The sequence below is a fragment of the Bos taurus genome, chromosome 17, assembly GCF_002263795.3.
Source record: "Bos taurus isolate L1 Dominette 01449 registration number 42190680 breed Hereford chromosome 17, ARS-UCD2.0, whole genome shotgun sequence".
NCBI lineage: Eukaryota > Metazoa > Chordata > Mammalia > Artiodactyla > Bovidae > Bos > Bos taurus.
In genome coordinates, this window is record NC_037344.1 from 31,743,484 (window position 1) to 31,815,572 (window position 72,089).

Consider the following 72,089-nt stretch of genomic DNA (forward strand, 5'->3'; position numbering starts at 1 on the left):
TATGAGAATGAGTTAGAAGGACAAGGAGAATTTGTGTACCAGGTAATAAAAGTTGTCTGTAATAAAGAGAAGTTCTGGGAACAAGAATGTAGAAAAGTAACCAGGTTTCAAGGAACAAGAAAAGCACAGATCAGGACATCAACAGCAAGGACATTACAGCTGTCAGGACAGCGAGAGCAAAAAATAGCTGCTCAGAGGTAGGGCTAGTGACAGAGCATCGTCCTATTTTCTTCCAGTTAGAAGAGGAGCTAGACTGCTGCTGGTCAATACAATACCTTTACTAGTACAGGCACTAGATACTTATATCTAGCGGAATTGTGACTGTGTATGTCTCATATTGATTCTAGTCATATTTGAGGCAGAAGCGAAATATTACAATTATGAGTATGTGTTTACAAAGATCAATAATTTTTAGACATAGTCCTTCCACCTGAGATCCTGGTTAATGTACAATTCTTGATGAGAGTATTTTTCAGTACAATTCTGAAAGGAGGCAGCCTTTTACCTAACAACTGCAGTCAGGATTAACCTGCTCTCCACCAACGTAAGTATTGTCTCAGTGACTTACCCACATTCAGCCCTATGAATCTAATCATCTTGTGAATTTAATCACTGCTGAGAAGAGGCATGAAAAGTGTATTACTAACTATAATTTCTCTTTACTAAGCCAAAATAGTGCCTTTCCATGCACACAAAAAAACTAAGCATTTTAAATTATGCTGAAAATATACAAACTTGTTTCATGAACATACTTTACTAAAGATATGCCATCAAAATAGACATTTGTGTCTATACCCCATTTCTACAAATTTTATGTCATTAAATATTTTGGCAGAGTCAGATCTCGTGTTCATTTTGAGTAATTCTATGTGGATTGAGCAAGTAAACATCACATCTAAATCTAGTAAACATTTAAAAGATGTCCAACCAAACCTCATGAGCCACCATGAGGAAGAATTAGAACTCCATCCATAATTTCCATTTCAGGGAAAAAATGGGAAAAAAAACCTGACTGAAGAAAAAGAATCATTTAAAAACACTATTATAAATGTTTAATAGGGGGAAAAAACGGAGAAGGCAATGGCAACCCACTCCAGTACTCTTGCCTGGAAAATCCCATGGACGGAGGGGCCTGGTGGGCTGCAGTCCATGGGATCGCTAGGAGTCGGACATGACTGAGCGACTTCACTTTCACTTTTCACTTTCATGCACTGGAGAAGGAAATGGCAACCCACTCCAGTGTTCTTGCCTGGAGAATCCCAGGGACGGGGGAGCCTGGTGGGCTGCCGTCTATGGGGTCGCACAGAGTTGGACACGACTGAAGCGACTTAGCAGCAGCAGCAGCAGCAGGGGGGCGGAAAGTGTTTGGCACTGTGAAGCAGACTTGAGGCCAAAGTCCAGGAGCCTAGAAAATTAAAAAAAAAATTCAAATTCAGTATAAGATGGGAATTTCTCCCAGCCTGATCCTGACCTATACCCACCTCTTTTCCAGCCATGAGAATTCCTATGCAAACCTAGGAAAGATGGATACATGATAAATGGATGAAAATTTGTCTCTGGAGACTCCAGTCCCTTTTATGTAGATGCTCCTTTGGAAAAGATGGTAGAAAAGGAAGAATCTTCTTTCTTCTCTAGAAAGAGAGCAACAGAAATAAATTGCTGAGACTGTAAGTGGCTCTAGACTGCTATATCTGATGGTGCACAAGTCCCCTCGAGCTTGAAATGCTGTTTAGTGATGCCTTCACCAACAGATGACTTGCATGAACCTTTTTTTTAACTTTGAAAATTAAAAAAGAAAGAGTGTACATATGAGAGAGAGAAAAGACTAAGGTGTGCACTGTAGCCAACCACATCTGCAAATAGTAATTCCAGTAAAGTGAGAGATCATTGCTGTCCAACGTAACTCCTAGAGAGACAAAAAAGGTGGTACAGTTGACAGGTAGAAGCTATTTATTATCAGGCCAAAGGTAATAGACTTGCTAGAGAGTCAGGCTAAATGATTAAAAAAAAAAAAGGCATAATAATATAATATCGTCTACCTTTTCATCAAAGGAATGATTGACTTTTCTCTAAAAGTACATTATCCCTGTTACTTGATTTGATTCAAGTTTATTTTGTATTACATGGGTAGGACCATTTAGAGGAACTTTTATTCTTAGATGGCGTAGATGATATAAAAATGCTTTATCATTGTTTGTGTAACTAGCTCATCGTGCTTAAATTAGGAAGATAAAAGCTATCCATTTCATATTAGTGTTAAAGCAAGTTTTCACAAAATTGGATTTAGTCATATGAATATATTTCTTAGAGTTCTGTAAAATCCAACTTATACAATCTATTGTTTACAGTCTTTCTCTCTTGAAATTCAAGAGCTTTCTAGAATACCTTTTTATTCAGATGATGATATTTATGTTTGTCTCCCCATTAACCTTTGTAATTTCATGTAGTCTGGGTTCATATTTATTCTAATGCTATATCTCACTGGATTTGACCCAGGTTTTTACATACTTACGTATTTGTTGACCTCCATTATCATTAACAATTTCCTGAGTCCCTGAAGTGGGATCTAAGAAATCTTTTGGATCTCCAGATTTGGTGATCCCTATTACATGGCAGACTTCACAATGTGCAAAGGTACTTCCTAGAAAGCTGGTTCCCTCACTCTGCATAGCAGGCTGTTTGTCTGAAAAAGATCTGTGAAAAGTGTTCACAGATTTCCTTCCAAGGGCTCTGCACAGTTTCTTCCAGTGACTGACCAGGAAAAAAATGCAGCTTGCATTACTCCATAATAGCACCTTATTTGGATTGCCTTTTACCAAACCATTAGTTTAAATTACTTTTAGTAAACTCCACAGTTTACTGATTGTGGGAAGCAATGGACTGTGAAGCAAGAATTGCCGGAGGGCCCCTTTTCCTAATAGAACTTTTCTGCTATTGTTTTTGTTTCAACAGCATCTTGAAAACTAGTCCATTTACACAAGTGGTAAATAATGCAAGATGAATGACATTTCAGCCTATAAAATGCAGGCTATTCACCAGAAGTATGTAGATAATGCCATGTAGTACTTTAATTTAAACAGGCTGGATTTTGTTGAGGATCAGTGACATGCAAAGTATTTCAAGACAGGGAGCAGAAGGCTGGTGGGGAAAGAGGCACCCTTTTTCCTTCATGGAAATGCTGAAAAAGGAAAGCAGTGAAACAATACTCTGAGCAATGCTTTTGACCAATGGCAGGAGAGACTCAAACTTTTCCTTGTGCTTTTAGAACAGTGATGGTCAAAGAAACAGCTGGAACAACTCCATAACATTTTTAAGGGTATATTCTGGCAAAGAAAGAAGAAAGAAGATCTCAGAGTAATTTTCATAAGATCTGGGGAAAATAGCAGTTTTTTGATTGATTAATACTTCAAATACACAAACTAATGGTCAAATATAACTTCAAAGAATATTCAAAGAAAATTTATAATGATAATCCCCATATTACAGGTGATGAGATATAGTTATTGCTTTTGAGAGAAAAATAGGTTATTAGATATCAGCTGGTAGTTCAGATATAGATCTAGAGAGGGAGTTATTAGGTAATAAGGTTATTAGGTAATAGGTATTAGGTTGTTAACTTCACAGACCAAGAATTTCCATATTATCTGTGATCCACTTTACATTAAGCTCAGAGACTAAATGTGAAATATTTTTCAGGTACACAGATTTAAGATTTATAAGACAGGATAGAGAAAGACAGGGTTTAACTAGACTTAACTTACCTTGTCCAATATGGTAGCCACACATGCCTTCTGAACACCTGAAATGTGGCTAGTCCAAATTGAGATATGCTATAAGTAAAAAATACACACTGAACTTCAGAGACTTAGTGAAAAAAAATTTAAAATCCCATTAATTATTTTCTATTGTTTACATAATAAAATTGTTTACATACTGGGATAAAATATATAATTACAACTAATTGTACTTGTTTCTTTTTCCTGTTTTCAACATGGCATCTATAACATTTTTAAATGTCCCACATATGTGGGACTTACCCAGTAGGCCAGTAGTTAAGACTGTCTTATAATATTTCTATTGGACAGTGCTGGATTAGACAATTTTATCAAATTGACTAGTGCAGACCCTCTAAGAAATAGAGTTGTTAGGTAAAAACTAAGTTGTTAGGTAATTTCATACAGGTCAAAGAGTTACATAATTTAAAATTTTATCTGTTTCAGGCTAGGTTTACTTAATGCACAAATCTCTGTATCAGGAATACACTTGTCGAGTATGTGAGTTTTCTGGTTAAATGACTTTCTTTTCTAGAATGTGATGAATAAACACCATCCAGTTCTGTCCTAACAACCATCTTTCTCTACCACTTTATGTTGACCACTCTCTTCTGCTGACTTATTTGTTTATTTAATATCAATGCTACAGAACAGCTGTCTAAGTGTGCTGATGTAGTCACCTGTAGACAGGTAGCTAAAATAAATAAAGAGACCCATTTGGAGAATAGTTTTATCATGTACATGTCACAAATTCATTCATTCTGCTGTGTTCAAGAAAACTTAGTAAATTAATCAAGGTACTTAAAAAGTAATAGCTTTAAATGAAAAGTATTTTCTTGGTGTGCTTATTTTGAAAATTAATTATGTGCATTTCTCTTGAAGAAAAAAGGTAAAAAATATATATATATAAGGAGTAAAACTACAGGTATTTTCCATCTTTAAAATGAAAGCATTACATGCACAGATATTTAATAATATGACATGGTTTAAACTGAAAGAAAGCCAGTGAAAATAACTCAAATTACTATCATGAACTGAAATCATTTAATATAATTAAAATGGAATAGGAAAACTTACTCTTTGCAATTTGGCATACTCCTTCTAATAGTAAAACAACTTTGTTTACAACAAAGATGTTACTCATTTATTTCCAGAGTACATCTCAGAGTGATGACATGTGAAAAAGTAAAAGCATAATGCTAGAAAGATGAAATACTAGCTACTGTACTTTTATGAAAAAGTATAGTATTTTTTAAAAGAGAAATAGTAAGTACTACATATCTAACATATTGCATTCATCTTATTATTAATACTTGTGACAGAATAGCTATTACTGAGAATTTACAAAGATCCATGCATTCTTCTGGGTTTCCCAGGTGGCTCGGTGGTAAAGAATCTGCCTGCCAATGCAGGAGAAGCGGATGCAGCCCATGAATTGGGAAGATCTCCTGTAGAAGGAAACGGCAATTCACTCCAGTATTCCTTAATGAAGGGACCACACCATGTATATGATGTGAGTATATGTGTATGCATGTGTATCTTAGAAGGATCTGTTTCAAACTTTGTTTTCACCCAGAGATTCTGCAAGGATTGGAAAAGGTTGGTTTTCATTCAATCTCAAAGAAAGGCAATACCAAAGAATCTTCAAACTACCACACAATTGCACTCATCTCAGATCAGATCAGATCTGTCACTCAGTCGTGTCCGATTCTTTGCGACCCCATGAATCGCAGCACGCCAGGCCTCCCTGTCCATCACCAACTCACGGAGTTCACTCAGACTCACGTCCATTGAGTCAGTGATGCCATCCAGCCATCTTATCCTCTGTCGTCCCCTTCTCCTCCTGCCCCCAATCCCTCCCAGCATCAGAGTCTTTTCCAATGAGTCAACTCTTCGCATGAGGTGGCCAAAGTACTGGAGTTTCAGCTTTAGCATCATTCCTTCCAAAGAAATCCCAGGGCTGACCTCCTTCAGAATGGACTCGTTGGATCTCCTTGCAGTCCAAGGGACTCTCAAGAGTCTTCTCTATGAAGACCTACAAGACTTTTTAGAACTAATACCCAAAAAAGATGTCCTTTTCATTATAGGGGACTGGAATGAAAAAGTAGGAAGTCAAGAAACACCTGGAATAACAGGCAAATTTGGCCTTGGAATACGGAATGAAGCAGGGCAAGGACTAATAGAGTTTTGCCAAGAAAATGCACTGGTCATAACAAACACCCTCTTCCAACAACACAAGAGAAGACTCTATACATGGACATCACCAGATGGTCAACACCGAAATCAGATTGATCATATTCTTTGCAGCCAAAGATGGAGAAGCTCTATACAGTCAGCAAAAACAAGACCAGGAACTGACTGTGGCTCAGACCATGAACTCCTTATTGCCAAATTCAGACTTAAATTGAAGGAAGTAGGGAAAACCACTAGACCATTCAGGTATGACCTAAATCAAATCCCTCATGATTATACAGTGGAAGTGAGAAATATATTTAAGGGCCTAGATCTGATAGATAGAGTGCCTGATGAGCTATGGACTGAGGTTCGTGACCTTGTACAGGAGACAGGGATCAAGACCATCCCCATGGAAAAGAAATGCAAAAAAGCAAAATGGCTGTCTGGGGAGGCCTTACAAATAGCTGTGAAAAGAAGAGAAGTGAAAAGCAAAGGAGAAAAGGAAAGATACAAACATCTGAATGCAGAGTTTCAAAGAATAGCAAGAAGAGATATGAAAGCCTTCTTCAGTGATCAATGCAAACAAATAGAGGAGAACAATAGAATGGGAAAGACTAGAGATCTCTTCAAGAAAATCAGAGATACCAAAGGAACATTTCATGCAAAGATGGGCACTCATCTCACATGCTAGCAAAGTAATGACCAAAATTCTCCAAGCCAGGCTTCAACAGTACGTGAACTGTGAACTTCCAGATGTTCAAGCTGGTTTTAGAAAAGGCAGAGGAACCAGAGATCAAATTGCCAACATCCACTGGGTCATCAAAAAAGCAAGAGGGTTCCAGAAAATCATCTATCTCTTCTTTATTGACTATACCAAAGCCTTTGACTGTGTGGATCATAACAAACTGTGGAAAACTCTTAAAGAGATGGGAATACCAGACCACCTGTCCTGCCTTTTGGGAAATTTGTATGCAGGTCAGTAAGCAACAATTAGAACTGGACATGGAACAACAGATTGGTTCCAAATTGAGAAAGGAGTACATCAAGTACATTGTCACCCTACTTATTTAACTTATATGCAGAGTACATCATGAGAAATGCTGGGCTGGATGAAGCACAAGCTGGAATCAAGATTGCCGGGAAAAATATCAATAACCTCAGATATGCAGATGACACCACCGTTAGAGCAGAAAGTGAAGAACCAAAGAGCCTCTTGAGGAAAGTAAAAGAGGAGAGTGAAAAATAGCAAATAGTGAAATATGCCAAATAGATGTAGAAACAGTGGAAACAGTTACAAACTTTATTTTTTGGGCTCACTGCAGATGATGACCATAGCCACAAAATTAAAAGACACTTACTCTTTGGAAGAAACGTTATGACCCACCTAGACAGCATATTAAAAAGCAGAGACATTACTTTGCCAACAAAGGTCCATTTAGTCAAGGCTATGGTTTTTCCAGTAGTCATGTATGGATGTGAGAGTTGGACTCTAAAGAAAGCTGAGCTGTGTAGAATTGATTCTTTTGAACTGTGGTTCTTGAGAATCCCTTGGACTGCAATGAGATCAAACCAGTCCATCCTAAAGGAAATCAGTCCTGAATATTCATTGGAAGGACTGATATTAAAGCTGAAACTCCAATACTTTGGCCACCTGATGCAAAGAACTGACTCATTGGAAAAGACCCTGATGCTGGGAAAGATTGAAGGCTGGAGGAAAAGGGAACGACAAAGGATGAGATGGTTGGATGTCATCATTGACTCAATGGAGATGAGTTTGAGTAAACCCCAGGAGTTGGTGATGGACAGGGAGGCCTGGTGTGCTGAAGTCCATGGGGTTGCAAAGAGTTGGACATGACTGAGAAACTGAACTGAACTGAACTGAGAGATTCTGCTTATTTGAGAGTAGAAATCTCTATTGAATTGAACTTTCTTAAGTACTTAGGAGGCTAGATATGAGTTTGGAATTTTGACAAAGATGCAAGAGTTTACGAATGCTCTCTTAACCTTATAAGATGTTATTGTGTGTTCACAGTTGACAAAACTATAGTAGAATCAGGTATTGAGTGTTGTATCTGAATTTTTTCAAGTCAGAAACATCTGAGAATTTCTATATTCAATTATGTGTGATTTGAAATGACTGTGGAGACTGTCTCTCTCCTTTCTCTACTGTATCTCACATACTGATGCATTATAATAACTCAAGTACACAGTTTTCTTTCTGTATCTAGTGTAATCACACTGCTCTTAAAATTCCAGACTAAATCCTACAGCAAGTCATTACACTAACTCTAAGAACTTGATGCTGACCAAAGCAGGTAGTGTCATAAATTCCCTAGACTTTCTCAATGTCTCTCTAAAAATTGAACAGATTTCAATTCCAGTCTGGGTCAACATCAAATGAAGATCAGTACAGTGGCTCTACAACTTATTTGCTCTATAAACCGCAACAAGTTATCAAACTGATCTAGCTTCAGTTTCTTCACTATGAAGTAGAAAAAATAATAAGAACCTCTGAGTTGTTATGAAAACCAGAAAGTTAATATTTATAAAGCACATAAAGAAGTAGTTGGCACATAACAAGTAGTATATATGTCTCAAGTAAATAGATAATCTTTGGGAAGTTCCACCTAAAATACTTTTTTTATTATAATTTCTATTGAATAAACTTTTATTCAACATCATAGGCAGTTGATTCTTCCAGTCTCCAACTTTCTACCAGGTCACCAACCCCCACTTCCAAGTAACAAAGTACAAGTTTTAAAAATACATTTCTAATCTATTCAAGTGACAATATGATATTCATTATCTTAATACAGGCAAAAAGTAGTACATAGTTTTGGGTACTATTTTTCTTACTTTGGGAAAAGGAGCCCCTAAGCTTTGTTCATTTATCCAAATAGAAATTTTATATATCAGTAAGAAAATATTTTCCCAGAGTAAAGCAATAAAATGAGATGACCCCCCTTATCCTGTTCTTAGGGCTCTGTGCTGGCTCTCAGGTAAAAATCTTAAAAAACAAAGCAATTTTGAGTTCACTGATTTTACCTAATACCCATAAAATAAAACCTTAGATTTCTTTTCCTTCTTGGGAAGGTGAAAACTTGAGTGAATTCCATATGCTTTGGGGAAAATCTTTTTACCAGTTGTACATTCTGAAATAACTCTTTAAAATTTAGCTTACCTACACATGTAGATATTCATAACCAAATTCGATATAATTCCTTATAGTTTATAATATAAAGTAATTATAAGGATCAGTACGGTTCAGTTGCTCAGTCGTGTCCGACTCTTTGTGACCCCAGGAGCATGCCAGGCCTCCCTGTTCATCACCAACTCCTGGATTCACCCAAACCCATGTCCATTGAGTTGGTGATGCCATCCAGCCATCTTATCCTCTGTCTTCCCCTTCTCATCCTGTCCCCAATCCCTCCCAGCATCAGGGTCTTTTCAAATGAGTCAGTTCTTCGCATCAGGTGGCCAATGTTTGGAGTTTCAGCTTTAGCATCAGTCCTTCCAATGACTAATTTCCTTTAGGATGGACTGGTTAGATCTCCTTGCAGTCCAAGGGACTCTCAAGAGTCTTCTCCAACACCACAGTTCAAAAGCATCAATTCTTCGGTGCTCAGCTTTCTTTATAATCCAACTCTCACATCCATACATAACCACAGGAAAAACCATAGCCTTGACTAGATGGACCTTTGTTGGCAAAGTAATGTCTCTGCTTTTTTACTATGCTATCTAGGTTGGTCATAATTTTCTTTTCAAGGAGTAAGTGTCTTTTAATTTCATGGCTGCAATCAACATCTGCAGTTATTTTGGAGCCCATAAAAATAAAGCCAGCCATTGTTTCCACTGTTTCCCCATCTATTTCCCATGAAGTGATGGGACCAGATGCCATGATCTTCGTTTTCTGAATGTTGAGCTTTAAGCCAACTTTTTCACTCTCCTCTTTCATTTTCATCAAGAGGTTCTTTAGTTCTTCTTTACTTTCTGCCATAAGGATGGTGTCATCTGCATATCTGAGGTTATTGATATTTCTCCCAGCAATCTTGATTCCAGCTTGTGATAGTGGGATTTAATTACAGAAATTCCACAAGACTGGGGAAATGGAGTGGCCATCATTGTCAACAAAAGAGTCTAAAATAGAGTACTTGGATGCAATCTCAAAAATGACAGAATGATCTCTGTTCTTTTCCAAGGCAAACCATTCAGTATCACAGTAATCCAAGTCTATGCCCTGATCAGTAATGCTGAAGAAGGTGAAGTTGAATGCTTCTACGAAGACTTACAAGACCTTCTAGAACTAACACCCAAAAAAGATGTCCTTTTCATTATAGAGGACTGGAATGCAAAAGTAGGAATCAAGAGATATCTGGAGTAACAGGCAAATTTGGCCTTGGAGTACAAAATGAAGCAGATCAAAGGCTAACAGAGTTTTGCCAAGAGAAAGCACTGTTGGTCATAGCAAACATCCTCTTCCAACAACACAAGAGAAGATCCTACACATGGACATCACCAGATGGTCAGTACTGAAATCACACTTATTATATTATTTGCAGCCAAAGATGGAGAAGCTTTATACAGCCAGCAAAAAGACCTGAAGCTGACTGTGGCTCAGATCATGAACTTGTTAAGTCTGCAAAATTCAGACTTAAAATGAAGAAAGTAGGGAAAACCAGTAGACCATTCAGATATGATCTAAATCAAATGCCTTACAATTATACAGTGGAAGTGACAAATAGATTCAAGGGATTAGATCTGATAGACAGAGTACCTGAAGAACTAAGGGCAGAGGTTCATGACATTGTACAGGAGACAGGGATCACGACCATCCTCAAGAAAAAGAAATGCAAAAAGGCAAAATTGTTGTCTGATGAGGCCTTAAAAATAGCTGTGAATAGAAGAGAAGCTACAGGCAAAGGAGAAAAGGAAAGATATACCCATTTGAATGCCAAGTTTCAAAGAATAGCAAGGATACATAAGAAAGCCTTCCTCAGAGACCAATGGAAGAAATAGCAGAAAACAATAGAATGGGAAAGACTAGAGATCTCTTCAAGAAAATTAGAGATACCAAGGGAACATTTCATGCAAAGATGGGCACAATAAAGGACCGAAATTGTATGGACCTAACAGAAGCAGAAGATATTAAGAAGAGGTGGCAAGAATACACAGAAGAATTATACAAAAAAGATCTTCATGATTCAGATAACCACGATGGTGTGATCAGTCACCTAGAGCCAGACATCCTGGAATGCGAAGTCAAGTGGGCCTTAGGAAGCATCACTATGAGCAAAGCTTAGTGAAGGTGATGGAATTCCAGTTGAGCTATTTCAAATCCTAAAAGATGATGGTGTGAAAGAGTTACATTCAATATGCCAGCAAATTTGGAAAACTCAGCAGTGGTCACAGGACTGGAAAAGGTGTTTTTATTCCAATCCCAAAGAAAGGCAATGCCAAAGAAGGCTCAAACTACCACACAATTGCACTCATCTCACATGTTAGCAAAATAATGCTCAAAATTCTCCAAGCCAGGCTTCAACAGTACATGAACTGTGAACCTCCAGATATTCAAGCTGGATTTATAAAAAGCAAAGGGACCAGAGATCAAATTGCCAACATCCGCTGGGTCATCAAAAAGCAAGAGAGTTCCAAAAAACATCTACTTTTGCTTTACTGACTATGCCAAAGCCTTTGACTGTGTGGATCACAACAAACTGGAAAATTCTTAGAGATGTGAATACCAGACCACCTGACCTGCCTCCTGAGAAATCTGTATGCAGGTCAAGAAGCAACAGCTAGAATTGGACATGGAACAACAGACTGGATCCAAATCGGGAAAGGAGTACGTCAAGCCTCTATATCGTCACCCTATTATTTAACTTATATGCACAGTACATCATGCGAAATGACAGGCTGATTGACTCACAAGGTCAATACTTCTGGGAGAAATATCAATAGCTTCACATCTGTCAACTTCAGATGACACCACCATAATGGCAGAAAGCAAAGAGGAAAAAAATAAAGAGCCTCTTGACAAAAGTGAAAGAGGAGAATGAAAAAGGTATCTTAAAACTCAACATTCCAAAAGGTAAGATCATGGCACCTGTTCCTATCACTTCATGGCAAACACATGGAGAAAAAGTGGAAACTGTGACAGAGATTATTTTCTTGGTCTCCAAAATCAATGTGAATGGTGACTGCAGCCACGAAAATAAAAGATGCTTGCTCCATTGAAGAAAAGTTATGATAAACCTAGAGAGCATATTAAAAAGCAGAGACATCACTTTGCTGATAAAAGATCCACATAATCAAAGCTATGGTTTTTCCCAGTAGTCATGTACGGATGTGAGAGTTGGACCGTAAAAAAGGCTGAACATCAAAGAATTTATGCTTTTCAACTGTGGTGCTGGAGAAGACTATTGAGAGCCCCTTGGAGAACAAGGAGATCAAATCAGTCAGTTTTAAAGGAAATCAACCCTGAATATTCATTGGAATGACTGATGCTGAACCTCCAATATTTTGTCTTCCTTATGCAAAGAGCCAACTCATTGGAAAAGACCCTGTTGCTGGGAAAGATTGAGGGCAAGTGGAGATGGGGGTGGCAGAGAATGAGACAGTTGGATGACATCACTGACTCAATGGACATGAGTTCGGGCAGACTCCGGGAGCTGGTGAAGGAGAGGGAATCCTGCCTGCTGCAGTTCATGAGGTTGCAGAGTCGGACACAACTTAGCGATTGAACAACAGAAAGTAATTATAAATTAATTTCATTGTTCTTATATAGTAATTATTATACCAAGTACCAATGTTGTTTATGTAAAGTACAAAGAAGGTGAGCTTACTAAATTAAGGCCAAAAATTAAAAATCCTAAAGTCACTGGAGACAAGGTCAAGCTTAATTTTTCTCATATGTGATAGTGAATTAACAGGCTATTGTTCTGGAGACTGATTCTCAATTATGCTGAGCCAGAATGGTTTGAATTGATGCCATTTATTTCAGCCTGTCAAAAAACTTGGATAAAAATCAACTGTGATTTCAGATCAGCAAGTCAAGCAGTTGCTCATCAGACTGTACATAATCCTGGTATTTAAATTAATTTTGTGATTCTCTTTTCAGAGAATTCTCCCCTCAAATGATTCCCATTTTTTTTAAACTTAATTTATTTTATGCATTCCATTTATTAAAATTAACAAGAAGGGCTTTTTTACATATCTGCCCATCTAGACCCCACCATTCTGGAATGTCCTCTGGACATCATTAAAACCAGATGTTTTCAAATGTCATCTTGCATATACTGAAATGATTATAAAATGGGAATTTTTTTTTTCCAGACTGTTTCTGCTGAGACAAGAATGCCAGTTTCCACTGGTTTGGAAGACATTTTTATTTCTAATAGCATGAAGTTGGTTCATGATTCAAAATATAGATATTTTTCATGTCAAACACAGTATATCATTGCCTGAGAAAATGTTTTTAACAGCAGATTTTATTAGAATTTATGTGTTATGTGTATATTAATATTATTTGGAGTTTTATTTTTATTTATAAAAATTAGAATTTTATTGTGATATACATATTCAGCAATTTAACCAAAAAAATGGTGCATTGTAACTCCTAGGAATGATGACTTTTTTTTCCCTCTCCATTATGTTATTAGAGATTAATATAGGTTGAAAATGGTGATATATTCAAAAGGAATGTGGTACAAGTACTTTCTACTTAAGTAATCAATATTATCATACTCAGTGGAATACTTTTTTACTATTTAAATGTTTATAGATTCTCACTATTAGCTAAGTTAGTGAAGCAACCAGTTGATATTTTTCTGTCTGTTATACAGGTACTGTCAGCTGATGATTGGTTTTCATATATGCCAAATGCAGCTATGGACTATTAAAACAGAATTATGAAAAAAAATAAAGAAATGCAATTTTGCAAAACATTTGGAACTGATCAGTGGACATAGCTACTAGTCATTCTAATTATAGCAAATTCAAAGTAAATCAGTAGAAAAGGTCGGTAAAAAGTTAACCTGTATTCCTACCTATTTGGGGAAAAATGAAACAGATTTTCCTTCTTAGGTGCTGGAGTCCAGCTCCGGCAGCCAGGGAATCAGCCTGCAGGGGTGAGTGGTGTTGGCGGACAATGATGTAGCCTCTGACTCAAGGTGCAGGGCTACATGTTTATTTCAAGCTTCAGGTTTTCTTTTATACTCTGACAAAAGCATTAGGTCAGAGGTTTGACATTTTTAGTTTCCCCCACCCAGATTCATTGTCTCCAGAAATCATTGTTGCCCTACAGAGTTCCTGCTTCAGCCATTCTCTCAGAATCAGCTTTACTATCTATTATCTACTTCCTCTTATGTGTCCTATACTTAACTTGTGATTACATTTTAACTCATGTTACATTCCTCAGTTTATTTCTTATCTTTCTAAATCCTGTTTGCCCCTAGCATCTTAAGATCACTATCTCCTAAAAAGGCTTCTAGCTATTAATATCTCTAAAATTCCTAATCTCTATAAGCTATAGTAAAATATGCTAACACTACAACATTCCCTAAACTTTTAGTTTCTGACTATTCTTAATTACTCCTAAACCCTAAACTCAGAAAACTTCTTTTGCCATAAATATTTCCCTCACAAACAGGTCTCAGATAACAATCCTTCCCATGGCCTTAAGCTGCGACCTATGTGTTCATCCTGGAACATTCTTTGTAAAGATCCTTGAACAAATATCAATGGTTACTTTAGAGATTATTTTCTGGGCTCAACTGCAGAAGGCTTTGTGCTTTCTCATGCTTCTCTCAAGAACAATAAGCACCTTAACATTCTTTCCAGCCAACTCAACCGAAGAAAGGAAAGAACAAGTCAGAATCATAAGACCTTAACTCCTTCATCCTGGGACTATGCCTGTGGGATGGTTGGGGCCATGCCTCCATTTTGTCAGTAATGCCTAATGCAGCTCCCAACACTTAGGGATAAGAATATAAGATCTAAGTCTAAACTAGTAATATGAAGAATGAAAGTAATTATTACTTTTGAAAATGGATCTGCATTGATTATTTTTAATGTAGTATTGAATGACCAAGATACTAATTTTCAACCTCTTCCATTTGATTTTAACCTATAGGCAAATCCTTTGCAGATAAACTACTGAGTGATCACTCTATTGTCCAAAATTCTGTATCAATGATACTAATAAATAAGAAAAAAAGGACATCTGGGAAATTTAAATAAAAATATTTACTTGAAATATCTTCAGAAATAGCTTAAAAACTTTCTTTCTCTACAAACAAGCCAATATTGCTGGAGCAAAAAGATTAAAAAAGAAATATGATATAACAATAATGATGAAAGTCACAATTTGTTTTATTACTCAGAAATTATCACTATTATCATTTTATAATTGGTTAATTGTTGGTGATGGACAGGGAGGCCTGGCGTGCTGTGGTTCATGGGGTCACAAAGAGTTGGACACAACTGAGCAACTGAACTGGAACTGAATTGTAGACCTATCTATCATTTGTGTAAGAAGAATATTTATATGAAAATCCATGTGACAATATCTTTTTAAAGTTCATTTTTGATGCCTTTTCAGTTGCTACATCTTGAAACATGTTAGTTGCTCAGTTGTGTCCAATGCTTTGCAATCCCATGTACTATAGCCTGCAAGGCTCCTCTGTCCATGGAATTCTCCATACAAAAACACTGAAGTGGGTAGCCATTCCCTTTTCTAGAGGATCTTCCCGACCCAGGGATTGAACCACCAGGGAAGCTATATCTTGAAGAGAAATGCAAATAAAGCCCACTTTCTCTTATACTTGAGATTATGCATAGTTCAGATAAGATTGGAGCAGTTTAGATAGAAATTATTCTGGCTACCACCAGTGTGATCATTTTTTATGAGACTGCACAGGTTACCTGGTGGCTCATATGGTAAAGAATCTGCCTGCAATGCAGGAGACCTGGGTTCAATACCTGGGTCAGGATGATCCTCTGGAGAAGGGAATGGCTACCCAATCCAGTATTCTTGCCTGGAAAATCCCATGGACAGAGGAACCTGGCGGGTTATGGTCCATGGGATTGCAAAGAGTTGGACACACTGAGCAACTAACACTTTCACAGTTTACCAATTTAGATTCCTTCCTATAGTTATTTTTGTAATCTATGGGGAAAAACAAATGCATGTGTGTGGTTGGTAAGTAATTAGAAAATGATATGTATAAACTGCCCTTGTTTTACCTCTATTAAATATTTCATAAATTTTATACATTTAGTATAAATCTCATTTTCCCTGCTGCATTCTTTCCCAGTTTATGTTTATATGACCTAATGTGAAAATAGTCAGCATATGCTATTTTAGATGGACGTGAGTCTGAGTGAACTCTGGGAGTTGGTGATGGACAGGGAGGCCTGGCGTGCTGTGATTCATGGGGCAAGAGTCGGACACGACTAAGCGACTGGACTGAACTGAACTGAACTGAACTCTTTAGGAAAGCCTACACTCGAAAGTATCAATTGGTCCATGTTCTTTAACAACTGAAAGGTAGAAATTATATTTAGCACATATATGGAGATTAAAGAAAACCCGAGTTCACCAATAATAACTACAATAGATTTACTAAAAAGTTTCCAAGGCATGCTGAAAATTAAGATGACATTTAATGGTAATGATCATACATTTTTATTCTTAGGTTTAAACAGAGTATAGCTGAACTAGAACAATATAAATTTACTTTTAAAAGGTTTTCACTTGACCTCAGAGAAAAATTCAATAGTATAATATGGGCTCAAAGGGAAAAACTTATTGTGATACTTCAGTAGAGGCTTCCCAAGAACAGTTTTTTCCTGTATTTCTTTCTAATAAATCCATAGTGGTTACATAAATGAAAATATGTTTTAAACGATCCCCTTGTCAGACTGTCAACAGAAAATATGTTAATGTTTGATCATCACCCTAACAAACTGGGTTGAGTATGACACAGTAGACAGAGTTACAAAGGGGCTGGAAAACTTTACTCATGAAAAGCAAGTGAAGACAAAAAAACTCTTAAGAATAAGTAAACAACCAGATTAACAAAATGGGCCAAAGACCAAAGAGATACTCCACCAAAGAAGATATTTAGATGGCAAATAAGCATATGAAAAGATGTTACACATCATATATCATTAAAGAAATGCAAATTAAAATAAGATATCACTGACATACCTACTAGAATGGCTAAAATCCAGAACACACTGAAAATAGCAAATACTGGAGAACAAGAATTGTCATTTATTGGTGGTAGGAATGCAAAATGATACAGTCACTTTGGAAGGAGTTCTGATGGTTTCTTACAAAACTAAGCATTACTCTTACCACATGATCTAGCAATTGGGCCTTTTGGTATTTACCCCAAGGAACTGAAAACTGTGTCCACACAAAAACCTGCACATAGATGTTTACATCAGCTTTAGTCACACTTGTAAAAACTTGGAAGCAACCACAATGCTCTTCAGTAGGTGAACTGATAAACTGTGGTACATACAGGCAAATACTCAACACTAAAAAAAATAAAAAATAAAAATCAGCTTTCTCCATGAAAAGATATGGAGAAAGCAAATGAATATTACTAAGTTAAAGAAGCCAATCTGAAAAGGTCAAGTACTATTATGACTAGACATAGGTTCAATCCTCCCTGGGTTGGGAAGATCCCCAGAGGCGGGCACGGCAAACCACTCCAGTATTCTTGACTGGAGAATCCCATGGACAGAGGAGCCAGGAGGCTACTGTCCACAGGGTCACACAGAGTCAGATAGGACTGAAGCGACTTAGCATACACAGCATACAATTATATATGATACCACGCATACGACATTTTGGAAAAGGCAAAACTATGGAGACAACAAAAGAATCAGAAGTTGCCAGGAATGGGGAGCAGAGACAATAAGTGGGTGCAAAATAATTGGAGAGCAGATAAATCAATCTGTGTAAGCTGTAATTGAGAATTTATGTTGTTAGAAATCTGTCCCAACTCACAGAACATACAGCAACAAAGCAAATGCTCATACAAACTATGGCTTTGCATAATGTGCCAATGCAGGCTCATCAACTATAACAAATGTACCGCACTGGTGAGGATGTTAATAGAAGGGGAGACTATGCATGTGGGGGCCATGGGTATGTGGAAAATCTCCATACATTCTGCTCAGTATTGCTGGGAACCTAAAACTGATCTAAAAATAAAGAATTATCCCACCCTCTCCCTCTCCCACACAGTCCAAAAGACTGTTCTATACATTTGTGTCTCTTTTGCTATCTCGCATACAGAGTTATCGTTACCATCTTTCTGAATTCCATATATATGCCTTAGTATACTGTATTGGTGTTTTTCTTTCTGGCTTACTTCACTCTGTATAATAGGCTCCAGTTTCATCCACCTCATTAGAACTGATTCAAATGTATTCTTTTTAATGGCTGAGTAATACTCCATTGTGTATATGTACCACAGCTTTCTTATCCATTCATCTGTTGATGGACATCTAGGTTGCTTCCATGTCCTGGCTATTATAAACAGTGCTGCGATGAACACTGGGGTACACGTGTGGCATTGAAACATGTATAATATCATATATGAAATGAATCACCAGTACAAGTTTGATGCATGATACTGGTTCCTTGGGGCTGGTGCACTGGGATGACCCAGAGGGATGGTACGGGGAGGGAGGAGGGAGGGGGGTTCAGGATGGGGAACATGTGTATACCTGTGGCGGATTCATGTTGATGTATGGCAAAACCAATACAATATTGTAAAGTAATTAATCTCCAATTAAAATAAATAAATTCATATTTTTTAAAAAAGAAAGAAAAGCAAAAATAAAGAAAGAAAGAAAGAATTAAAAAATATTGCTTAAGAAACTGGCTATTTTTACTTGGAACAAGAATACCTAGAAGGAGAATAATGACATTTTTCAGATACTTTTAAAGGCTGTCACAGTGAAGGGTTTTCTGATGCTGGTCAGACTTTCTGATGCTCATAAGGTTACATTAGAACAGAGGTAGAATATTTCAGAAATGCTGATTTCCTAACCAGGACAACTTTTTTAGAAATGACTTAATGGATTTAAGTTGACTGATATCCTTCAGTGCCATGAAATACCTGGATGGCCAATCCTCAAAAATGCCTGAGAAGGGATTATTGACTTAACTGTGAGCAAGGAATCCAAACAATTTTATACTTTTTAACTAACATTTTAAGAATATCTATCATTCATAAATTACATGAAAGAAAAAAAAGTCATTACTTTTTTTCATACCATTTCCTCTGCTTTCAACATTTCAGTGTGAAATCATTAGAGTTATTAGCAAGATATAAGTAATACTGGTGAAGAGGAAAAATAAAATGCATTCAAAAGAGAGAAAATGCACAAGGAAATTGTACAGACTTTATGATGAGGGCAAATATTTCTTCAAGAGGAAAATCATCTGCTTTTTCCTTTCTATTGCCTGGCATTCAGGATATTTACAGAAAAATCTCCTTTGGCAAATTGCTCTTTTGGGAGGAGATTTGAGCGGACTTATGATATTTCCTACAGCATTGTTTTGTTTTACATGCTTGACATATAATTCCTAGAGGTTAAGCAGTGCATTAGACTTTTGTACTCATTTTACTTAAGACCCAATACCAGAAATGAGTGATCACCCCCTGGATAACTAAAAATGAAGCTTTTGTGTGTTTCAGTTAAAATCTTTTAAACATGGGTTAAATAAACATGTAATTTTCTATAGGTTTGGCAACATTAATCCACTGGTTTTCACATTAAAATTTGGAGATTGTATTATTTTTAGAGCTGTTTATGTGTACGCAGATGCTTCTCTTTAAAGATAATTTCAGAAAATTTGGAAAAAATCAGTTTTAAATATTTTTTGAAAACTCGTTAGAATATTCAAGTTACAGACACTGCACTAGATTCAAATGCCTCCTTTATTAGTACATGTTGCTAATGATTTTAATTAAACATACACTGATTCTCATTTCATGTCATTATGTAATTTTGGTAGTCTGCATAATATATAAAAAAGTGCAGTTAAATTCTTTGGTTACATTATGGTTTGAAAGAACACTTCACATAGTAAAGGGTATTTTAGTAGTACATTTAATGAAAAAAGGTCTAAATCTTTTCCAAATATTGTAAATAAGAGGTGATGTTTACATTTTACGACAAGTTTAAAAAGATAATAGCAATTGATTTTGAGTGAGTAAATTGCAAACCAACAACTATCTATAAATTCAGTTCAGTTCAGTTGCTCAGTCATGTCCGACCTTTGCGAGCCAATGGACTGCAGCACTCCAGATTCCCTGTCCACCACAAACTCCTGGAGCTTACCCAAACTCATGTCCATCAAGTCGGTGATGCCATCCAACCGTCTCATCCTCTGCCATCCCCTTCTCCTGCCCTCAATCTTTCCCAGCATCAGGGTCTTTTCCAATGAGTTAGTTATTTGCATCAGGTGGCCAATGTACTGCAGTTTCAGCTTGACCATCAATCTTTCCAATGAGTATTCAGGACTGATTTCCTTTAGGATGGACTGGTTTGATCTCCTTGCAGTCCAAGAACTCTCCAAGTCTTCTCCAACACCACAGTTCAAAAGCATCAATTCTTTGGTGCTCAGCTTTCTTTATAGTCCAACTTTCACATCCATACATGACTACTGGGAAAGCCATAGCTTTTACTAGGTGGACCATTGTTGGCAAAGTAATGTCTCTGCTTTTTAATAAGCTGTCTAGGATGGCCACTGCTTTTCTTCTAGGAGCAAGTATCTTTTAACTTCATGGCTGTAGTCACCAACTGCAGTGATTTTTGGAGCCCAAGAAAATAAAGTTTCTCACTGTTTCTATTGTTTCCTCACCTATTTGCCATGAAGTAATTGGACTGGATGCCATGATGTTAGTTTTCTGAATGTTGAGTTTCATGCCAACTTTTTCACTCTCCTCTTTTATTTTTGTCAAGAGGCTCTTTAGTTCTTCACTTTCTGCTATAAGGGTGGTGTCATCTGCATATGTGAGGTTATTTATATTTCTCCCAGCAATTTTGATTCATGGAGCCGGCATTTCTACTCTACATATAAGTTAAATAAGCAGGATGACAATATACAGCCTTGACGTACCCCTTTCCCGATTTGGAACCAGTCTAAACAAAGCTAGTGGAGGTGATGGAATTCCAGTTGACCTATTTCAAATCCTAAAAGATGATGCTGTGAAAGTGGTGCACTCAATATGTCAGCAAATCTGGAAAACTCAGCAGTGGCACAAGACTGGAAAAGGTCAGTTTTCATTCCAATCCCAAAAAAAGCCAATGCCAAAGAATGCTCAAACTACCACACAATTGCACTCAACTCACACACTAGTAAAGTAATGCTCAAAATTCTCCAAGATGGTATGTAAATTGTGAACTTCCACATGTTTAAGCTGTATTTAGAAAAGGCAGAAGAACCAGAGACCAAATTGCCAACATTCACTGGATTATCGAAAAAGAAAGAGAGAGCAAGAAAAACATCTACTTCTGCTTTATGGACTACATCAAAGTCTTTGACTGTGTGGATCACAACAAACTGGAAAATTCTTAAAGAGATGTGAATACCAGACCACCTACCTGCCTCCTGAGAAATCTGTATGCAGATCAAGAAGCAAGAGCTAGAAATGGACATGGAATAACAGACTGGTTCCAAATTGGGAAAGGAGTCAAGGCTGTATATTGTCACCCTGCTTATTTAACATATGCAGAGTACATCATGCGAAATGTTGGGGTCAATGAAGCACAAGCTGGTATCAAGATTGCTGGGAGAAATATCAATAACCTCAGATACGCAGATGACACCACCCTTATGGCAGAAAAAGAACTAAAGAGCCTCTTGATGAAAGTAAAAGAGGTGAGTGAAAAAGTTGGCTTAAAACTCAACATTCAGAAAACAAACATCAGGTCATCTGGTCTCATCACTTCATGGCAAATAGATGAGGAAATAATGAAAAAAAATGAGAGACTTTATTATTTTGGGCTCCAAAATCATGACAGATGGTGACTGCAGCAATAAAATTAAAAGATGCTTGCTCCTTGGAAGGAAAGTTATGACCAACCTAGACAGCATACTAAAAACCTGAGACATTACTTTACCAACAAAGGTCCATCTAGTCAAAGCTATGGTTTTTCCAGTAGTCATGTATGGATGTGAGAGTTGGACTATAAAGAAAGCTAAGCACCGAAGAATTGATGCTTTTGAACTGTGGTGTTGGAGAAGACTCTTGAGAGTCCCTTGGACTGCATGGAGATCCAACCAGTCCATCCTAAAAGAGATCAGTCCTGGGTGTTCATTGGAAAGGCTGATGCTGAAGCTGAAACTCCAATACTTTGTCCACCTGACACGAAGAGCTGACTCATTGGAAAAGACCCTGATTCTGGGAAGATTGAAGGTTGGAGGAGAAGTGGACAACAGAGGATGTAATGTTTGGATGGCATCACTGACTCGATGGACATGAGTATGAGTAGGCTCCAGGAGTTGATGATGGACAGGGAAGCCTGGCATGCTGCAGTCTATGGGGTAGCAAGGATTTGGACACTACTGAGCGACTGAACTGAACATAACTTTTGTTCCATTTCCAGTTCTCACTGTTGCTTTTTGATCTGCATACAGATTTCTCAGGAGGCAGGTTGGCGGTATGGTATTCCTATGTTTTTAAGAATTTTCCACAGTTTGTTGTGATCCATACAGTCAAAGACTTTGGAGTAGTCAATAAAGCAGAAGTAGATGTTTTTCTGGAACTCTCTTGGTTTTTTGATGATCAACTGAAAGCTATAAATTTTTGACTACTTATTAATATCCTACCATACTTTTGAAATGAATATTAACCACAGGTTTCAAACAAATCATGTATCATAAAGTAATTTATGAGGACAAAAGATATAAAGCTGCCCAAGTGGAGATTTTATTTGAACTTTGAATGAAGATAATTAAATAGATATATTTGAAAAGTTTATGGTGAAAGCTGCAGGTAAGTACTGAAGCTCTGTGGATATCATCATAAGTATACTTTGGCACTCTGTAACAGTGAATTTGCCACTTCATTAAACAGACTTATGTTACCTTGTGTGGATACAGAATTCTGAATCATTCCAATTTTTGATTCCTCATGTCCTCTTTTGGGGGCTTCCCAGGTGGCACAATAGTAAAGAAGCCGTAGACTCACAGTTGCAAGTTCAATCCCTAGGTTGGGATGATCCCCTGGAGGAAGAAATGATAACCCACTCTAGTAGTATTCATGCCTGGAAAAATCCCATGGGCAAAGTCGCCTGACAGGCTACAGTCCAGCGGGTCGCATAGAGTCGGATATGACGAGTTTAATGTATGCCCTCTTTTCAGCAATGTGTATTTTTCAATAATGTTCACACATACTTTTTATATTGTTTAGAACATGTTTGACATGTAAACAGGTTATTTACCCCTAGATATTCATAGACTATTGCTTCTTATCACATATCTTATTTATTGAATGTCATGATGCCATGGGATATACTTAATTCAGTGCCTGGATGCAGTTTCTAAACATATAGAAATAATTTTAAATGGACAGGAATGGGCAAATTTAATTCAGAAGACCATTATATCTACTGCTGTGGGCAAGAATTCCTTAGAAATGGAATAGCCCTTATAGTCAAGAAAAGAGTCCGAAATGCAGTACTTGGGTACAATCTCAAAAACAAAAGAGTGATCTCCGTTCGTTTCCAAGGCAAACCATTCAATATCACAGTATTCCAAGTCTATGCCCCAAGCACTAATGCTGAAGAAGCTGAAGTTGAATGGTTCTATGAAGACCTAAAAGACCTTCTAGAACTAACACTGAAAAAAAGATGTCCTTTTCATCATAGGGGATTGGAATGCAAAAGTAGAAAGTCAAGAGATACATGGAGTAACAGGCAAATTTGGCCTTGGAGTACAAAATAAAGCAGGGCAAAGGCTAACAGAGTTTTGCCAGGAGAACACACTAGTCATGGTGATAAATTATGTGCACAGTGAAAGGTGCCGCCAGATTCGTGGTCTCCAAAGGAGAATATTTAACTCTGAGACCAAAGACAGTCTCAGTCACTCAGAGCTTTGTGCAGATTTTTATTTAGAGTGAAAGTGACAGAAAAAGCTTCTGATATAGACATCAGAAAGGGTAGGAGAGTACCCACTCTCACTAGTTTAGGGAGGGCCTTATATACTTCTCAATTGGCTGCTGAGAATACGCTTAAAAAAATACCTCAAAATTTGTAAAATTTCCACCAGACACTTTCCCAAGTCATACATCCTGAGATAACTGTGGCACAAGATTAGCCAAGGAGAACAGATTCCAGGCAACCTCTCACGAGAGACATACTGTTGCTGAGGAATCAGGGGTACAAGTCTTGAGAAACAGGTTTCCAGGCAAGATTTGTTACAATTAGAATCATTAAAAAAGAGACTAAGAAATGCATTTCCAGGTGTAAGACATGCTGTGTGATCCTTAGTTCTGGACCAAAAGAAAGGCCAGTTCTCGGGCAAGATACATTGTTGCACAAGATGAGGGAAAGAAGGAGGGAGAAGGTTCACCTCCTCCTTGCTGCTGTTGCTGCTGCTAAGTCGCTTCAATTGTGTCCGACTCTGTGCGACCTCACAGACGGCAGCCCACCAGGCTCCCCCGTCCCTGGGATTCTCCAGGGAAGAATACTGGAGTGGGTTGCCATTTCCTTCTCCAATGCATGAAAGTTAAAAGTGAAAGTGAAGTCACTCAGTCATGTCTGACTCTTAGTGACCCCATGGACTGCAGCCTACCAGGCTCCTCTGTCCATGGGATTTTCCAGGCAAGAGTACTGGAGTGGGGTGCCATTGCCTTCTCCCACCTCCTCCTTGCTGCTGCTGCTGCTAAATCACTTCAGTCGTGTCCGACTCTGTGCAACCCCATAGACGGCAGCCCACCAGGCTTCCCCGTCCCTGGGATTCTCCAGGCAAGAACACTGGAGTGGGTTGCCATTTCCTTCTCCATAACTGGCCCTAAACTTTAACTCTCTCAATATGAAACACCATCTTCCAACAACACATGAGATGAATCTATACTTGGACATCACCAGACGGTCAATACTGAAATCAGTGATTATATTCTTTGCAGCCAAAGATGGAGAAACTCTAATTTAGTCAGGAAAAACAAGACCTGGAGCTGACTGTGGCTCAGATCATAAGCTCCTTATTGTGAAATTCAGACTTCTATTTTGACAGTACTTATGACCAATTTTCAGAGATGGCAATGGCACCCCACTCCAGTACTCTTGCCTGGAAAATCCCGTGGACGGAGGAGCCTGGTTGGCTGCAGTCCATGGGGTCTCGAAGAGTCGGACATGACTGAGAGACTTCACTTTCACTTTTCATTTTCCTGCATTGGGGAAGGAAATGGCAACCCACTCCAGTGTTCTTGCCTGGAGAATCCCAGGGACGGGGGAGCCTGTTGGGCTGCCGTCTATGGGGTCGCAGAGTCGGACACGACTGAAGCGACTAGCAGCAGCAGCAGCAGCATGACCAATTTTAATGACATGAGTTAACTTTTGAAGTTTGATAAATTTGCTTTTTAAAGTTTCTTAAAAAATGAGTAAATCTGATATCTAAAAATGACTGTTAAGAATCACTGTCTTAAGAACTTAAAAATTAAATCCATTCATTGATAATATCATTTAATATGTCAAAACCACTTTTCTTGGCAAAATAAACAAATATATGTTAGGCTGAGTTCTGATCAGTTGGTTTTATACATCTGCATTTGAGTTTACAGGAAGGTAGCTTGTAAACAGATGTTGGTTATGATTAATCTGATCTTCTGGGAACCTTTTAATTTCACAATCTGGAACAAATATGAAGACAGTTATGCAGGTCCTGATAAATTAGTTTTGAGAACACACAAACAAGAATCCATACAAAGAGATAATAGACCGTTTGCAAACTCAGCTTAATGATGATAATCTTGAGAAAAGAAGGCACAAACAGTTCCAGAACTTAAAATTTTAAAGTAACAGAAAGCATATTCATGCATATGCAGTTGTGCTTTGGGAAAACTGACAGAAAGAAACATACGGCACCATTCTTTAAATAATATCATTGCCCTGGAGTCACATGGAATCTAATTCAGCGCCTAGTTGTCTTCTGTCTTACTGTTCAAGTGAACACCAATCCACATCAACTAACATGTTACCTATTGTTCTTGCATTTCTCTTGCCTTCTTGATCTTGCTAACTCATTTCTGTCTGTCTTGACTACCTTTTTTTATTTTTTTGAGTCTGTGTGGTGGGATATAAATACTTTAGAGATATGCATCAGCCTTTTTTCTCTTTCACTTAGAGTAGTAAATTAACAGTTAAGAGTCAAACATTTTCATTGCCATTTTTTAGTTCCTTACTGGCATATCCTTCTAAGCATATGGGATAAGGAAGGCTATTGAGATAGGAGTAAAGAAATTCGGTGAGTGCAAATGAAGGAAACCATAAGAATGGTACCATAACACAGGTTTATCATTCTAATAATTGCACCTACTTGACACTAACTTCAAAAGATCCCCTTAGGCTTAGATTAATCTTTACAATTCTGGGATTAAGAATTATCTTGATCTAAACTGGCATCCAGGCTTCCCTAGTGCTCAGCTGGTAAAAATCCACCTGCAATGTAGGGAGACTCCAGTTTGATTCCTGGGTTGGGAAGATCCCCTGAGGAGGGATAGGCTACCCCCTCCAGTATTCTTGGGTTTCCCTGGTGGCTCAGACAGTAAAGAATCTGCCTGCAATGAGGGAGATCTAGGTTAGATCCCTGGGTTGAGAAGATCCCCTGGAGGAAGGCATGGCAACCCACTCCAGTATTCTTGCCTGGAGAATCCCCATGAGCAGAGGAGCCTGGCAGGGTACAGTTCATGGGGTCGCAAAAAGTGGGACACAAGTGAATGACTAAGCACAGCACAGGACAGCAAACTGGCATTCAGGCTGGAGAATATTCATGCATGGGGAGGCTACTAACCTTTTGGTTCTTTACATCTAAATTATGGAGAATATTGAATGGCACTGATTCTTAGTTCAATACATGGGCCTCTTAGGTAGTTCTAGTAGCAAAGAACCTATTTGCCAGAGCAGGAGACATAGAGACCAGTGTTTTGATTCCTGGGTCGGGAAGATCCTCTGGAAGAAGAAATGGCAATCTACTTTGGTATTCTTTCTTGGGAAATCCCATAGACAGAGGAGCCTGGCAGGTTATGGTCTAGGGTCTGAAAGAGCTGAACACGACTGAAGCAACTTAGCATGTATGTATTAGGTGCCAATGATATGCCACACGTTACTTTAAGTACTAGGGTATGGTGGTGAATCATCTCAATTTCTTGTCCTCATGTATCTTAAAAACTAATTGCAGAGACATAAAATATTTTTTAAATATATGTAATATAATATCCAGAAGTATTATCTGCTATAAGGAAGATGTTTAAAAACTAATAAAATAGAAGATACATTCTATTTTATATAGAATCAGGAATGAAGAGCTCTCTAAAGAGATTGTACTTGAGCATATACATTAAATAAGATTAATCAGAAACTTTACAAAGTATGTTGGCAAGAGGCATGTGCATGACTCAGTTCTAGGGTAATTGGCACAGTGAAGACTTCTGAAACGGACACTGGCCTAAATGACACATTCTTGATGAAATTCAAGGGAGGTCAAAACCATTAACATAATTTTAAGGAGATAGACTTTTCATCTTATTATAGTACTGAGCAACAAAAACCTTAGAATTGGTCATCTTTTAGTTAAGTACCACAAGGAAAAAAATCTCTTAGCAGCAACTAAATAGAAAATTGCTACCACAAATTGGTAAGCATAGGCCCTATTGTAGCATGCCCCCAGGTTCACGCACCTAATGAAAGCATTCTCCTGTGTACCCACTGAGTCCATTCTGAGCAAGTGTCTGCTTCTGCTGATTATTGACATACTGCTCAATATTCAATTGAAAAATTAAGTCAGTGCTTCCCAAATAGTACTGTACAAACATCAACTGGGATCTTAATAAAATGTGGGTTCTGGGCCAGTTGGTCTAGGACAGTGGGCAAAGGGTGGGGTGGGGAAGGGAGCTGAGATTCTGCATTTTTAACAAACTACCAGATGATATCAGTGCTGCAGGTCTATGTATTGTACTCTGTAACAAGGATCTAGTGATGTGGAGCAGAACTGATACGTTGTCTCCTAAACGAGGACTGAAAGATAAGACATGTGATTCCCATCTGCAGATTTTTCTGAATAGGCTGATGTCTTCATCATTTGGGGCTACTGCTATAACCAAGTTGGAGAAGGCGATGGCACCCCACTCCAGTACTCTTGCCTGGAAAATCCCATGGATGGAGGAGTCTGGTGGGCTGCCGTCTATGGGGTCACACAGAGTCGGACATGACTAAAGTGACTTAGCAGCAGCAGCAGCTATAACCAAGTACCTATATTTAGTAGCTTACAAACAGCAGAAATAAATTTTCCACCCTACTGGAAGCTAGAAATCTGAAATTAGGGCACCAGCATGTTTGGGTTCTGATGAGAGTCCTTATCCAGGTTTCAAACTGCAATCATTTTCCTTTACCCTCATATGGCTCTTACTCACATATCATGGAAATAATCTGAGAGTTCTGTCTACAGCAATGTATGTCCATCTCAATAATAACCTCAGGAAATGGATTTAACCAGTGTGGACTGTAGGTCTGATAGACTCACTGATTGAACTTCAATACAGACACAGCTCAGGCTACACCTGTCTGACCACTGCATACCCTGTTCTAACAAGAAGGACGGGATGGTGCTTTGATTCCCCTGGCATTAATGTCAGTTCAGATGATGCGTCCAAGACCCCTTAGAATGTGTATATGCCTTTTACCCCAGCACCAAGTTGCTCAGGTAATGTCAAAAGCCCTTTGGGGAAAGAATTTGGAAAATATATTTTTCATATTCCTACTGCAGCACTACAGAGTCATCCTCAAATGCTCCTGATCTCTCCTTCAATCAACAGCCTCTAGATCTCAGAATTGGTTCAAGTCTGGAAAGTGTGTGAGAGAGAGTAATTTTTCATTATTGTGGCTGATGTTACTCTTCTGCTCTTGATATCGCAATCATGTTTTGTTATGTAAGTTAAGCAATAACATCACTGGCTAGTACATCTAGCTTTATGAATGTTATGATCTGTCAGCCATTACCAGAGATCCTGGAAGACCAAGGCTCCCTAAACTCCATTCTGGCCTCACTCTCCATCATGGTAATTAAGAAACCTTGCCTCTGATGGTTAAATATTGCCATGTGGCTTCTAATTTTTCAAAATTATACCTATTCACACTAGATAACCCAGATCAATTACAGTGTCTTTCTTCTCCCATTAATTTTGGCCTAGAATGGACACTACCAGTTTCTAGATGATGTCAGTGTCCTCTTTCTCTGCATTTTAGGGAAGGGAGAGTCTTCTGTGTTCTCTTGGGAAATGTAAACAGCTGCTGGTTATCTGGCCTAACATAATCAGTCCATTCTAGCATGCTCGTCTTTCTGAACATTTGCATTTTTCCTCAATATTTTGCCAAAGCATTGCAACATTGCTATCTCGTTAACAATACGTCATCTACAAAGTTCAAGATGTCACTCCTGGAGTATATTAGGACTAAATCCAGGCATCCTTGCCAGGATGTTAAATTCTGATTCATGGGAGAATGCTACCATGTCAATAAACATTCCCCTATCTGAGTTTCCAGTATCCAGGACCTGATTCAACACTTTTAGCATATCTTAGATGAGTTCTGCAACCTTTTAATAAATACTCTTTTATTCCCCACACAGGAATAGCACTTTATTTCTCTGCTCATGCTGAGATCTGACTCTAGTTATTATTCTAGAAGTAATGGGAAGCAGGTAGTGAAGGGGCAGTTCTTGAAGACAACAAACATCATCTTGTGGTAGACCTGTTTCAGCTGAGTCTTTTGTATAAACTCCAGAATATGGGGCGCTCCACTCCAATATTAAGTTTTAAGGGAATCTGGGAAATCTAGTTTTTAAGCACATTCATTCAAATGACATTCTTGCAACTCTCAGGGTCTCTCTGTCCCTACAGAGTCACTGACCTTAAGAGCTTGCTGGGGCTATGAGTTAACTTCCCATTGAAAATCCTCCACCCTTAGGATAAGTCTGAGTTTCTGCATAGTCTACCTTTTTGAATATAAAAGATGACAGTCTCTTAAAATGTTTCCATGGAGACTTTCTAGCTTTTACAGAGTATGTGAGTTCAAGTTAGCTGATCTGAGTGTTTCTTTCTTTCTTAATGGTTTTTACAACATTTAACAAAAACCATCCAATCCCATAATCCCTATAATTACATCCCCTCAATAGCTTTCAAGAGCTTGTGCATGTGCTTCTCTATTTGTGTATCATTCCAATCCACCATAGGTGACAATCTAAATAGTACTGTGATATTGCGAGATACCAGTAGTACCACTATGCCACTCACTGTCTACATGATGATCCTCACAGCCATCTGACTGACAAGCAGTCCAATTTCAGAATTTTATTCTGAGAATATGATCTCTAGCTACATTGCATTGGAGAAGGAGATGGCAACCCACTCCAGTGTTCTTGCCTGGAGAATCCCAAGGACGGGGGAGCCTGGTGGGCTGCCGTCTATGGGGTCACACAGAGTTGGACACAACTGAAGCAACTTAGCAGTAGCAGCAGCAGCAGCAGCAGCAGCAGCTACATTTTAGACGCCCAGTGACTTATGTTGATTTACTTCATAAGAAGAATCTGAAGTCAGAATCCAAGGTAGCTCATTTGGAAGAGAAACACAGGAAGAACTGTAGGAGTAGGCAAATGGGAGAAAGTATGTAAATGGATGGGTTATACTTTAAGGTAATTGTAGCTCAGTTTCATTAGAGATTTTCTGGGAGATATTCTGGGAGATGTTTCAGAATTGTGCCAGCACTCCTCCCTCGTCGACTGAGCATTGTTCCAGAGTGAGTCAAACACATTTTTTCCTCAAGAGCACCCTGCATTTCTGTAGAGATGCAGGACAATTTCTGTGATTATGGGAATTGTCTGTAGGCTATCTCCAAGCAGGCCAAGACAATATAGGTGGGGCAGTGGCAGAATCTGCTTCAGTGATTTAGTACTTTTTTATACTAGTCTAATCCAATTTCCTTACTTACAAATTAATAATAATAGTCACTACATTATTAGGACGCTGAACAAGGGGTTGAGATTTTTCACAGAGTGTTTTACATGGTGTTTTAGATATAGAATGTATTTAATAAGTGCTAGCTGTTATTATCTTTTGTGTCTCTCCTCCTCACATTTCCTACCTGGTGACAAAACCTCCTGAATGTGCACCCTAAAATTCCACTGTACTGTTTTCTTCAACTCAGTCTTGAATTCTTGTCTAAATCTTACCTATCATTTAAGGTCTAACCAAATACTCTTTCTCCATAAAGAATTTCCATGTCCTCAACAGATTATGTTTTGTTTCGTTTTGTTTTTTTCTTCTTTAGGCTTGAAGTATCACTACTACTTTAGACTCCTTCTTTTATATGTATTATGCTCATTTGGAGATATATGTGTGTGTGTGTATATATATATATACACACACACAGTTAACCCTTGAACAATGCAGGGGTTAGGGACATTGATCTCTGTGTAGTTGAAAAATCCACACATGACTTTTGACTCCCCCAAAACTTAATTACTAATAACCTACTATTGACAGGAAGTCTTACTGATAGCATAAACAGTCCATTAACACACATTTTGCATGCTATATGTTACAGACTATATCTTATAATAAACTATAGAAAAAGAACATTATTTTAAAAATCACAAAGAAGAGAAAACATTTATTTACTGATATCATGTTTACATCCTCTGTTTATAAGATGCATCATCTGATCATGTGATATATGATCACAGTATGTATATGTGCTATACATACTACTAACACTGCTGCTGCTGCTAAGTCACTTCAGTTGTGTCCAACTCTGTGCAATCCCATAGACGGCAGCCCACCAGGCTCCCCCGTCCCGGGGATTCTCCAGGCAAGAACACTGGAGTGGGTTGCCATTTCCTTCTCCAATGCATGAAACTGAAAAGGGAAAGTGAAGTCCCTCAGTCGTGTCCGACTCTTCACGACCCATGGACTACAGCCTACCAGGCTCCTCCTTCCATAGGATTTCCCAGGCAAGAGTATTGGAGTGGGTTGCCATTGCCTTCTTCTACTACTAACACTAGACACCAAAAATAAAAAGATAATGTGAAAAAGTCATTAATATTTATTAATAGGTATAGTGATTTATTGATAATGAAGAAGCAGCAATAGGAATGATTCATGGTAGCCTAGCCTGTACACCAATAAATGAATCATTATAAAAATTTTATAGTATATGGTATTTAAGTCATATTCATAATACAGTTTGGACACACTGTTATATTTAAAAAATATATGTGATGATAGGCTAATAGGCATTTTTTCCAATTACAAGAAGAGGTATTCTATATAGTGATGTAGTTATTTGAAAGCAGAGTCATAAAATAGTCAAAAAAAAAACTAACACTATTGATTTTATATTAAATATGATTCACATTATGCCTAATAGAAAAGAAATGCAAACAAGCAAAATGGCTGTCTGGGGAGGCCTTACAAATAGCTGTGAAAAGAAGAGAAGCGAAAAGCAAAGGAGAAAAGGAAAACTATAAACATCAGAACGCAGAGTTCCAAAGAATAGCAAGAAGAGATACGAAAGCCTTCCTCACCAATCACTGCAAAGAAATAGAGGAAAACAACAGAATGGAAAAGACTAGGGATCTCTTCAAGAAAATCAGAGATACCAAAGGAACATTTCATGCAAAGATGAGCTCGATAAAGGACAGAAATGGTATGGATCTAACAGAAGCAGAAGATATTAAGAAGAGATGGCAAGAATACACAGAAGAACTGTATAAAAAAGATCTTCACGACCTAGATAATCACGATGGTGTGATCACTGACCTAGAGCCAGACATCCTGCAATGTGAAGTCAAGTGGGCCTTAGAAAGCATCACTATGAGCAAAGCTAGTGGAGGTGATGGAATTCCAGTTGAGCTATTCCAAATCCTGAAAGATGATGCTGTGAAAGTGCTGCACTCAATATGCCAGCAAATTTGGAAAACTCAGCAGTGGCCACAGGATTGGAAAAGGTCAGTTTTCATTCCAATCCCAAAGAAAGGCAATGCCAAAAAATGCTCAAACTACCGCACGATTGCACTCATGTCACACGCTAGTAAAGTAATGCTCAAAATTCTCGAAGCCAGGCTTCAGCAATATGTGAACTGTGAACTTCCTGATGTTCAAGCTGGTTTTAGAAAAGGCAGAGGAACCAGAGATCAAATTGCCAACATCCGCTGGATCATAGAAAAAGCCAGAGAGTCCCAGAAAAACATCTATTTCTGCTTTATTGACTATGCCAAAGCCTTTGACTGTGTGGATCACAATCAACTGTGGAAAATTCTGAAAGAGATGGGAATACCAGACCACCTGATCTGCCTCTTGAGAAATTTGTATGCAGGTCAGGAAGCAACAGTTAGAACTGGACATGGAACAACAGACTGGTTCCAAATAGGAAAAGGAGTTTGTCAAGGCTGTATATTGTCACCCTGTTTATTTAACTTATATGCAGAGTACATCATGAGAAACGCTGGACTGGAAGAAACACAAGCTGGAATCAAGATTGCCGGGAGAAATATCAATAACCTGATATGCAGATGACACCACCCTTATGGCAGAAAGTGAAGAGGAACTCAAAAGCCTCTTGATGAAAGTGAAAGTGGAGAGTGAAAAAGTTGGCTTAAAGCTCAACATTCAGAAAACGAAGATCATGGCATCCGGTCCCATCACTTCATGGGTAATAGATGGGGAAACAGTGGAAACAGTGTCAGACTTTATTTTTCTGGGCTCCAATATCACTGCAGATGGTGACTGCAGCCATGAAATTAAAAGACACTTACTCCTTGGAAGGAAATTATGACCAACCTAGATAGCATATTCAAAAGCAGAGACATTACTTTGCCAACAAAGGTTCATCTAGTCAAGGCTATGGTTTTTCCTGTGGTCATGTATGGATGTGAGAGTTGGACTGTGAAGAAGGCTGAGCGCCAAAGAATTGATGCTTTTGAACTGTGGTGTTGGAGAAGACTCTTGAAAGTCCCTTGGACTGCAAGGAGATCCAACCAGTCCATTCTGAAGGAGATCAGCCCTGGGATTTCTTTGGAAGGAATGATGCTAAAGCTGAAACTCCAGTACTTTGGCCACCTCATGCAAAGAGTTGACTCATTGGAAAAGACTCTGATGCTGGGAGGGATTGGGGGCAGGAGGAGAAGGGGACGACAGAGGATGAGATGGCTGGATGGCATCACTGCCTTGATGGACGTGAGTCTGAGTGAACTCTGGGAGTTGGTGATGGACAGGGAGGCCTGGCGTGCTGCGATTCATGGGGTCCCAAAGAGCTGGACACGACTGAGAGACTGATCTGATCTGAAGGATAGGCTATTCACTTCAAGTCTTACAAACAATGTTGTACATTTATATTTTGTATAATTACTAAAAAAGACCCATGTATAAGTGGACCCATGCAGTCCAAACCTGTGTTGTTCAAGGGTCATCTGTATATATCTTATAGATTTTAAAAGTTTTGATAAATTTTCTTATTTTTTGTATATTTCTTATAGTAAAAAACTCAATATCTGGACTTTAGTCAAAATTTTATAGCTATTATCTCTTTTAACTAGCTCTAGCACAACTCAAAAAAAAAAAAATAAAAGAACTTGGCTTCTGATTCAGTTCATTTGATATGCTAAATCATTACCTCTTCAACAATACTGCAATTTTAGGTACACGTGGTGAATATAATTGATTTAATTCTATGGATGCAATGCTATCTCTTAAGAATATTTAAACAGAATAGTGAAATCATAAAATTGATATTCATGCAGAAACATCTAGGAATAGTTCAAAAGCAGACTATAAATAAAGCAAAGTAAAATCTAGCACAAGATTATTAGTGAAATTATTAATTATTATTGAAATTACTCTTACAATCTTTTGAAGGGCTCAGTAAGAAAAAGCTGTGGACATGGAAACATTATTTTAGGAAGACAGGGTTTTCATGATTACATATGGGGCCAAATGAGAAGTTTCATGAATGACTCCACTGACTGAAATAAATGATGGTTAGGAGAAAAATTAATGAGCCATGGGGAACAGATCATTATATATTTAATTGAGGTGAAGGTGGTTGCCTATGGCATTAACAGACATTTATATAAAAATTACTTTATTCCAAAGAGCTCTTGCTTCCTTCCAACTTTTCTTTGTTCTACTGTGATCATGAAAATTCACATCTAAATTACATACCACATATATTGCAGAATATATGCACATGTCTTTTCTGAGTCTGATTGCTTTCCTTCTTGGTACATCTTTAATTAGCTTGAAGATGACTTGTATTAGTGCCTATTTCATTAAATTATTTATTTCCACAAAATGTCCAGAAGTTTCATGAAACAGAAGTACCTCTATCTGGTTTGGTGGTTTATGTCCCATTAGACTATCTCAAGAATTTCATATTTCTATGACTTTCAAACTCTACCTCCTTTGTCCTCTCTTCTGTTGTACTTTTTCCTTTCTTCCATTCCTCCATCATAAACTCTTTCCTCTTACTATTCTCCTCTGGTCATAAGGCAGGTAAAGCATTAGCAACGGAGTTCTGTGTGTTGACTCCAGAGTCTAGCTGCCTGACTTCCTGTCCCAAATGTACCATTTAATACTTGCACAATTAAAGGCAAACTACTAAACCTTTTGATGTTTTAGTTGTTTTAATGATAAAATGAGGCTGGTAATACTTAATTCTTAAAGATGTTGAGAGTATTAGGTGAAAATGACATAAGAAGTATGTGGCATAGAGTAAATAATTAAAGTTCCTTGTTATCACTAACCTTATTGTTATTCTTCTCTGAACTCTTTATGAACTGTATGCACACACACATTGCCTTGATTTTCTGATGAGTGTTTGATGTTCATTGTTCGTAAATTCCAAGTATGTTACAGGTCCTTGGTCACACAGTCCACAGTTTATGCCTCTATTTCCATTATAGCTAAATGTATAAGTATTCAATAAATACTAAACACGCTACATAAAGTTGGGCTTGAAAATGTGAACAGGGAATCATTAGCAAAGGATACTGTTGAAGAGAATAACTAAAGGAAGTAATCAAAAATAATAAAATTTGTTACAACATGATTAACTAAAAAAATAAAACACATATACAAGATTTTTCCATAGGCAATTTGGAGGGACAGACATATTCCTGTTTAAAATATATGCAAAATAATTTTAATACCTTCTGATTCATTTTCCCCATCACACATTTTCCAAGAAGTTAGAATATGAAGATGGAAACATTGAGAAGGTAAACTCAATATAAGGCCAGAAAATCAGGGTCAAGTTAATTGCACCCCTATTTTCTTTTTTTTTTTTGCACCCCTATTTTCTGTGTATCTTTAAATGTTCCATTTCCAATTCATGTTAAAAATTGTAGAATGTGAGCTAATTGCTCTGAAGCTTTATAAATGCAATCATAACCTTAATATTTTGTGGAAATGTCTTTGTTAATTTTAATGTTTCTAAATTTAAAAAATTATCTATTGAATTCCCATCTTTAAAAGACAAAACAATGATTGCTGCTGCTGTTGCTAAGTTGCTTCAGTCGTGTCCGAGTCTATGCGACCCCATAGACGGCAGCCCACCAGGCTCCCCCGTTCCTGGGATTCTCCAGGCAAGAACACTGGAGTGGGTTGCCATTTCCTTCTCCAATACATGAAAGTGAAAAGTCAAAGTGAAGTCACTCAGTCGTGTCCGACTCTTCGCAACCCCATGGACTGCAGCCTACCAGGCTCCTCCGTCCATGGGATTTTCCAGGCAAGAGTACTGGAGTGGGTGCCATCACCTTCTCCAAAACAATGATTACATCTAACAAAATAACTACACTTGCCATGAAATAATTCAGTTCTTAAATTTGAAGCAAAAGCCTGCTTTTTTTAATTTAGAAGAGTATTTTTTGTTTAGTCACTACGTCGGGTCTGATTCTTTGCCACCTCATGGACTGCAGCATGCCAGGCTTCCCAGTCCCTCACCATCTCCCCCAGTCTGCTTAGCTACTGTTTACTGAAGAGTATACTATTTATTGACGAGTATACTTGGCTATATTGAAGAGTATACTTAGTTACTATTTATTGAAAATTTATTATTAAGATCCAAGTGTTTCACATATGCTGATATAACCGCAGGCAGGATCAGCTCAACCTGGTCCTATTCTGTGGATAACAAGATACTAAATTGGTTTTCACAGAGAACAGAACAAAACTGCAAGTCATACGGCTAAAGCATGTGCAGAGGAGAAAATTCTTTCACAAGTGAAGGGTCCATTGTTTGGGAAGCTCCTGTGCCCCCTTTACCATATATTAGCATAAATGGCAATGTTCCAAAGCCCTCCAATAAAAACCTGCCTTACTAATGCTTCTGCATACCAGCTCTCATCCCTAGCTCATAAAAGTTTGACTGAACCGCAGATCAGGAGACAGATCTGAGAGCCTTGCCTCCTGTTTCCCTGCCAGTCTACACACAATAAAGCCTTTTCTTTCATCAAAAGGTGGTGCTATAATATTGCCTTCAATGCATGTCAGCCAGTGAGTCCCTGCTTGGTAACATAAACACACTTAATTATTTAGTTAATTATTGAAATGAATCTATAAAATAAATACCACCAACCTTATTTTGAAGATAAGGAATAAGGTTCAGAGACACTAAGCAACTTTGCAAGTTTACACAGCTGTGAAATGGTAGAGCCTTGATTTGAACCAAACTTACATGAAGGCAAAATGTATCCTTCATCTTTTAGTGCACAAAATTTTAAAGACATCACTTAGTTGACTCTGTGAATTTAAACAATTTATTCAAAGCCATTGGTTTATGTTTGTCTGTTTTGTTGGTTGGTTGGTTTGTTTATCTATCCTATAAAAACAATATAACATAATTGATCAGGCTCAATCAGAGTTTGGAGTCACACTACCTGTATCTGAATTTTGGGTCTTGTTACTGTCTGAATGACCTTGCTTGAAATATTTAAACTCTCTATTCCTCAGTTTCCTCACTTCTAAAATGAGAATAATAATAAGACACTATATCATAGGATTGTATAAGGGTGAAATATTTAATATTTTTAAAACAAATTTTGTAGTATGTTAAGAACTCTAGACACGTAAGCTGTTACTATCTGTAAAATACAAACAGTAATGCCTATATTCATTTAGCTCATAAGATTGTGGAAAGAAATAAATTAGCAAATCAGTGGTTGCAAATATGCCTCACATAATAGAAAGTGTTTTATTAAGATATATTTATATGTGTCACATTTATATGCCAATGGTGAATGATATTTATTTGATTAGATATGCATTTAGGCACAAGTAGCGTATAAGTACTAAACTGAGAATGCTAAATATTGTGCTTTTAAAAGAGCAATTTATTTAGTAAACTTTAAAACTGTCTGCCTTGAAATAAGTCAAGCTAGTAATATGCAAATTATTTTACTTGTTTTTGAAAATAAATTTTTCAAATACATTGCTATTAAACTTTTCTGATGAAAATTAGGAACAAAGATACTAAAATATAAAGACATCCACATATGTTTCACTTAATATTTTTCTTTTTTAAATTCTTTCTTAATGGTTTTTAGGATTTTTTTAATTACTTGCACACATTTAAGATTTTATATGTTTGTATGTATGGTGGTATATACAAACTCCTCTACTCACACATCATTTCAACCATCTGATGGACTGTGGGGATGAGCCACATGGCACACAGTTGAAAATAATTTCCTTTAACAAGAACCATGGGGTATTTAATGGCTTGCAGCGTAGGCACTGACCTCAGCTGAACGTAGTACTTCACATTGTCTAGGGTGCAGGGAGATAAAGTATGTTTAGATTTCCCCAAAGCAAATTATTTGAATTCTAGCCATCTGTCTGAAAATAAGAGCACTTCTAGCTTAGACACACATGCTTAATCAGTGTTTGTTTTAAAAATTTATGAGTGTATAGGTACAGTTGAACAATTTTAAATCCAAAATGTTAGACATGGACTCTCAGAGAGAAACAGAGTGTGATTGTGTATGTGTGTGTGTGTCTTTGGGGGTGCTGGGGAGAGAGGAGGTACAGGGGATAATTAAATTGGAGACTGCCTAATTCAGAATTTCCTTTACCTGAATCTTCGGTGTCTGTGACCACCAACAGAGTTTCCTCCACTGAAGCAGTCTGACATAAATGTGTCTACTGTGCATTTTAGCTGACCTGAGGGTTCTGGTAAAGAGATTTATCTGCTAAATGCCATGGAGACTGCCAGATTCAACATACATCAGTTTAAGTATATAGCATCATATGCTGCCAGTGGTAGGTTATTTGATTTCTTTTCCTTTTAGTCTTTTCTTTTGAGATATTCCAAGACTATTGATTACCTGCAGTGAAAGTTTGTTCTCTCCATCAATTTTATTGCTTCCCTCCCATGAGTGATGGAGATTTTTTAATAAGTATGCATGGTAGAGTTGTAGTTTTGAATTTAAAATTAATTTTCTCAATGAATCAGTAATAATAATTTAGCAATTGTTTTGTTAGCATTTTAACTTAATAATAATAAGCCTAATACCTTTTGTTGAAGAGATATGAGCAGAGTAAGGAAATTAACGTCATAGAGCTCATATTTTGTGCCACACAATTTGTTAGTAAATTTACATATTCATTTTGTAATTTACTTTCTCTACAATCTTGTGATATGTATGAATAATAAAATTGTGTGAGTTTAGGGCTTCTTATTGGCTTATAACTCAACATTCAAAGAAATAAGGTCATGGCATCCAATTCCATCACTTCATGGCAAATAGATGGGGAAGCAATGGAAACAGTGACAGACTTTATTTTTGGAGGCTCCAAAATCACTGCGGATGGTGACTGAAGCCATGAAATTAAAAGATACTTGTTCCTTTGAAGAAAAGCTATGACCAACCTAGACAGCATATTAAAAAGCAGAGATATTACTTTGCCAACAAAGGTCTGTCTAGTCAAAGCTCTATGGTTTTTTCAGTAGTCATGTATGGATGTTAGAGTTGGACTATAAAGAAAGCTGAGCACAGAAGAATTGATGCTTTTGAACTATGGTGTTGGAGAAGACTCTTGAGAGTCCCTTGAACTACAAGGAGACCAAACCAGTCCATTCTAAAGGAAATCAGTCCTGAATATTCATTGGAAGGACTGATGATGAGGCTGAAACTGCAATACTTTGGCCCCCTGATGTGTAGAACTGACTCATTGGAAAAGATCCTGATGCTGGGAGGGATTGAGGGCAGGAGGAGAAGGGGACAACAGAAGGTGAGATGGTTGGACGGCATCACGGATGCAATGGACATGAGTTCGAGCAAGCTCCAGGAGTGGGTGATGGACAGTGAAGCCTGGTGTGCTGCAGTCCATGGGGTCGCAAAGAGTTGGACATGACTAAGCAACTGAACTGAGGCCTTCTTGCTTAAAGACCTGTCTGATGTAAAAATTCATATACATTTATGCTGTGTTTCTTTAATTTTCTTTGTAAAAAGCATTTTATTTTAGGCGAGTTTTAGATTTATAGAAACTTTGTGAAAATAGTACAGAGAATTCCTTTAGAGAGTTCCTCTAAAAGCCACACCTAGTTTCCCCTATTAGTGTCTTACATTACTTTGGTACATTTGCCACAAGTAATGAATCCATATTGTAATGTTATTACTAAAAAAATTAATACTTTATTCAGATTTCTTAGTTTTTACCTAAGGTCATTATTCTGTACCAGAATCCCTCACAGGACACCATGATACATTTAATCATCATCTCCGTAGGTTTCTGTAGACTGTGATAGTTTCTAAGATCTTTCCCATAAAGCAGGGAAAACCACTAGACCATTCAGGTATGACCTAAATCAAATCCCTTATGATTATACAGTGTAAGTGAGAAATAAGTTTAAGGGCCTAGATCTGATAGATAGAGTGCCTGATGAACTACGGAATGAGGTTTGTGACCTTGTACAGGAGACAGCGATCAAGACCATCCCCATGGAAAAGAAATGCAAAAAAGCAAAATACTGTCTGGGGAGACCTTACAAATAGCTGTGAAAAGAAGAGAAGCAAAAAGCAAAGGAGAAAAGGAAAGCTATAAACATCTGAATGCAGAGTTCCAAAGAATAGCAAGAAGAGATAAGAAAGCCTTCCTCACCAATCACTGCAAAGAAATAGAGGAAAACAACAGAATGGGAAAGACTAGAGATCTCGTCAAGAAAATCAGAGATACCAAAGGAACATTTCATGCAAAGATAGGCTTGATAAAGGACAGAAATGGTATGGACCTAACAGAAGCAGAAGATATTAAGAAGAGATGGCAAGAATACACAGAAGAACTGTACAAAAAAGAGCTTCACAATCCAGATAATCACGATGGTGTGAGCACTGACCTAGAGCCAGACATCTGGAATGTGAAGTCAAGTGGGCCTTAGAAAGCATCACTACGAACAAAGCTAGTGGAGGTGATAGAAATCCAGTTGAGCTATTCCAAATCCTGAAATGTGATGCTGTGAAAGTGCTGCACTCAACATGCCAGCAAATTTGGAAAACTCAGCAGTGGCCACAGGATTGGAAAAGGTCAGTTTTCATTCCAATCGCAAAGAAAGGCAATGCCAAAGAATGCTCAAACTACCACACGATTGCACTCATGTCACACGCTAGTAAAGTAATGCTCAAAATTCTCGAAGCCAGGCTTCAGCAATATGAACCGCGAACTTCCTGATGTTCAAGCTGGTTTTAGAAAAGGCAGAGGAACCAGAGATCAAATTGTCAACATCCGCTGGATCATGGAAAAAGCAAAAGAGTTCCAGAAAAACATCTATTTCTGCTTTATTGACTATGCCAAAGCCTTTGACTGTGTGGATCACAATCAACTGTGGAAAATTCTGAAAGAGATGGGAATACTAGACCACCTGATCTGCCTCTTGAGAAATATGTAAGCAGGTCAGGAAGCAACAGTTAGAACTGGACATGGAACAACAGACTGGTTCCAAATAGGAAAAGGAGTTCATCAAGGCTGTATATCGTCATCCTGCTTATTTAACTTATATGCAGGGTACATCATAAGAAACGCTGGACTGGAAGAAACACAAGCTGGAATCAAGATTGCCGGGAGAAATATCAATAACCTCAGATATGCAGATGACACCACCCTTATGGCAGAAAGTGAAGAGGAACTCAAAAGCCTCTTGATGAAAGTGAAAGAGGAGAGTGAAAAAGTTGGCTTCAAGCTCAACATTCAGAAAACTAAGATCATGGCATCTGGTCCCACCACTTCTTGGGAAATAGATGGGTAAACAGTGTAAACAGTATCAGACTTTATTTTTTTGGGCTCCACAATCACTGCAGATGGTGACTGCAGCCATGAAATTAAAAGACGCTTGCTCCTTGGAAGGAAAGTTATGACCAACCTAGATAGCATATTCAAAAGCAGAGACATTACTTTGCCAACAAAGGTTCGTCTAGTCAAGGCTATGGTTTTTCCTCATGTATGGATGCGAGAGTTGGACTGTGAAGAAGGCTGAGCACCGAAGAATTGATGCTTTTGAACTGTGGTTTTGGAGAAGACTCTTGAGAGTCCCTTGGACTGCAAGGAGATCCAACCAATCCATTCTGAAGGAGATCAGCCCTGGGATTTCTTTGGAAGAAATGATGCTAAAGCTGAAACTCCAGTACTTTGGCCACTTGATGCGAAGAGTTGACTCATTGGAAAAGACTCTGATACTGGGAGAGATTGGGGGCAGGAGGAAAAGGGGACGACAGAGGATGAGATGGCTGGATGGCATCACTGACTCGATGGACGTGAGTCTCAGTGAACTCCGGGAGTTGGTGATGGACAGAGAGGCCTGGCATGTTGCAATTCATGGGGTTGCAAAGAGTTGGACACGACTGAGCGACTGATCTGATCTGATCTGATCTGATGACCTTGGTAGTTTTGAGGAGTACTGATTAAGTATTTTGTTTATTGCTCATCAACTGGAGTCTTTCTGCTGTTTCTCTCAAGATTAGACTGGCATTTTGAGTACTGGAGAAGGTCACAGAGGTAACTGCTAAAATCACATCATATTGAGGGTACACACATAAGTATGGTTTAACTTTGCTGATGTTGATCTTGATCACCTAACGCATAGCTTCAGGTATTTCCACTGCCAAGTTATTCTTCTGCCCCTCTTTCTAAACTGTACTCACTGAAGGAATTCACCATAGACACCCCACATTTAAGGGGAGGGGAGTTATCCTCAGTCTCTGGAGGGGTATCATCGTTCATTTAACATGTCAACTATGCTGGGCCATGGTACCCAGGTATTTGGTCAAACCTTGTTCTGGATGTTTTGGTGAAGAGAGATTTTGGATGAGGTTTGCATTTAAACTGGTGGACTGAGTAAAGCAGATTACCTTCCTTAAAGTGAGTGGGTCTCATGCAATTAGTTGAAGGTCTTAATAGAAAAGACTGCCTTCTCCTGAGATAAAAGGAATCCTGTCAGCAGTCTTTGGACTGAAACTGTGACTCCTCCCCTAGTGTCCAGCCTGTTAGCCTACCCTGCAGATTTCTGAATTACTGAGCCTGTACGATTGCATAAGACAATACCTTAAAACAAATCTCTCAATCTGTATGCATTTACACACAATTTAGTGGGCTATTTCTCTGGAGAACCTTAACACAAAGGGACTACTATATATTGTCAAATAATAATTAGTATCAAGGCTGCAAAGAGGGTAAAACAGAGTGTTCCAGAGAAGTGAAAGAGTCAGAGGCTTATAAAGACAAAAAGCTACAAGACTGATAAAGTTTGTAGGTGAGAATTGTGATTAACTCTGACGCAAGTAAGGACATTTTGTCCTTAAGGATTCATAAGTTAGTTTAGGGTAAAGGTCTGATAGAAATCTTGATTTTCTGGCAAATGTTCTGAATGTCTTTTTTTTTTAGGACAATGAGTGGTGGAAAGGTCAGATTCCATCCGGGATGAGACATGCATAAGTCATGTTTCCTCAATGACATCCTGGCTTCATTTTAGAGAAACATCTTAGCAACACTAATTCCAATTTGATTTTCTTTTCACACTACACAAATTATTTGAAATTATTCTTCTTCAGACATTTTATCTATTCGTATTTATTTATTTATGTATTCATTCATTCACATCAATTTGGATTCATGTTGTTGCTTAGTTGCTCAGTCGTGTCCGACTCTTTATAACCCCATGGACTCTTGCCCACCAGGCTTCTCTGTCCATGGAATGCCCCAGACAAGAACACTGGAGTGGGTTGCCATTTCCTTCTCAAGGGGATCTTTTAGACCCAGGGATTAAATCTGTGTTTCCTGCATTGCAGATGGATTCTTTACCCTTGAGCCACCAGGAAGACTTGGGATTTAGTCTAATACTATTTTGTTGGTCAAACTATTTTGGCTTATGCTACTGGGGCTATTTTATTTGACTCTTTTATACACTCATCACATATGTATTGTGTGTGTGTTGCATTTTGTTTATTTGACTATTTTCTTGCTTTCTAGCACTACAAGAAACTAGAAAGAAGAAACAAGAAACTCAGCCTTGCATCAATCATTAATTTGTGCTCTTTTAGCAAAATACACTGACTAGATTGATGGTGGATGGAAGGGGCATATATGTCTATTAACTAACCTGTTCAGTTCAGTTCAGTCACTCAGTTGTATCTGACTCTTTGCGAACCCATGGACTGCAGCACACCAGGCTTCGCTGTCCATAACCAGCACCTGGAGCCTACTCAAACTCATGACCATCGCATCACTGATGCCATGCAACCATCTCATACTCTGTCATCCGCTTGTTCTCCTACCTTCAATATTTCCCAGCATCACAGTCTTTTCAAATGAGTCAGTTCTTCGCATCAGGTGGCCAAAGTATTAGAGTTTCAGCTTCAGCATCAGTCCTTCCAATGAATGTTCAGAACCAATTTCCTTTAGGATGGACTGGTTGGATCTCCATGCAGTCCAAGGGATTCTCAAGAGTCTTCTCCAACACCACAGTTCAAAAGCATCAATTCTTTGGTGCTCAGCTTTCTTTATAGTCTAACTCTAACATCTATACATGACTACTGGAAAAACCATAGCTTTGACTAGATGGACCTTTGTTGGCAAATTAATGTCTCTACTTTTTTAATACGCTGTCTAGGTTGGTCATAGCTTTTCTTCCAAGGAGCAAGCATCTTTTAATTCCATGGCCTCAGTCACCATCTGCAGTGATTTTGGAGCCCAGAAAAATAAAGTCAGCCACTGTTTCCATTGTTTCCCCATCTACTTGCCATGAAGTGATGGGACCAGATGCCATGATCTTCGTTTTCTGAATGTTGAGCTTTAAGCCAACATTTTCACTCTCATCTTTCACCTTCATCAAGAGGCTGTTTAGTTCTTCTTCACTTTCTGCCATAAGGGTGGTGTCGTCTGCATATCTGAGGTTATTGATATTTCTCCCGGCAATCTTGATTTCAGCTTGTGTTTCATCCAGTTTGGCATTTCACATGATGTATTCTGCATATAAGTTAAATAAACAGGGTGAAAATACACAGTCTTGACGTACTCCTTTACCGATTTGGAACAAGTCTGTTGTTCCATGTCCAGTTCTAACTGTCCAGTTCTTGATCTGCATACAGATTTCTCAGGAGGCAGGTAGGTGACCTGGTATTCACATCTCTTTATGAATTTTCCACAGTTTGTTGTGATCCACACAGTCAAAGGCTTTGGAGTAGTCAATAAAGTGGAAGTAGATGTTCTTCTGGAACTCTTTTGCTTTTTCGATGATGTAGCAGATGTTGGCATTTTGATCTCTGGTTCCTCTACCTTATCTACATCCAGCTTGAACATCTGGAAGTTCACAGTTCACGTACGGTTGAAGCCTGGCTTGGAAAAGTTTGAGCATTACTTTGCTAGCGTGTGTGATGAGTGCAATTTTGCGCTAGTTTGAAGATTCTTTGGCAATGACTTTCTTTTGGATTGGAATGAAAACTGATCTTTAACAGTCCTGTGGCCACTGCTGAGCTTTCCAGACTTGCTGGCATATTGAATGCAGCACTTTCACAGCATCACATTTTCAGATTTGAAATAGCTCAACTGGAATTCCATCACCTCCACTAGCTGTGTTCATAGTGATGTTTCCTAAGGCCCACTTGACTTCACATTCCAGGATGTCTGGCTGTATGTGAGTGATCACACAATCATGGTTATCTGGATCAAGATCTGTTTTTATATAGGTCTTCTGTGTTCCTGCCACCTTTTCTTAATATCTTCTGCTTCTGTTAAGTCCATACAATTTCTGTCCTTTATTATGCCCAACTTTGCATGAAATATTCCCTTGGTATCTCTAATTTTCTTGAAGGGATCTCTAGTCTGTCCCATTCTATTATTTTCCTCTATTTCTTTGTACTGATCACTGAGGAAAAGCTTTCACATCTCTCCTTGCTATTCTTTACAACTCTGCATTCAAATAGGTATATCTGTCCTTTTCTCCTTTGACTTTAGCTTCTCTTCTTTTCACAGCTATTTTTAAGGCCTCATCAGACAACCATTTTGCCTTTTTGCATTTCTTTTTCTTGGAGACGGTCTTGATCCCTACGTCCTGTTCAATGTCATGAACCTCCATCTGTAGTTCTTCAGGCACTCTATCAAATCTAATCAGATCAGATCAGATCAGTCGCTCAGTTGTGTCCGACTCTTTGCAACCCCATGAATCGAAGCACACCAGGCCTCCCTGTCCATCACCAACTCCCGGAGTTCACTCAGACTCATGTCCATTGAGTCAGCGATGCCATCCAGCCATCTCATCCTCTGTCGTCCCCTTCTGCTCCTGCTCACAATCCCTCCCAGCATCAGAGTCTTTTCCAATGAGTCAACTCTTCGCATGAGGTGGCCAAAGTACTGGAGTTTCAGCTTTAGCATCATTCCTTCCCAAGAAATCCCAGGGCTGATCTCCTTCAGAATGGACTGGTTGGATCTCCTTGCAGTCCAAGGGACTCTCAAGAGTCTTCTCCAACACCACAGTTCAAAAGCATCAATTCTTTGGCGTTCAGCCTTCTTCACAGTCCAACTCTCACATCCATACATGACCACAGGAAAAACCATAGCCTTGACTAGACAAACCTTTGTTGGCAAAGTAATGTCTCTGCTTTTGAATATTCTATCTAGGTTGGTCATAACTTTCCTTCCAAGAAGTAAGTGTCTTTTAATTTCATGACTGCAGTCACCATCTGTAGTGATTTTGCAGCCCAGAATAATAAAGTCTGACACTGTTTCCAGTGTTTCCCCATCTATTTCCCACGAAGTGATGGGACCGGATGCCATGATCTTCGTTTTCTGAATGTTGAGCTTTAAGTCAACTTTTTCACTCTCCACTTTCACTTTCATCAAGAGGCTTTTGAGTTCCTCTTCACTTTCTGCCATAAGGGTGGTGTCATCTGCATATCTGAGGTTATTGATATTTCTCCCGGCAATCTTGATTCCAGCTTGTGTTTCTTCCAGTCCAGCGTTTCTCATGATGTACTCTGCATATAAGTTAAATAAACAGGCTGACAGTATACAGCCTTGACGAACTCCTTTTCCTATTTGGAACCAGTCTGTTGTTCCATGTCCAGTTCTAACTGTTGCTTCCTGACCTGCATACAAAAAAGATCTTCACGACCCAGATAATCACAATGGTGTGATCACTGACCTAGAGCCAGACATCCTGGAATGTGAAGTCAAGTGGGCCTTAGAAAGCATCACTACGAACAAAGATAGTGGAGGTGATGGTATTCCAGTTGAGTTATTCCAAATCCTGAAAGATGATGCTGTGAAAGTGCTGCACTCAATATGCCAGCAAATTTGGAAAACTCAGCAGTGGCCACAGGACTGGAAAAGGTCAGTTTTCATTCCAATCCCAAAGAAAGGCAATGCCAAAGAATGCTCAAACTACCACACAACTGCACTCATCTCACACGCTAGTAAAGTAATGCTCAAAATTCTCCAAGTCAGCAATATGTGAACTGTGAACTTCCTGATGTTCAAGCTGGTTTTAGAAAAGGCAGAGGAACCAGAGATCAAATTGCCAACATCTGCTGGATCATGGAAAAAGCAAGAGAGTTCCAGAAAAACATCAAATCTAATATCTTGAATCTATTTGTTACTTTCACTGTATAATCATAAGGGATTTGATTTAGGTCATACCTGAATGGTCTAGTGGTTTTCCTTACCTTCTTTAAGTCTGAATTTGGAAATAAGGAGTTCATGATCTTAGCCACAGTCAGCTCCAGTCTTTTTTTGCTGACTGTATAGAGCTTCTCCATCTTTGGCTGCAAAGAATATAATCAAACTAACCTGAAATAGATGCAATATGAAATATTTCCCTTTTAGCTGTGTACAGGATTTCAGAGGAACACTGTACTAGGCACTGTGTGTTTGTGTGTGTGTCTGTGCTCAGTTGCTCAGTTGTGTCACACACTTTTGCGACCCCATGGACTGTAGCCCTTCAGGCTCCTCTGTTCATGAGATTTTCCAGGCAAGAAGACTGGAGTAGGGTGCCATTTCTTTCTCCAGGGGGGCATTTCTTCCTGACCCTTGGATCAAACCCTTGTCTCCTGCAACTCCTTGCACTGGTAAGCATATTTTTACCACTAGTCCCATCTGGAAGCAACTAGGCAGTATGATTTAATATAAATTATTTGTATATATTATATTTGTCATTATAATTTAAAATGATACGAGAAAAGATGAGAAAATTGAAATAATTGCTAGTCAATATTTATGTCAACTTATATGAAATTGATACGTAAGTCAGGAAGCTGGAGCTGGAGCCATTGTCAAGTGTAACAAAAGCACTAGATTACACTGCTCTGAAAATATGTGAGGTACAACTGTTAAGGAGTTGAGAAATACCATCCAGCCCTGTACCTGGGACATTCTGGGCACTCCTTAGATGTCAGGTGAATTGATAGACATATACTGATGCAATTTAGAGGGAAATATTTTTTACCCTAAAGGGAATGGTATTATGCAAGGGGTACTGTAATTGGAAAAATAAAATAAAGATTGTAGGGTATTAAGAAAATTAATTTGGCTTAGGAAGAGGTGCCATATGGAAGTTAAAAGAAATAAATAGTTAAAATATTTATTTTATAAATATTTTATCAATATTTATTTTATAAATATTCCCACAGTGTGGGAATGAGAGTGCATGGGCTGGAGTGCTGGTAAGAGCTTAGATGACAGACTTGGATTTATAGAGGGGTGGCTGTTTGGTGTTTAGAAATAGGGGATAGTGTTTCAGCTCAAATATAATGTACCTGCACCAAGAGAATTGCTGAGAACCTAGACTTTCCAGAAGTCTCTTTCCATATGACATTGAAGAACCATCTTAGAAGGAATAAATCTAAATGAAATAATATATGAAAAACTCAGGAAGAAAGGATAGTTTTTTTTTCCAAAGGTGGGCTAGTGTTGCTGTACCTGAAACTTCTTTCCCAGCCTCTTTCTCTTTGGTCTTTAATATTTGAATTCCCTTTTCAGGACTACAAGAGAGGTGTTTTTTGTTTCTTTCTTTCCTTTCTTTTTTTTGGTGCGGGCAGAGGGAGGGGGTTTGTAGTTTGAAAGAAAGAGGGAGGTTATGAGGCAGAAAGACTTGATTAACTAAGTGACCATATAATTTCTCATCCCAACTATGCTACTTTTTAAAATAAAATTTTGAAAGGTTAACTCCATTTACAGTTATTACAAAATAGTAGCTATATTCCCCATGTTGTACAATATACCCTTGTAGCATATCTTCTACCCAATAATTCGGATTTCCCACTTCTCTACCCCTTTATCTTCTCCTACCACTTTCTACTGGTGACCACTCATTTGTTCTCTGTATCTGTGAGTCTGCAACTGTGCTATTTTTGAGCACAAAAAGAGATAACTGTTTATAACTATGCAGAGAGCAAGAGTAAACAGGATTACAGATAACTTTTGGTAAATCATCACAAGACTTTTTTGAAACTCTTCTAACAAAGAGCAAAGCAAAGGAAGTGAATCTGCTCTTTGGGTCACCAGCCCTGGCAATGTGTGGGACCAAGGAGAGATCTGGTGAAACAGAGGCCTCTGTATCTTGCAAACAAGTGTGACATCAGTAAATACACACCTTGGGCTGTTGGGACAGGCTAGTGGGGGGAAGTATTATAGACACATAGTACACATACTCCAGGGTATTCTTAGAGATTATAGGATTTAAAGATGAAGGAACCAGCTGGTGAAATTTGATTTATGTATGCTTTCCAGTGGCTCAAATGGTAAAGAATCTGTCTGCAATGCAGGGGAGCTGGGTTTGATCCCTGGGTTGGGAAGGTCCCCTGGAGAAGGGAATGGTTACCCAGTCCAGTATTCTTACCTGGAGAATTCCATGGACAGCGGAGCCTGGCAAGCTACAGTCTGCGGGGTTGTAAAGAGACGGACATGACTGAGCAACTCACTTTCATCTACTCACCATTTTGAAGCCAGGAGAAATCCAGATAAATTTCCCTAAAACCTGTCTCATTCCAAACTCCATTCACTTCTAACCACACTGCCCAGAAAGTAAAGGCACAAGTGTTTATTAGATAATCTGAGATTCATGTAATGTGACTATTGTGCAATAAGAGATGTGAGATAATTCTGATATAAGGGGTTACAAGGAGATTAAAATGTTTGAGGAAGGTAGTTGTTCCTCAATCCAATAAAGAAATCTTTTCAACAGGAAGAAGGGCTGGAGTTCAAGATATCATGTGTGTGTGTTACAATTACACAGAACCTAGTATTGTGGAGATAGACAATAAGAATCTTATGAAATAAAAAGCAAAGTATGAATCAGAGAAAAAAGGAATTGGAAAATGTTAATACTTGGGTATAGAAAGTAGAAATATATCAGTAATAATACTAATAAATAATGTATTTTTTTCAAAATCTGAAAGACTCAGAATTTAGTAAAATGAATTGAAGTATTCAATAGGTGTGAGGAGGTTTGTGCATTCCTTTTGCATTATAGTGTCTCAGGTTTCAGAATGCCATTGTCACTGTTATCAATAGCCCTACTAAAAATAGGATTACTGAAATACTCTCTCTTAGAATAAAGCTTATCACTAAGCCTTTTCCCTATTGCAAAGCTGTATACATCTTTATGATAAAATTATCTTTCTCAAATACTTCATTCATCTCAACACCATGCAACTTCAGAAAGTCAGAATTACTGCAAACCCTTTTCAATAATGGGCTCCCTAAAGAAGGGAAAGGCTACCCAGTCCAGTATTCTGGCCTGGAGAATTCCATGGACTCTCCAGGGTCCATGGGTCACAGAGTCAGACACAACTGAGCGACTTTTACTCACTCACTCTTCAATAACATATATGTATATAGTCTATATGTAAATTTACATATATATATATATATATGTGTGTGTGTGTGTGTGTGTGTGTGTGTGTGTGTAGGGGCTTCCCTGATAGTTCAGTTGGTAAAGAAACCACCTGCAATGCAGGAGACCCCAGTTCAATTCCTGGGATAAGAAGATTCGCTGGAGATGGGATAGTCTACCTACTCCAGTATTCTTGGGCTCCCCTTGTGGCTCAGCTGGTAAAGAATCTGTCCACAATGTGGGAGACCTGGGTTTGGTCCCTGGGTTGGGAAAATCCCCTGGAGAAGGGATCCAGTATTCTGCCCTGGAGAATCCGACGCGACTGAGCGACTTTCACTTCACTACATAAATATAACTGTCATTATAGATGTGTGTAGCTTGAAAATACGTTAATTTTAAATACTTTTTTCCACCTTATTTCACTGAAGGATTTAAAGTAGATGATACAGAAAAGATCACTTATTTTAAATCAAAGTCCCCTCTTGCTCCTATATTACAAGTTAAATCAAGTTGTCTTTACTCAAGTTATATCAAGTTGTCTTTACTATAAATCATAGAATAAATGAAACTTTATGGACATTTTTAATGAAATCAAATGGTAATATTTCTAAATTCCAAATAAAAAATTTTGAACACATATTAATTTCTTAAGTGATGTATATGAAATATTACTCTATTTGTAATAATTTGGAAACTTTATTATTTGAAAGAATACTTGGGAGAAGTAAACTGTGAAAGATGGAGAACTACTTGGGCTAGATTACATTTCTGTTTTACTTTTAAACTGAGAGAAATAGAAATACATATGTATATTATTTCTATTAAGAATCTCACTATTTATATGGTTGTAGAAACTGTCTGCATGAAGCATTCCCTGGGTGTTGGCTTAACAAGGCACATGTTTTCTGCAAATTGTTTCAATCATGAAGCATTTAAAATAAAATTCTATTTTTGGGTTAGCTTGGGAAAAAAATTCAGAAACTTTTGAAAAATTACCATTACAATTGAAGGAACAAAAACAACTATACAAGTACTATATTCCCAAATAGCAGAATTATCTTATTGGTTCCTATCCAAGCATTATTTCCTAGAGGTTGACGTAAGATCTAGTCCTAAGTTCCTACATAAATCCAGCCTGACAAGGGACTGAGGAAAAAAGTAATACAGCTAAGTAATTTTGATGACAAATTAAGTTCTTACAATCAACATAGATAGGCTTCAGGGTCCTAAAATACTTTAATCATTTTATGTTACCAATTCTAAAATAAGTTAAAAGAAGCACAAAAATGAGATTAAAAGCTATTTTCTTCTATTTTGATTTGACAGACAGTGGTTCTCAAACCTTCAGTACAAATTATATTCATCTGGAGAAATCTGAATTTCCATTATCTGGGACCACCCTACCCTGAAGAGTCAGAATCTTGTGTGGGAGGAGTTGGGGATCACCAATGTTTGATTTTGTTTGTTTTTTTTTTTGTTGCTGTTGTTTTACGTTTTGCTTTTAGAAGCTCCTCAAGAGATGCTTTAAGCAGCCAGGTTTGAGACCATAAAGTGGTGTCACAATTTAAACTTTAGAGATCTATACAGGGTAACTGTTTCTCATTTTTAGACCTCAGTTGACTGTGAACCTCTCAATGGTTTCTCCAACCCTCTTCCATGTAAGAGTTTATATTTAACATGCTTGATATTAATAATTGTTTAGCTGTTTAATGTATTCAATTGCCCATCTCTAGCCTGACAGTGTGCTTCTTGAAGACAATGAGAATTTTTTTTTCCTCTGAATCAACCACGTATGGTACAAAGTACAACAAACAAACTCGATCTTGAAAGAATGCATGCATGAAATAATGGCACTCAAATGCACAGTCTAGAGATTTTCCTTCCATACTACTGACCATCAGTTGTAATAATCATGGAGTATTTTCACAATTGCTTACTCACAAATTTAATGCAACTAGAAAATGAAATGCAATGTGAAATAAAAAAAAATAGATATGGGATTACTTAAGTAAAGCTCACTTAGCAAATTAAATGAACAGAAATATTTAGACTACCTGTTTTTAGCAATTCTATAAATGGCTTTTCTTAGTTTTTAAAACAATTTCTCTCTACTTATAATACACTATATAGAATACATCCCATTTTGTGGCATGAATACCATCTTCAGTTGTATATACAAAAAATTAGGTGAGCAAGACTCCCAATATATACAACTGTGTAAAGGTGATGAGAAGTGTTGCCCTATCCATTATGCTAGGAAAACAAAAGGAATGTGCATTTTTCACAATGACTATAATGGTAACTTTTAATCTCTAAAAACACAGTAGAAAAAGCATTGGAAATAATTTCCATCGTTTTCCCCCTGTGATTAATCCCTACACATTTCCCCAAAGAATACATGCCCACAGAAGTACCTGTGTCCTATACTAAGTGAGAATTGGGCCAGAAAAGGAGGCAGTCTGATGTTGTTTAACACATGTCTTGTTCTTGAGCCTGCATGAAGAGTAGATACCATAAATGGCCATGTGCCATAAAAAAATGCCACAGGATTTTTCAACCTAAACTCTGAAAATGACTGCATGAATCAGTCAAAAAAACACATTCTGGTAATACTGTGGAACATTTAGATGGCTGACCTGCTTCTATCTGGCTTATTAACAAGTATGAGCTGGACACATTTAAATGTTCTGTTTATTGTTTTCTTCATTACCACTTTTCTTAGCTGAACATAAAGTGTAAGTGGGGAAAACTTTTTTTATTTCAGTATATAGGGATCATTAGATGAAAAGCATTACTTTTCACTAGAAAATCTACATTATTTACATTGGCTCTGTTAAGACTGATTCATAATCATTAGACATGCTATATATCTTTGAATTTGAGAAAAAATTAGTGTTCAGTTATCAAATACATTAGGAAGTATGGGAATATAATTCAGTAAGTATCTGGCCTAGTCATAAAGTAAGCATCTGTCTTACATTTACAATTTAGAATATTTGATTAATTTAAGCCAGGTTCACAAGTTCAGATGTTTATCTGCAATCTGGTTGGACCTAACTGACTTCTAGAGCTGGAATATAAATCAGCTGGGATCAGACTTCACCACCTTCATACATTCTTCCCTCACTGGCCTTTAGAATGTGCTAGCACAGAATATGGCAATAATAATGGCAATACCATGAAAATAACATCACATTGATTATCAGTGACAAAACTTAATCCTCTTCTTAACTCTGCTTACCTATCTTGACTGAGACTTCTTTTTAAAAACATCACAATAATATACAATCATGCATATCTTCCTACTGTTAAAGAAAATCATCACAATAAATTATTTTCTCTATTATATTTTCTTTTTCATGGCTCATGATGCTATCTGTTCCTGGAACAGCCCTGTGTATAGGCATAGTGTGTACTATTATATACACACAGGTAGATGAAACTATAGTCTTAGATTTTCCTAACAGTTTAATACTAGAATCAAATTTGTATCCATTAGATTGGCTATGATTTTAAAATGAAAGCTAAGAAGCTTGTTCCCTGAGACTGCCACTTACCACACCCAGAGCATACAAATTCCTTGTATAATTTTAGATTTTCTTGCAAACTAATTTTCCAGCCTATCACCCGCTTTTGCCCCATGCATCTTCCCCTTCACCCAAATAATTTATTTGCAGCTTCTCCACTTCCTCCCTTTTAAGAATTGCTCTTCTTTGCCCATAGTTTTGGAGAAGGCAATGGCACCCCACTCCAGTACTCTTGCCTGGAAAATCCCATGGATGGAGGAGCCTGGTGGGCTGCAGTCCATGGGGTCACTAAGAGTTGGACACGACTGAGTGACTTCACTTTCACTTTTCACTTGCATGCATTGGAGAAGGAAATGGCAACCCACTCCAGTGTTCTTGCCTGGAGAAGCCCAGGGACGGGGTAGCCTGGTAGACTGACGTCTATGGGGTCACGCAGAGTCGGACACAACTGAAGCGACTTAGCAGCAGCAGCAGCCCATAGTTTTAAAACTTTGGCAGCATATGGCAGCCTCCACCTTGCATTAGACCTATTTATATGTCAGTCTTAACAGTGGGAAGTTAGTTTTTGATGTAAATGAAATTCATTTTATTTCTCTCTGAATATTTAGTAAACATACGAGTACTCCTGTACCAAACATTCTAAGCACCTTATACCATAACAGCTAATCATCATGACATTAGAATTATACTATGAATTAGCAGTGTTTTACTGATGAGGAAACTGTGGCTTTTAGAGGTTTGGACCACGGCCAGGCACACAGAAACTATAGGAAGAATTAGGATTTGAATTCAGGACTCTTTTAAAGCACAATCTGCTAATCACATTTTTTACAGTTTCTAAATTAAAGGGTGTGAACATGAATAAAACAAAGCAATACAAGAAAATAAAACATACAAGTAAATAATAGGCATGTTTATGTGGCCCAGATGTCCCCAAGCATGGCACTATAAAACAAGGACACATGTTCATTTTAGAAAGGAAGAAGACTCTATTCCCATTTTAAACCTCCCTGTTGTTCTACCCTAAGAGCAAGGAGTCTACCTTTATCAGTGAGTGGGATCACTAGAGGTACTAAAACATCCAATGTGGTTCTTGAATTCATAAGGGTAAGCCAGACATATGGTCCTCTTTGCCTCTACTCACATCCAGCTGCAGCCTCATCCTTACCTCTCTGTTTGAGGGTGACGTATGGTAAGATTTTGATTCAGGCTTACTAGATAGTAGAAACCTACTAAGACCTTCAGCTTAGGCCACATCATTCACAAGAGATATCTGGTCATCCAACTCTTGTTTTCCATTTACTGTTGCTGCCTTAGAGACCTCATAGGAAGCAGTGAGTTAAAGTATATAGGATTCTGATTCTTGAACTTCATACCAAATATCATTTACTATTAGCCAAAACACCCCATTATTTCTAACACTTCTTCTGAAAAGCATGAATTTCAAAATTTTTTTGTTTGTTTTTTTCCTTAATTTCCCCTCAGCTTTATTGAGGTATAACAGGAAAAAAAATTTATATATTTAAGGTATAAAATCTTTTTTTTAATTAATTATTTTAATTGGAAGATAATTGCTTTACAATATTGTGATGTTTTTTGCCATACATGAACATGAATTGGCCACAAGTATACATGTGTCCCCCCAATCCTGAACCCTCCTCCCACCTCCATCGCCATCCTACCTTTCTGGGTTCTCCCAGTGCACCCACTTCATGCATGGAACTTGCACTGGTCATCTATTTTACATACGGTAATGTACACATTTCAGTGTTATTCTCTCAAATCATCCCAACCTCGCCTTCTCCCACTGAGTCCAAAAAGTCTGTTCTTTACATCTTTGCTGCCCTGCATGTAGGATCGTCAGTACCAATGTTTTGATATAAGTATACTGTGTGTAATGGTTACCACAATAAAGATAACTAATATATCCATTATCTCACAGAGTTACCATTTGTATATGTGAGAGAGAAAGGTGAAGACACTTAAGGCTTACTCTTTTAGCAAATTTTAAATATACAATACATTATTACTATTATGAATAAAATTGCTATACATTAGATCTCTAGAATTTATTCATTTTATACCTGAAATCTTATACCCTTTGACAAACACCTTCCCATTTCCCACATTCACTAGCACCTGGTAAATACCATTTTACTCTCTGATTTTATGAGTTCGACTTAAGATTCCACATATAAGTGATATCATGCAGTATTTGTCTCTCTGTGTCTACCATGCAATTCAAAGCCATGTTGTTCAAATATCAACAGTATATATAAATATACATATATATGTGGGCTTCTCTGGTGGCTCAGCTGGTAAAGAATCTGCCTGCAATGGGGGAGACCTGGGTTAGATCCCTGGGTTGGGGAGATCCCCTGAAGAAGGGGAAGGCTACCCACTCCAGTATTCTGGCCTGGAGAATTCCATGGACTGTATAGTCCATGGGGTTGCCAAGAGTCAGACACGACTGAACGACTTTCACTTCACTTTCACATATATATACCTATATATAACATAATATATTTCATATAATTTATACTTATATATGCTAATATATGTGTATCCATATCTATATCTGTAATCTTATAATGTATTTTCCCATTCATCCCTCAACAGACACTAAGATTATTTCAATATCTTTACTATTGTGAACAATGTTTCAATGAATATGGGACTGCAAGTATCTCTTGGATATATACTCAGAAATGGGATTGCTACATCATATAGTAGTAGTTCTATTTCTGAGGAAGCTCCATACCATTTTCCATAATTGCCATACAGATTTACCATCCCATCAACAGTGTACAAAAGAGAATATTCTTGCTAGTGATTGTCATCTCTTGTCTTTTTGATAATAGCCATCCTCCTTTGGCCCTCCCTGGTGGATCAGATGGTAAAAAATTTGCCTGCAATGTGGGAGACCCAGGTTCAATCCCTGGAAAGATCCCTGGAGAAGGAATGGTTACCCCCTCGAGTGTTCTTGCCTGGAGAATTCTACGGACAGAGGACCCTGGTGGGGCCACAGTCCATGGGGGTCACAAACAGCCATAGATGACTGAGCGACTAACACTTTCAATTTTGCGTTTCCATGGCAGCTCAGCTGGTAACGAATCCACCTGCAATGCAGGAGACCCCAGTTCAATTCCTGAGTTGGGAAGATCCCCTGGAGAAGGGACAGGCTACCCACTCCAGTATTCTTGGGCTTCCCTGGTGGCTCATTTGGTAAAGAATCTGCCTGTAATGCGGGAGACCTGGGTTCAATCCCTGGGTTGGGACGATCCCTTAGAGGAGGGCATGACAACCCACTCCAGTATTCTTCCCTGGAGAATTCCCATGCACAGAGGAGCCTGGTGGGCTGCAGTCCATGGGGTTGCAGAGTCAGGCACAACTGGGTGACTAAGCACATCCTCCTTAGCATGAGTGAGGTGTTACCTCATTGTGTTACTGATTTGCATTTCCCTGATGATTAGTGATGTTGCACAACTTTTCATGTAACTGTTGGCCACCTGTTTGTCTCTTTGGAGAAATTATTCGGTTCCTTTGACCATTTTTAATTATTTTGTATAATAGCTACTGATTTATATGGGTGTGCACTCAGTTGCTTCAGTAGTGTCCAACTCTTTGCAACCCTATGAACTATAGCCCATCAGACTCCTCAGTCCATGGGATTCTCCAGGCAAGAATACTGGAGTAGGTTACCATGGTCTTCTCCAGGACTGAGTTATATATATTCAAGTAAGCTTTGACAATGGTGCCAAGAATTCACAACAGAGAAAGGACAACCAAAACATACATATATTTGGATTATCCAAAATAGATACTTTATATATAGTAATATATAATTATATATTTTAAATATATATGCATATAATATCATCCACTGTGTAGTCCACCTTTTCATGTTAGCTGTGCAGATGCTTTTTAGTTTTACATAGTCCCACTTGTATATTGCTACTTTTGTTGCCTGTGTTTCTACTGTCATATCCAAAAAATTATTTAGAAGACCATCAAAGGGCTTATCCTCTATATTTTCTTCCAGGAATTTTACAACTTCAGGTCTTCTGTTTAAGGCTTTAATCCATTTTGAGTTGAATTTGTATGATATGAGGATCTAACTCATTTTTATATGTGTTTATCTGATTTTCCCAATATTATTCATTGAAGAGACTATTCTTTCTCTATTGTGAATTCTTGGCACCCTGGTCAAAGATTACTTGACTATGTATGTGTGTGTTTATTTCTAGGCTCGCTATTCTGCTTCACGGGTGAGAGAGTCTATTTGCATGCCAGCATCATACTGTTTTGATTAATACAGTTTTCAAAATATATTTTGAAATATGTTAGTGTGATATCGCCAGTTTTGTTTTTCTTACTCAAGATTGTGTTGGGTGTTTGTAGTCTTGTGGTTTCATATAAATTTTAGGACCTTTTGCTATTTGTGAAAAGTCTGTAGATCTCTGGAGAGAATGGATATTTTAGCAATATTACTTGTTCTAATTTATGAACACAGAATATATTTTTATTTATTTGTGTCTTCTTTAATTTCTTTCAGCAGTCTTAAATTTTTGTGTGTACAGGTCTTTCAGTTCATTTGTTAAATATATTCCTAAGTATTTATTCTATTTTTTCCCATTTTATTGATACATAATTGACATACATAGCACTGGATAAGTTTAAGGTACATAGTGTAATGACACGGCTTAAAAATACCATGAAATAATGACCTCAGTAAGTTTAGTGAACATCTATCATCTCACACAGATACAGAATTTTAAAAATGTAATTTTTCCTTATGATGATAACTCTGAGGATTTACTATTCTTTTTGATGCTTAGTATGTCTTTTCTAGTTCCTTAAGGTATAAATTAGTGTTTACTTGAGTTCTTTTTCCTTAATGTAGATATTTATTGCTATAAACTTTCCTCTTAGAACCTCTTTTCCAAAGTTTTGGTGACCTGTGTTTTCATTTCCATTTGTCTTAAGATACTTTCTGATTTCTCTTTTGATTTCTTCTTCAACACATTAGTTTTTGAGGAATGTGTTGCTTAATTTCTACATATTTGTACATTTTTCAATTTTCCTTCTGTTACTGATGTATATTTTTATGCCGCTGTGGCTAAAAAAATGGTACTTGAATTTTAATCATCTTAAATTTGTTAAGGCTTATTCTAGTTTTTGTGTACTCGGGAAGAATATGTATCATGTAACTAAAATAGTTTATTTCTGGACTCTCTACATAACTATCCTTATGCTAGCATCACACGATTTTGATTAACACAAACACAGTAAGTTTTAAAATCAGGAAGTATGACTCTTCTAATTTTGCTTTATTTGAAGAGAAAAGAAGTAAAGGAATGGTAGTAGGGGAGAAGCCAAAATGGTAGGTAGGACACAGAGCAAGGAAGACCTCTTAGAAGATGTTATAGAGGTCTGTCCTTATCAAAAGGACAGAAAAAACTAATTGGAGCATTTTAGGCAAAGAAGGGTACTCACATTTACATTTTGATGATATTTTTCTAGCAGAAATTCAGAGAATGTATTTGCAAGGCAGAAACAGAGTGTGTGTACAAATAGAGCAACTGAAGGTAAAGGAATGCAAGAGAGACATAACTGTAACTGTGATTTTGAAATATGCAGTAGAAGTAGGGCAAAAGTGTCATAGCAGAAACTACAATAAAATGTTTGGTGGATTGGATTATGGGCTATACTTGGAGGGTGTCAAGAATGATATTTATATTCTGTTCCTGCAGTGCAAACAATAGTGATACTATTTAATAAGATAGTAAACAATGGAAGAAGACCACACTGCAGAATAGGGGACAGATCATAAGTTAGAATTCAGTGAAGAGGTACATGGGAAGGTCTAATAAAGACAGATTCTATATATTTAGGTGACGATTAAAGCAATCCATGAGAATGAGATGGCTAAGGGCTATGATTGAGCCTTGAATGATGCCAACATCCAGCTTTATAGAAAACAAAGGGATGAGAAAAAAACAGTAAGGAAGAAGCCAAAAGATTACTGCGTTAGCTAATCCAGCTATAAGATGTGCTTTAAAAAGAGGGTAGAGGAGGACTGTGATCACACTAATTCATGTTAAATTATAAAATTGAGAGTATATTTCAAAGTAGATGGAGATTTAGAAACAGAAAAATATATTATTGAATTTGGCTGAATTCTAGAATTTCCAAAATCCAAATTCATCTTTAGAACAATAGATGCTTTTATATGCCCATCAGCAGATGAATGGATAAGAAAGCTGTGGTACATATACACAATGGAGTATTACTCAGCCATTAAAAAGAATACATTTGAATCAGTTCTAATGAGGTGGATGAAACTGGAGCCTATTATACAGAGTGAAGTAAGCCAGAAAGAAAAACACCAATACAGTATACTAACACATATATATGGAATTTAGAAAGATGGTAACAGTAACCCTGTGTACGAGACAGCAAAAGAGACACTGATGTATAGAACAGTCTTGTGGACTCTGTGGGAGAGGGAGAGGGTGGGAAGATTTGGGAGAATGGCATTGAAACATGTATAATATCATGTATGAAACGAGTTGCCAGTCCAGGTTCGATGCACGATACTGGATGCTTGGGGCTGGTGCACTGGGACGACCCAGACGGACGGTATGGGGAGGGAGGAGGGAGGAGGGTTCAGGATGGAGAACACATGTATACCTGTGGCGGATTCATTTTGATATTTGGCAAAACTAATACAATTATGTAAAGTTTAAAAATAAAATAAAATTAAAAAAAAAAAGAACAATAGATGCTTTTATATTCTAGCCTGAAATATAAAAAGCAAATGTGGGACAGAACCAACTAAATACATATATGTATGTATATATATATATATATATATATGTATATATATATATATATAAAACATTCATCAAAAATGTCTATAATATTGAAAGACTACACTAAATATTTTAAAAAGTATTACCACAAAGCACTATATATCCCTACAAATGATCAAAACAAGCTTCTCCAAATAAAGAGTACCCAGAGGATTATATAATTTAATTCTGGCATTTGTGAAGGATTTTATGTTGTTATTTACTAGATGATCAAATGAAAATGTGAATTTGTCATAGAAACTCATCTCTAACTGAAAAATGCACCACTTCTTGAGAATTATGGTACTTCCCTACCCAATAACACTGTATACAATCTGAATCCTTGAAGGAACTTAATTAAAAAATATGGTTTTAATAAACAACATTTCTAGTTTTATAATATGGCTAAAATCCACTTAAAATTCAGTGCACTATTGTGATTACTGTAAACTACTTTTAAATTTTCTATCAAGTGAAAATAACCATTTGGGTAAACAAGAATTTAAGACTGGAGTTTGCTAATGAAAAGTCATGAACTCCCAGAAAAGTCTGGAAGTATTTGCTAGATTGATCAAACTTGTGGGTGGTCAGTTGCGACCCTGCTATCTTGCAGTTCAGGGAGAAAAATAATGGCTGTATTGGCTTGCAAGACTATATGTGCAACTACAGTTATTCTCTAATCAATTATTGTGTGGGCAATAATTGTTTTTTTAAATGTCTTTCTCATGATGTCATTTCACATAGTTGAAAATCTACCCAAAACTTATAAAATTTTTCATTGCCAAATCATTTGAATGAGTAAAATCTTTACTGGGTTTGTTAGACATTGCTTTAAAAATGCCCATCTCAAATATATTCTCTCTTATCGAAACATCAGTAACAGAAGAAACGTTCTTTGAATCACTTTCTGTCAAATAATACATTCCTTAAAATCATCTTTTAAGAAAACTGTGCATGAGTTTGAGAACAACAACAAAAAAAATTTATATGAGAGGCAGTATAAGAATGTGTTTGAGAACTTGGCTTTCTCCATTAAAAAGTTCACTTTTAATTTACAAGATATGTGACCTTGGGCAGTTGCTCTCCTTTTCCCTATTTGCAAAATCTGGATAATAAGTATAACTTTATCATAAGAATATTATAGAGAATAGATATGTTGGTGTTTGTAAGAAGATAAAGGAAATCATTGCATATAATAAATACATAATACATGTTCATCTAGTTAAGGCTATGGTTTTTCCTGTGGTCATGTATGGATGTGACAGTTGGACTGTAAAGAAGGCTTAGCGCTGAAGAATTGATGCTTTTGAACTGTGGTGTTAGAGAAGACTCTTGAGAGTCCCTTGGACTGCAAGGAGATCCAACCAGTCCATTCTGAAGGAGATTAGCCCTGGGATTTCTTTGGAAGGAAAGATGCTAAAGCTGAAACTCCAGTACTTTGGCCACCTCATGTGAAGAATTGACTCATTGGAAAAGACTCTGATGCTGGGAGGGATTGGGGCAGGAGGAGAAGGGACGCCAGAGGATGAGATGGCTGGATGGCAACACTGACTCGATGGACGTGAGTCTCAGTGAACTCCGGAAGTTGGTGTTGGACAGGGAGGCCTGGCATGCTGCAATTCATGGGGTTGCAAAGAGTCGGACACGACTGAGCGACTGATCTGATCTGATCTGAAACATAAGTGGAATATATAGATATATACTTTTTAAGATATTCAAGTCTTTTAGTTTTCTTAGTTTACTCTGCAAGATTTCAAATAGTGAGAGTTAAGATAATCTGAGTGTGTTTGTAACTGTGTGTCTATTAATAGATATATTGATAAATGTGAAATAGAATTATTTTTGTTTTATCCAAATTGGAAATGGGCTCAAAGTTGAAGACATATGAAAATCATTTTGTTTCAATTAGAAAAAGGCAAATTGGCTTACTGATATTTGACTTAAATGATTTCTATTTTCTCTCTGGTACTGAGATAAAATATTTTGCACATAGCTGATACATACTAAATATGACCCTGATGGTTCAGATGGTAAAGAATCTGCCTGCCATTGCAGGAGGCCTAGGTTTGATCCCTGGGTTGGGAAGATCTCTTGGAGAAGGGAATGGCAACCCACTCCAGTATTCTTGCCTGGAGAATCCCATGGGCAGAGGATATAGTTCATGGGGTCACAGAGTTGGACACAACTGAGCAACTAACACTTTCACTTTCATTAGAAAATTACATATTTAAGTTTCATTTTATTTTGCAGAAATTCACTGCTGACAATCAAAAAATTATTATTCCGAGAAGTCATCGAGCAATTTTCATTATTTTGGAAATTAACAAAGATCAACTATTTAAACTTCTACTTAATGTATAAAATTATATCTATTAAAGGATACTGATCATTTTTGTAAGTATTTTATAAGTAAATTAACTTGATAAGCTATTGCAGTATTCATGAATGGATTTTTAACAGAACTAGAATAAATAATTATAAAATTTGTATGTGTGTGTTAGTTGTTCAGTTGTGTCCAACTCTTTGTTACCCCATGGACTGTAGCCTGCCAGGAATTCTCCAGGCAAGAATACTTGAGTGGGTTACCATTCATTTCTGCAGGGGATCTTCCTAAACCAGGAATCAAACCCAGGTCTCCCAGGAACCCATTTGTGCAGATATGAAAGTACACAAGACACAGAATAACCAAAACAATCTTGAAAAAGAACAAAGTTAAAGGTGTCCCACTGCCTGATTTCAAGCTATACTACAAAGCTACAGCAATCAAAACAATATAGTATTGGCACAAAAACAGACATGGATCAATGAAACAGAATAAAGAGCCCCCAAATGTATGACATTTATATGGTCAATTAGTCACAAAAGAGTTGGATAAGACTTACAACAATCTACAACAAAGGAGAAAAAGAATATACAATGAAAAGATACTTCTTCAATAAATGGTTTTGGGAAGACTGGAATGTAAATCAAACTAGACTATTTTATAGCATATATAAAAATAAACTTATAGTTGATTAGAATCTTAAATGTAGGCTCTGAAACCATAAAACCCTAGTAGAAAACCAAGGCAGTGCAATCTTTGACATGGGTCTTAGCAATATTTTGGGGACCTGTCTTCTCAAGCAAAGGAAACAAAAGCAAAAATAAACAAATGGGACTGAATCAAATGAAAACTTTTGCAGAGCAAAGGGAACTATCAACAAAACAAAAAGGCAGCTTACTGAATGGAAGAAAATATTTACAAAGGATATATATATATATATATATATATATGGTAAATATACAAAGAGCTCATACAACTCAACATCAAAAAAAAAAATATATATATATATATGCAACCTGCTCAAAAACTGGGTAGAGGATCTTAACAGAAATTTTTCAAAGATGAGATACACTGCCTTATGATCTAGCAATCCCACTGCTGGGCATACACACTGAGGAAACCAGAAGGGAAAGAGACACGTGTACCCCAATGTTCATCACAGCACTGTTTATAATAGCCAGGACATGGAAGCAACCTAGATGCCCATTAGCAGATGAATGGATAAGAAAGCTGTGGTACATATACACAATGGAGTATTACTCAGCCATTAAAAAGAATACATTTGAATCAGTTCTAATGAGATGGATGAAACTGGAATACAGAGTGAAGTAAGCCAGAAAGAAAAACACCAATACAGTACACTAACGCATATATATGGGATTTAGAAAGATGGTAACAATAACCCGGTGTACGAGACAGCAAAAGAGACACTGATGTATAGATCAGTCTTATGGACTTTGTGGGAGAGGGAGAGGGTGGGGAGATTTGGGAGAATGGCATTGAAACATGTAAAATATCATGTATGAAACGAGTCGCCAGTCCAGGTTCGATGCACGATGCTGGATGCTTGGGGCTGGTGCACTGGGACGACCCAGAGGGATGGTATGGGGAGGGAGGAGGGAGGAGGGTTCAGGATGGGGAACACAGGTATACCTGTGGTGGATTCATTTCGATATTTGGCAAAACTAATACAATATTGTAAAGTTTAAAAATAAAATAAAATTAAAAAATAAATAAATAAACAGTGCAAAGTTCTAGATAAAATTTTATCTTTGCTAATATTTAAGTTTGAACTCAAATTCCCACTAACTGCAGAAAGAATCCTATAAAAACTCTGTTGTTAGGTCATGGAAGAGGAGTGTCAGGAGACCTTGAGACAGCAAGCTGCGTTTTCCTTACGATTGTAGGTCTGGCCTCTTTCAAGTCACCTTTCTCCACACCAAGGTCTCTCTCAGGCTGGACCAGGGTTGACCATGGGACCATCTGCTTACATACATTTTGGTAGAATAAAAGAGTTAAATTCTTCACTGAGTAGACATTATCTTTTATAGCCATTATTATGTAAAAGAAAAAAAAGGCAAGTCTTTTAATGTTTGTGCAGATATTTGCTAAATATTTCCCTTCTCTCTGAAAACAGCCTGTGAGTGACAAATGTTGGCTGCCCTATCAGTAAACAAAGAGTGTTGCAGCCATCAAGCCATCGCAGCCAACCCAGTGAGCCCTGAGGGAACTCAGGATGGAGACAAACAGGCAGCCTGCTGCCACGCCATGGCCACTGCGGCTGCCCTGGAGGTGCACCCTGAGGGGACTCAGGATGGAAGAGAACAGGACATGGGCCCCAGGCAGCCAAGGTGCTAATCAAGGGAATGATTTCAATGAGCCCAGACTCTTGCGTCTTCCATACTCAGAAAAGTGCTAAATTTACTAACTTGAGATGTTTGGTTTTCTTTAGTAGTAATCTTTTGAAGTTCCAACTACCTGGTCCTTGTGGTGAAACCTCTTGTGCGTCCTGGCTCCTCCCTTACCTCTTTGGAGCAGTCCCTCAGAGTTATCTGACAGGCCATGTCTGAGGTTTAAGTCCTCAGTTTTGTCCACAAAATAAAACACAATTTTCAACTTAAAAAAAAGATGACATACAGATGGCCAAGAGACACATAAAATGTGCTGTATGCATAAATGCATGCTAAGTTGCTTCAGTTATCCAGCTTTTTGTGACCCAATGGACTATAGCCCACCAGGCTCCTCCATCCATGGGGATCCTCCAGGGAAGAATACTGGAGCGGGTTGCCATGCCCTCCTCCAGGGGATCTTCCTCACCCAAGGATCAAACCCATGACTTTTCCATTTCCTGCACTGGCAGATGGGTTCTTTACCATTAGCACCACCTGGGGAGTCAAAATATGCTGCATATCTTAGTATATCTGAAACTAACATAAAATTGTATACCTATCACATTTAAATTTTAAATAATACCTTTATTAGATATGTCAACAAATAATGTTAAGCGCTTGATTAAATCAGATGCAAACTCTATAGACTAGGTGTTAACCTGAAACTTGCATGGATTATTTTCTTTTAATGATCTTCCACTGAGATCCACCATGGTAGATCAAACATTTTTAATTAGCTAAAATTAAAACAGTATCTAGCACCTATCTGTGGTTTGGGAAAATTTTTTGCTGTTTGATTGAACTAAGATTGTTCAGACTATTTGATTGAACACATTCAAACTGGTTCTTAAGTAATTAAGCTCATCTGCAGTCTTTAAGGAGAAGGCAATGGCACCCCACTCCAGTACTCTTGCCTGGAGAGTCCCATGGACGGAGGAGCCTGGTGGGCTGCAGTCCATGGGGTCGCAAAGAGTCTGGCACTGCTGAGTGACTTCACTTTCACTTTTCACTTTCATGTATTGGAGAAGGAAATGGCAACCCACTCCAGTGTCCTTGCCTGGAGAATCCCAGGGACGGTGGAGCCAGGTGGGCTGCCGTCTATGGGGTAGCACAGGGTAGGACACGACTGAAGCGACTTCAGCAGCAGCAGCAGCAGCAGCAGCAGCAGCAGCAGAGACTATTACTTTCAATTAACATGATTTTTTATAAAAATGTATCTCATGTTGAGAGAAGTAGAGTGTGGCACTGGAAAGTTTTGTTAATTTGTTTTTTTCTTAGCAGAGGATGAGAGAAAGCAAAATCACTGGCTGATGGGATCTAATAATCATTTACCTAAAGCTGATTTGAACCAGATTTAGCTGTTCCTACTCTGCTCATCAAGATAAAAAACTTTGGGGCTTTGGCTACAGATCATTTTTTATTTAATAAATGGTTGTAATTTCAATGACCTTTTCTTAAACCTACTTATCTACTTACATGCAAAATTTTAAGAACTGAAGCTTGAGGTTTTTCCCATCCATTTCTTAAAACAAGAATTATTCCCATTGTGACATGAATTAGAGTTTGGTTATGATCATTTAAACAAACCATGTTGAACAATTATTTTTACAATCCCACAGTTCTGATTCTTTTCCACCCTCGACTTCTCAACATTAGTCAGGAAAAAAAAAAAAAGGAGAAAAAGAACAGAAAACATGACTCTTTCTCTTTTTTATTTAACAAATGGATGTAAAAAGAAATGTAATCAAAGACATGCAATACATGCCTACTATTTTAGATACTTTTAGAACATTTATTCATTCATCATTTTATTTACTCATTTAAATACTTTAAGAACATTTTAAGAACTTGGCAATATTGTAGACACTGAGGATATTACATAAATAAGAAAAATCTCTGCCATTGTAAAATGTATGCCACTGTAAAATGTATATAATAGTGAGTGGATATAGAAAGTAACTTGTAAGCAAAAATTATTTCAGATAGGGATAATTAACATCGACAAAATGAAACAAAATAATGCATGAAGGTACATGTTGTGTGGTGAAGTGGGAGGTGTGAAGAACATCTTTAATTAGAACTGTCAGCAAAAGCAAAGCTGAGGTTGTGATATGTGAATTAAAATAGATACAATCTCAAAATCAATACTATAATAATATGTCATTGAAAATCTTCACTTAAAATCAAGTCAACTGTTTCAATAATTTTATGAAGTACATTAAGAAGCAAGCAACACTTGTATGAGAGAAAACCTTTAAATTCACTTTTATGTATGGAGAGCAATACCAACATTGTTACATACATTAAGTACATAACTAATATAATTTAATAGCATAATGATATAAATGATATAAAATATTTATTTTTCTTTGATTCATTTCTTTATCACATGATGTCAAAATTATAAAATAAAATCCAAAGGAAAATTGTAAGCTTGTACATTAAAGATGGCTGACATATCCAAAATGTTTGAAAATATGACTTTAGGGTGAGAGATTGAGTATATAGAAATACGAAGTCTTTATTTCATAAAATGCTAAATATTATCTTATGTCATGGATATTTGACTTTACATAAGAATATACTGATTACCGAGTTATTAAATTTTCATTATGTGTTTTCTGAGGTTGACTCAATTAGACATCTGGCTAGCTGATATTTGTAGGTTTGCAATTCTTACCAGAGAAATAGACCATTTTTAATTTTTTTTAAATGAAAGGCAATTTTCTCAATTTTAAGTTAACCTTCTATCTCAAGCATTGCTAATTTCTATTTCATTCTCTATTCAGTTTTCTTATCGAGCTATCAAAAATACAAATATATCATTGAAAAGTGTGAATATATAAATTCCATGCTTAAAATGTTTCACACTCCTATTATCTGGTCTGTGCTTTTCAACATGTTTCACTGATATGTTTTCAATTGCACTGGGCATTGCACATATATATCAGGGTGTGGGGATCTTTGTATTGAGGTATATTTTACATCCAATGAAATTAATAAAATTTAAGTGTATAATTCAACTGCTGCTAAGTCACTTCAGTCGTGTCCGACTCTGTGCGACCCCATAGACGGCAGCCCACCAGGCTCCCCTGTCCCTGGGATTCTCCAGGCAGGAACACTGGAGTGGGTTGCCATTTCCTTTTCCAATGCATGAAAGTGAAAAGTGAAAGGGAAGTCGCTCAGTCATGTCCGACTCTTAGCGACCCCATGGATTGCAGCCCATCAGGCTCTTCTGTCCATGGGATTTTCCAGGCAAGAGTACTGGAGTGGGATGCCATTGCCTTCTCCAGTATAATTCAACACCTTTTGAAAATATCTTTCACCTGATAACTCAGACTTCTATCAAAATACAAATATTTTCACCATTTGAGAAAGAGCCCTTCTGCTTCTTCCCAAATTCCATTCTCTCTCCCCACTCTATCAAGAAGCAACCACTGTTGTGTTTTCTTATATGTTTCTTATTAAACTGTAACAGAATTTCTTTTTTTTTTTCCTAATTTTATTTTATTTTTAAACTTTACATAATTGTATTAGTTTTGCCAAATATCAAAATGAATCCACCACAGGTATACATGTGTTCCCCATCCTGAACCCTCCTCCCTCCTCCCTCCCCATACCATCCCTCTGGGTCGTCCCAGTGCACTAGCCCCAAGCATCCAGTATCGTGCATCGAACGGGGACTCGCAACTCGTTTCTTACATGATATTTTACATGTTTCAATGCCATTCTCCCAAATCTCCCCACCCTCTCCCTCTCCCACAGAGTCCATAAGACTGATCTATACATCAGTGTCTCTTTTGCTGTCTCGTACACCGGGTTATTGTTACCATCTTTCTAAATTCCATATATATGCATTAGTATACTGTATTTATGTTTTTCCTTCTGGCTTACTTCACTCTGTATAATAGGCTCCAGTTTCATCCATCTCATTAGAACTGATTCAAATGTATTCTTTTTAATGGCTGAGTAATACTCCATTGTGTATATGTACCACTGCTTTCTTATCCATTCATCTGCTGAAGGACATCTAGGTTGCTTCCATGTCCTGGCTATTATAAACAGTGCTGCAATGAACATTGGGGTACACGTGTCTCTTTCCCTTCTGGTTTCCTCAGTGTGTATGCCCAGCAGTGGGATTGCTGGATCATAAGGCAGTTCTATTTCCAGTTTGTTAAGGAATCTCCACACTGTTCTCCATAGTGGCTGTACTAGTTTGCATTCCCACCAACAGTGTAAGAGGGTTCCCTTTTCTCCACACCCTCTCCAGCATTTATTATTTGTAGACTTTTGGATCGCAGCCATTCTGACTGGTGTGAAATGGTACCTCATAGTGGTTTTGATTTGCATTTCTCTGATAATGAGTGATGTTGAGCATCTATATCTAACCATGGAATATCTGGCTTCTTTTGATTAGCTGAATAGAATAATGTTTCTGATGTTTATCAATTTTTTCACATTATAGTAGCTTTTTTCCATTTTTTGTGTTAATTTGCTGAGAGTTATTCCACTACATGCACATATGTTTTTCCTAGCCAGACTCCAGTTGGCGGACATTTAGATGTTTCCTGTTTTGAGCAACTTGAATATTCTTGTTATATTATGGACATGCCTGTGCACTTTTTTGTGTGTACATATATTTTCACTTATCTTGCTTAAATACCTAAGTACAGTGTATGGAACAGCAGGTCATGTTAAAAAACAAACTTTATGTTTAACTGTAAGAGAAACTGAGAAGTTTATTTCCAAGATGACATTAATCATTTTATCCTCTCATCACTAATGTCCACATCCATGCCAACAATGAGTGTTGATGGTCTTTTTGAAATCTAATAAGTATGTAGCAGTATCTCACTGAGGTCTTATTTTGCATTTCTTTGATTACTAATAATGGCAACAACTTATTCATGTGCCTATTAGGCATTTGTATATCTTATTTTGTGAATTATTTTTGCATCTTTTGACTAATTTTTAATTTGGTCGTGTTATTATTGTAATAGTTGTAATTATTATTGTAATTCTGGATACAGTTTCCTTATCAAATGATTTTTGATTTTTTTCTCCTGCTCTATAGTTTGTTTCTTCGATTCTCTATTAAAAGAAAATGGCTAACTTAAGGCCAAGAAAACATTTTCTTGTACAAGAGAACACAGTATTCTAGTATCATATATTTTAAAAAGATGTTAACGTCTTTATTGAGTCATTTTGGTGCTATGTTTAAAAATAAATTGACCATGTAAATGTGAACTGACTTCTGGACTCCATTCTGTTCCATTAATCTAGCTGTCTATGTTAATACCATCAACCACCTTGGTAAATGTAGATGATGTGTGCAAATTTTGATTTCAGGTGGTGAAACTCCTCCAGCATTGTTTTTTTTTTATTGACATTGTTTTGTCCAAGTCCTTTGAGTTATATTTTGTAATCAGTTGGTC